The sequence below is a fragment of the Uloborus diversus genome, chromosome 7 (assembly GCF_026930045.1).
Source record: "Uloborus diversus isolate 005 chromosome 7, Udiv.v.3.1, whole genome shotgun sequence".
In the NCBI taxonomy this organism is placed as follows: Eukaryota; Metazoa; Arthropoda; class Arachnida; order Araneae; family Uloboridae; genus Uloborus; species Uloborus diversus.
Window position 1 is genome coordinate 117,443,717 of NC_072737.1, and position 72,089 is coordinate 117,515,805.

At 31.6% G+C, this 72,089-nt stretch overlaps 1 protein-coding gene across 1 annotated transcript; it reads left to right on the top strand.

Moving 5' to 3' along the window:
* Positions 1–10,363: 10,363 nt before the first annotated feature.
* Positions 10,364–55,388, top strand: LOC129226530 (zinc metalloproteinase nas-7-like). Its single transcript, XM_054861138.1, has 5 exons — positions 10,364–10,474; positions 34,648–34,744; positions 37,219–37,336; positions 51,115–51,290; positions 55,099–55,388. The coding sequence occupies exons 1-5, from the start codon at positions 10,472–10,474 to the stop codon at positions 55,386–55,388; spliced, it is 684 nt and encodes a 227-aa protein (XP_054717113.1). The 5' UTR covers positions 10,364–10,471.
* Positions 55,389–72,089: the final 16,701 nt, after the last annotated feature.

The window sequence follows — 72,089 nt, forward strand, 5'->3', positions numbered from 1 at the left end:
CATTCGTTTACTATTCCAAAATCCCTGTCGCAAAGGACAAACGAATGTCCTCTGACAGGGAAATCATCAGCAATCTTGTTAAATTTCTTCAGCGTTATTTCTAGAAAAAGTCTACTGCAGTGTTGTTCTTATTTTGACCAGCGTATATCTCGCTGAAAGCGTATAGTTTCTTCGCAGTTTCTAGAGTGATGTTAATAAAATAACTGAGAAATTGGCGAATTTTTCATTCCGATTCCGTGATTTCAAATTCCAATAACTGACGAACCTACCATTACCGTAAGAATGCTGGATCAAAGGAGTTACTTGTTTTTACTTCATTACGCTAAAAATCTAGTTCCTCTATGATCTTGCCATATATTTACATTGCGACCTTACTACTCCTTCATTCGCGTTTATGCAGAAAGGGAAAAATTCCGGAACTTATGTCCTTTCTGCACTGAACGAAAAATGTAACCCCTAAATAAAGTGCTTTGTTGTACAAGGATTACATTCCCTGCTACACTAATCGAGTCGATTTCTCTACATACAAATATGGAACTCAATTTTGTAAAAAATGTGACTTATGCCCTTTCTGAAATGTATCGATTGAAGGAGTTTTAGCGAATTTTTATCACTGAATACTATTGGGTATACCTGGAATGACGAGGTTAAATTACATTTCTTGAATTGAAGCATTGCTTATTTTTGGTTAAAGCTTTTGATGATTTTCTAAAACTTTATTTTAAATTGATTTTTTATTGAACTTAATACTTCTATGCACATAAAAGTTTTGGTACATAAAATACATATAATATATGTTAGAGACATCTATTTTGATTTGAGGCGAAAGTTTAACAATAGAAATAAATTTACTACATAATAATTTTATGCTTTATCTCTTTTAGATTATTTAGTACTTGACATGCAATATACTATAAATTCATCATACTGGATTCGAGATTTTATCCTCTCAGTCTCTTATATACGCCTGTATAAAATTAACTTTCGCTGCTTTAGGTTCAACACTCCTTTTTTGATGGTTCTTGAAATGGCATTCGATTGCCTAAAGCTATCTGTATCAGATTAACGTTTCATTTTAATTTTCATAAAGATATAATTAAAGATTAAGCCTAAGAGCAAAGCCGATGCGGATAGAAATCCATCTTGTTTAGCCTACTGCTCGATCATCATACCTAAGCCTGCCCTGACAAGCATAACGTATTTAGATACGGAATTTACAAAGTTATGCTAATATATTTTTAATAGCCACGCTCCTCACAAAACTCACGACTTGATATGCATTGTTCACACAAAATCGCACGATTTTAATTAACTTAATGAGAAGATCTGGAGATCTTGGCAGCGATGGGTTTCTTAACCTCACGGGAAAGTCAACATTTAAGGCCTTGATTCATAAATCACCTGAATTCAAGCAAGAATTGATCATAGATTATAACCCTGAAAGGTTTTTGTACTGAAGTTTGCTTTCTCTAGGCATTATTACATTAATTTTAATTGTCCACAAAAACTAACTTTTGTTTTGAGGGCTACCATGAGTGGCTAATTTCTGCCTACGGAATTATATTAAAAAAGTATATGGTGGGAAATAGCTTTTAAAAACGCTTTTAAACTGATGAATTGATTAAAGAAAGAACTCAAAAATTTGCATAATTTGGAAAGTTTCAAAAGCCCAAAATCCACAAATCTATGGTTGCTTTATTTCAACCTTGCAATCAATTTAATAATTAATAGTAGCTTTAAATTTGCTAATTTTCATTTTTGATTTTGGCAACGATTAAAAGGTTTGTCATACTCAACTCAGGCAAAGCTTTCATAATAAAACCTAATAAAAATATCAAAGAAATAAGATTCAGAATATAGAATTTATTTTGAATAATTTGTTACATTATTTTTCAACAAACTGCGCAGATCAGAAAAAAAACCTAATTAAAAAATTTAGCTGTCAGTAAAAAATATTTTCTTTTTAACTCATTACAGTACAATTTAAATTCACATATGCTACAAACCCTTCACTGTAATTGGTATGTATGTATGTGTCTATTTTACATTAAAGAGATTTTCCTTAAAAAGAAGATTATTGCCTGACTTCTTTATTGAACTCGTTCATATATACCCTAGGCATGTTCAATTATTAAAACGTGACTCCTATAGGGGACATACAGTGCTGGCCAAATTATTAGACCAAGACTGTTTTAAAAGCAAATTCTTTATTGATTACATAACTATAGACACTTTAACGAAGTTTATATGCACCTAGTTTATTCATTTTTTCCCGCCTTGGAAATCACATCCCGCCTGGTCTTTTGGTAGGGCTAATCACTGGAAATATGCCAATAAGAATATGTAACTGTTTCTGTGTGTTTTTTCACCCTTTACAGATTACAGCTTCTCAAAAATCGGAAAAATGACAAAAATGACGTTTTTAGACCCCTGTAAACCAAAAGGGGATGAAATTAAAAATAAAATTTCTTGGCGAATTAAATATTCAATTCAAGTACTATACATGTTCTATGTATTGTTTTATGTATTTCGTTTGTAAAAAAGATACAGGTCTTTGAAATTGAGCACTTTTACTAGTTAATTCACAGACTAAAACAGAAAAAAAGTGAAAACCTCATTGCACCTTCTTAAATTACGTAAATTGTGCTCTATATAATGTACTAAAGAAACATATTTTAAGTATAAAAATAATTATTTTGATTTGATAACTTAGAAATATTTGGACATGAATGAGTAGTTCAGATTTGATTGACAGCTTAGACTAGACTGATAATCTACACACACAAAGTTTCAATGCATACAAACATACGCTCTGTACATTAACAGATCCAAATTGCCTTAAACATATGCAAAAACATTATATATACAAAATTTAAATTTTAAAAAGTGCATTTTTTATTTTTTGTTCGAGTGTAGTTTTGAAAAAATGAACTCATCTAGTAGACCTATAGTTGTAATGGTGACTCAAGTATATGACGTTTTGGAATGCATTACCAATGCACATTCATAATTTGATACTTTGAAACTGAACCAGGACCAAGACAATGACAGGGGCTCTAAATTTAGTGATCAACACAAGCTTTGTAATAACCTTTTTGACAATAATGGGCATCTTCTATTGATTGTCTTTTTAGTAACACACTATTCTTCATACCTATTGATAAGGGACAATGATATTACTGTGATAATATTTAAATAGGGTGGCATAAAGCAATGATTAGCTGTTGTGTAGGGAAGTTTATTTGCATAGTCAAACCTTTCTTGCAGCATATTTTCAGCTACAGTGTTAAAACTACAGGTTGCGTTTGGCACCTGTCAGGGGTGAAACGCTTGTTCACCAGCGGCACCCGATAGAGAGCCGAAATGTCACCCTTAGCAAGGGTGAAAAACTGGCTCCCTTCACTCAACGTGCACCGTAGGTGAAAGATGGTATACCCTAGGTGAGAAAAATGGCACCTTTATTGCTTCCTATAAGGATTCCCCCTCTTCCCCCGTGTTGTGTGCGTTTTTGAATACAATTGTGTTTTATTTATTTTGATTTATATATATGAAGGCATCTGATCACATTTCAACTTTCGAACATAGTTTAAAAGTGTTCATGACTTTAATTTGTCTATTCGTGCACTAACTTTCTTATATTCACACTTGGATTGCTCAGTAATTAATATGTTGTTGACAACTTTTACTGCATAATCCGTACCGAAAATGAACAGGGAAAGAATTTATCAATCATTTGCCGGAGCAACCAGAAATATTAGGTAACATTAGATTAGAATCATAGGAAAATAAAAGCGTTTCAAAAACGTTTAAAATTTTAATCGAGCGTAACATATCAATACTTATTATAAGATTCTATATTTGAGTATCCTTTTGCGTACAAGATAAATACTAATTTAAAAACCCTTCCTTCTAATGTCAAGTTTTCCGTCAGATTAAAAATAACAACTAGTAGATAACTACATTCGCTTCATGCAATAACGCCTAAGAAAAATACGTTAATCAAAACACGATGTGAAACTCATGAGTCAAACATTGAGTGAGAAAGATTTCTTTTCACGCGTTTTTTTTCCTCCACCTTTGCTGCTCTGTTCGTTTACGTAGTTATTTCATTGAGAAGAAATAGACATTGGTATATAGGCTGCTCGCGTCGATGCAGTTTTATTCCCGAATTAGCTATTCAATTATCAGCTGATTTAAACGTTTTTATTTTTAATGTTGTTGTTGTTCAAGATAGTACTGATAGATAGTTTTAGGTAACAGTTTTGCAGGATATAAATAGCAAGATATTAAATGTTTAATAAGGTAAACGGAACAATAAGCAGGTGTCAACATACTTTAATCACTTTAAATATGTTCGAAAGCTCTAAGAGCTACAATATGATCAAATGCCTTTACTTACGCGAGATTTTGAAGATTAATCCACGAAATTTTCAGTTTTGTACTTCATTCAATGTGAACGTAAATTTCATTGCAACTTCCTTCGTTCGCCATTCAAACTGAAGTTGTCGTTGGACGATAAGTCAGAGCGCATGCGCAAGGAGTCGCTCTCCTATTGAATGGTCTTTTAGCACTTTTGTTAACGTCGTTAACCCACTGAGGAACCAAAAGCACCTTAACGACACTTCCTAGCCTATGTTGCACCCTGAGGCTCCGTTTTTTTCACCCTAAGGTGAAATTCTTTACCCCTGTGGCACTCCTGGTTTTAACAGTGCAGTTTAATATATGGAGTGAGCACAAGAATACATACAATGTTTAGTAGCAAAAATGCAGAAGGTATACATTTGTGTAGGAATTAAAATGTGACTTCTAGTAGTTCTCCTTGCCAGCTAGTCTTAGTAGCATCAATTCTTTACACGGTTCCTCTGATTCCCTTACATTGTCCATTACCATGTGATATTGCATAGAAATGCCATTCAGCTCTCAAGTTGACATCCGTTTCGTGATTACATAAATTAACAAAGTTCTTTCTATTTTTGTTGTGTATTTAAGTAAAGTATACGCCACGTACTGTGTCACCATCAGAACTATAGTACTACTGTGTGAGAACATTTTCTTAAAACTGCACGGACGCAAGAAATGAAAAACGCACTGTTTTTTCCTTTCAACTATGTAGATAATGTTTTTGAATGTGTTTAGGCAAGTTACATAAGTTAATGTGCAGTTACATAAGTTAATGAATATGTTTGTATACATGAAAAATTTGTGCGTGTTTGTGTGTAGATTATCAGTATAGTCTATAAATTAACTATTTAAGCTGTAAATCAAGTATGAACTACTCATTCATGCTCAAATATTTCTAAGTTTTCAAATTAAATAATTTTTTTATATACTTACAATATGTTTTTTTAGTATAATATATTATATAGAGCACAATTTACGTAATTTAAGAAGGTGCAATGAAGTTTTCCCTTTTTATTTCTGTTTTAGTGTGTGAATTAACTAGTAAAAGTGCTCAATTTCAAAGACCTGTATCTTTTTTACAAACCAAATACACTAAACAATACATAGAACTTGTATAGTACTTGAATAGAATATTTAATTGGCCAAGAAATTTTATTTTTAATTTCATTACCTTTTGGTTTACAGGTGTCTAAAAACGTCATTTTTGTCATTTTTCCGATTTTTGAGACGCTGTAATCTGTAAAGGGTGAAAAAACACACAGAAGCAGTTACATATTCTTATTGGCATAGTTCCAGTGATTAGTTTTTGCCGTATTTCATTTTGTGTTTCCGTCCCCTACGCGAGTTATTCCCCTTTGAAATGAGTAAAATTTTTACATTTGACCTTGAACTTTAACCTGTTGCCATTATTTTAACTATTAAGTTACAGCCACGTAACTCAGCATGTAAGACTATCATCATATGCACTTTCACATCAAAGCGTAAAATTAACTGCCATAAATGTAATTCAAATAGATTTTGGCCAAAATGCAAAGGTCTAAAAGTCCCATTTTTGACTACGAAAATGACTTTTGATGACCTCTAAAAAATCAAGGGTTAAGGTTAGAAAAAAATAAAAGTGGTTTTAAACATCATTCATATGCATCTTTTTGGGATATGAGTTTCAAAAAAATTGAAAATGGTCGAGCGCATTCATCCGTTGAATCTGTATGGAATGACCCATAACTGAATACACGGTTTCGGAGTTTCCAGGGAACCCCTTTTCAATTCAAACTTATGAGCTTTCGGATGTAAAGACATTTTGTTCAGACGTGTAGACATTTTTGCTCTGGAGAAATTGGTAATTTTTTTCAGAAGCAGAGAGGAAAAAAAGTTCAGATGTGCCCCCCTTTCTCATGCTTTTATCAAATGATCTAAGTTTATATGAACTATATCCGTAAGAGACAAAACGAATGTAAAAATATACTTTCTGTTTAAAATTCTACAAAAACATTAAAATGTGCTGATGGCAACAATACCATGTAATCCTCCATGGGAAAAGTAGAAAGACATAAACTCTCTTTTATTGCATTTGGTTTAAAAAAAATTAACTTTCAAGTCTGAAAGTTTTCTTCCAATTCTGTTTGAAATATATCTTTTCTCCGCGTGAAAATTTAATATTCTAAGGAGCACAAGCTATTTCAAATGCTTGTGTGTGCCTGCATCTATCGTATCATCAATCTTGTCTTGTTATCTACGGAATATCAAAAACAGCACATGCAAAAAGAGGAATCCATTCTTAGAAAAATAACGTGCTTTTTTTTAAATTTTGGAAGTATATGAAGACCTAGAAGTTCAATGGCCCAATTTTTGAAAAATGCAAACATATTAGCCCCATTCAACTGTCGTGTTTCACAGGAATGTAGTTTTTCTGAAAAAAATTAAAACAACATCTTCAAAACATTTTCCGGAAAAAAATTTCACCATGAAGCTTTTATAAAATTTAGCTATCGTATACTGCGGACATGTAAACGAATTTTAGCTTTTTCCATAAGTTATTGATAGGACTACCGTAATTTACTCTGGAAAAATCAGAACAACTTCAGCATAATGGGAGGTGAAGAAGGGGGGGGGGAGGGGAGGAAAGGAGGTAGTGATTTACCGTTAACTTTTGACTACACTTTGTTTGAAAACATTCGATTAGTTTTACATTTCAAAAACCTATTCATGATTTTAAACCAGTTCAAGTGTATTTTGTAGTAAGTTACCGCCCTAAAGCCAGGGCTAAGTCAGAATGTGATTCCTACACTTCACATGGGCCTCCAGCTCATGTGATTCCCATTCCGGGTTGATGAGTGCTAAAAAGTACGAAACTTCAGTCCTCGGATGGAATAACTGAGCTGGCGGTGTATTTTAAGTTCAAGTGTGTCAGACTTAAAATTATACTTCGTAACTCCAAATTTACATGAATAAATAAATACATTTTAATGCAGTTAAATTTTTAAAGGAAAATCATCACCTCTTTTTGCTAAAGTATATGACTATTTAAAGAAGTAAACTTTTGATCTCTCTACCGAAATAAATAGAAAGAACAACATTTTTCTTTTTGAAAATAGTTTTTCATACCCTCCTTTCGTACTCTCACTTGTGTTTACAAATTTTTTCTTTCAAGATTTATGAATATCCTACTACATGATCGATGGAGCCTTGTGTGAATCATAAAAGGGTAATTAGTATCAAGTAATGTGAAACTAATTGTCTAACATTGGTAGAGAAGAAATAATATTAAAGTAGTAGAGTAATCATTAAGTCATATATCAGCGTTTTTCAAATGTAATTTTCAAACCCGGACACCAGTCCGAACAGGAGTATGAAAACTGAACTGAGCGGAACTCGGACGTCTTGTAAACCTTGCTATTGATGAGTTGTTCTCTTAGAGTTGAATAAACTTGCTCTTGATCAGAATAACTATAATTTCGGGAACGTTTAAGTAAGTAGGTGGTTACTAAGCAAGCATAATTTAGCTTATTCGGACTTCCGCTCCTTGTCACGCAATTTTATTTTTACGGGCAATAAATAAATAAATAAATAAATAAATAAAATAAATAAAACAAAACAAAATAAAAGAAAAGAAAATAAATGTAAAAGTCAAATCCTCATAATATTTTTAATAAAGTGAACAGTAGTTTTGACTTACCTTAAAGAATAAATGGTTGCTTGAAAATTGAAACATAGGTAAAATTGCTCCTTACGAGCTTTTACTTAAAATAACGTATCTGAACAAATAATATAACTCTTTCTGGTGTGCTCTAGTGGAGTTAGTTCTTTTTAAGTATGAAAATATGTATGGTTGAAAAAGATAAAATTAATTACATGTCGAAAGTTAAAACCACTCAACAAAATCAGAATAAGAGTAAGAAATCTAAGAGAAGCATAAACAATTATTTACGTCAATTCTGATCCGAATATTTACGATTTACAAGAGCATTATATATCTCAGAAAGAACTTAAAATTCTAAATGCGAAATTCAGCTCCTGAACCAAGACTTTGCTCTGCTAAAAGAATAATTATTTTGAAGAGACATGGCCCTTGTTTCCTGTTATTGAGTTTAAAATTCCCGTAACGCACTCTTAAACATGCCGCATCCTTTGATTATAAAACTAAAACACAAAAATTATCTGATACAAACTAAGAGTATGACAAAGTTAAAAAAGATCCCCATACTAAGATAAAATTTAAAGATTCCGAGTTATTACAATGCAATTATGGTGGGAATATTTCGAAATCGCGGTGAAAGAGTCTTGTTAATGGAGCAGTAGGATGTTAATACTGGAATGAACCATGCAGGAAACAGTGATTTATTAATAATGTATTATCTTCTGAAATTCTAGGTACGTCTATAGAAGCATAAAGTTTTCTGAAACAGCTCAAATCCTCATGAGAAGTTTTAAAAGAAAAATGAAAGCGTGAGAAATTATATTAGTTTATTCTAAACCAAGGGAATGTTTCTATGAAAAACTGTGATCGCTGAATGGTAAATTTCATAGGTGCATTTGAACCGGCCAAAGGTTAGTACTAGAAAAGAAAAATGCATTGAAGTTTGGTTATATACATGCTTTAGAATTTAACCACTTAACATTTTTAAATGGACGATCTTTGTTATTTAGAAACAATTACAAGAAGTTTGCATTGTGAATTTGTTCTTTATATCTTGTTTTCTGCAAACTCACATGGTTTATTAAATTTCGTTTTTTGATTTGAAAAAATGATTTAAGTTACTATTACTGCTTTAGAGTTTGTGATTATTGGAAAATCAAAGCATAGTTAAAATATTTTTGGAAATGGGACCGTATAGTTATTATCTTACGAGAGATTTATTTAAATTCAAACTTCATTTCTATTCGTTGAGTTAAATATTTTTCAAAGTCGAATTATTTGAAGCCTCTTTCCGAATTACTAATAGTTTGTTAATTGACTTTACTGCTTTTGAGTTAATGTTTTGGGCAAAAGAAAAAGTTTAAGTGAAATATTTTCACTCATATGACAGTATAGTTATTTTCTTATGAACGATTAATTCCAGTTCAAAAATTATTTCTACACATTGCGTTAAATGTTTTTGAAAGACGGATTATATGAAACATCTTCCAAGAAAAAACTTATAGTTAGTAAGTTAATGTTACTGCTTTCCATTTTATTTTAGGGTAACAACCTGACAACAATCTAAGGGCTAACATTCTAAAATTAAACATTAGAGCAAAATTAACAGTCTGAGATCATGGCTAACGATCTAAGCTTTTACAGCTTTAATAATATTTTTGGATGTATAAGTGTTTCGTTATCATATTGTAAAAAATTTATATCATTTCGAAAATCATTTTATACATTGAAATAAATGTTTTTTGAAGTCAGAATATATGACGCTTTTCGAAGACAAAAATTAAAAAAAATAGTTGATTAATGTTAGTGTTTTCGAGTTAGCGTTAGGACATACGGTAAAGTTTAAATAAAATATTTTTGTGAAGTGTTAAACAAGAACACCTCAAGGGAGGTCGCAGGAGGTCCATGTTCAGAAAATTTTGTCTATTGATTAGTCAAATTTAACGACATTAGTGCACTATACCAGTTTTTTTAAATAATAGTCTAATGTATCTTCCCATTAGATGCAAGTAATCATTGCAATATCGGTATACCGGTATACCGACTACCGGTATTTCGAGAATTTTTGCAATTTTGTAACACCGGTATTTGCTGAGGTAAAATATCGATTTTTTCGGTATTAGCTGAAAATAATAAATAGTTTCAATTAAAGAATTTTCAAATTGTCTTATTAAATATCTATTTATATTTTAAATATATATTTCTTTTTCCATGATACAGAACCAAAGTCAATCCATTGATGTAAAAATTTGGCTTCAAAATCACGAACTAATAGAATATCATGAAACAAAAGCAGCAGAAGGGTTGCAAAGTGATATCACGGGACGCGGGAGCGTCCCGGCCGCCAAGGAAACCAAACGTCAGCAGCCAATAAAAGCAAATCCACCGTCAAAGACATAGTGGGAAGATTGCAAATGATATTGTCATTACTAAATGGTGAGATGAATCGCATTTTCGTTAACTTTTTTTGCACCATGTTTCTTTTTTTCCATTTTCCTCACCACTCACTTTCCTTTTTGTGAAAGTCAATTTCGAGTGTAATTTTGAATGCATTTGTCCTATGAACAATTTATTCCAACCATCAATTGCATTAGTAACTCATAGTTTCTTTCTTTTTTAATTATTTGTCTCAACGGTACTAAATTTTGACAAAAACCGTTTCCTTTTAGCTTAACAAATGGTAATTTTTTGTCTCCAGTATTCGAGTGTTGTCCTGTCTCGCTATTTAGCTTTCTACTTGGCAAGAGTTGGCTTTCGAAATTATGTAGTGCCTTGAAAATTTGCATAGAGGTAAAGCATAATCACTTGAAGCATATTTTCAGATATTTACATAATTATAATTGTGAAGAATTTTGAAAAGAAAGCGAAAACGAATAAGAGAAACTAACAAAAGATCAAATATAGTCAAGTTTATCGCAGATTTCAAAGCAATGGGCTAATAAAAAGCAAACACAAACTTATCCTGCTCAAGAGAAAATGATGTTAATATTGAAAAAGCATCGTCTCTCAAAAAGAAATTACAACTAGCTATAATAAAAAAAAATACAAAAAACACACACACACAAAGGATTTATCCAAAAATAACACGCAATAGACCGAATTATTTGTAAATGAAGGACTTCTAGACTATTAAAGGCGGTGTATTGCGTATTGTTAACAGTACCATCGACTTGCGTGAAATCAAAAAGATCGTTTTCAACTGTAGGAAAGTTGAGCACTTAAAATGAGGTCCAGGCTTACACAATTCAATAGATGCATTATGTTTTTTTTTAATATTATTGTTTTTTGTTATGACATTTGCTCCTACATTTTGTATTTGTTCGCAATACGTTTTCATGAGTAATACAATTTTCGTATAAAATTATGAAATGTGGCAACGAAGCAATGTGTTTTCAAGCATTTTTTGATAAATTCCAAATACCGGTATTAATACCGGTATTTCAGTATCACGTTATTAAAATACTGAATACCGGTATTGAATTTTTGGTCCGGTATTGGCCCTAGATGCAAGTATATAAGCATGTTCGTATCTTATCATTCAATAAAATTCTTGTTTGGTAAATTGAGAATCTCCTTGTACAAAAAATTTAATGTAGGAGCACCCCTGTGTCATACAATAACTACCATTTTATGAACGATTTTCTTCAATTTGAAAATAATCTCTGTACATTGCGTTAAACATTTTCAAATGTTGAACTATACGATACGAAAAAAACTAATAATGCCACGAAGTAAATCCGCGTTACCACGAGTGCCAACACTCATGTTTAAAGAGTTCCATAACTAGAGCGTTCACCTTAAAAATTAATCGAAAAAAAAAAGAGAAAACAAGAAAAGGAAGCTGATTTCCTTACCAGCCAGCCAGGCCCTTGAACTTGAACTCGAAAGAAAACTTCTTCACACATTTTATCTTTTCTGGGACTTTTCCCTCCAGTAATTATCGTCTGCTTGATAAACTTGAATTCTTAGCAAAACCCACTCAGCGCTACTTAAATAAAAACAAGAGAAAAAAAAATTCTTTTCTCGGATGGGCAACTTTTAAATCAAATACCCATTTAAACACTTTCTTAATTATGGCAATTCAGACTGTCATTAAATAGACCAGTGGGTTTCTGTAATCTAAAGTTAATACATCTTTTAGGTCATTTTTTTTAAGAGTATACTTTTGAATCAACCGATGCCCGCGCCTCTTTCAAAATAGCAACCAGCAAACTGGTTGTGCTATATTTTTATTTTATTTATTTAAAATACGTTATTATATTTTAAAAGCCATTATGAAATTCAATTATATTTCTTTGTAAGAAAAAAATGCAAAACATATTTAACTAACCACTTATAAATAGGAGACAATGTCCACACTGTTACTACTGACTTCAAATTGAAACTTTTTAAGCGAGGGTTTCGAAATTGTGATTGGTTAACTTTTGTGTGGCAGAAGTGAAGTTTTTTAATTGTTACCATAAGCAATGAAAAATAATAGTAATTATAAAGTAAAAATACTTCCACTTTTTTATTGTTACCAAAAACAATGAAAAATAATAGTAATTATAAAGTAAAACTACTTCCGCTTTTTACTGGGGTTGTTTCCTTCAGTCAAAAGTAGTACTTTTTGTCACTGAAATTGATAGAATAAGCAAAAAAAAAAAAAAAAAACATGGATTCAGAAAATACTTTCATTTTTCCAACAGTTATTTTTTTTATTAATTTTTTTAAATGTCCGATTTTTTCAAACAAGGCGTGGTCTTTATGAAGTCACAAATGATGCACTATGGCGCATCGTTCTGCCACATTTCCACGTTATGACAATCAAGAAGAGAATTACAATTTTGCGCTCTACGCTTGCTATCAACCTTATCATTGCCAATACACGTGAGTAAAAATGTGAATTAAATATTTTGAACCGTGAATGGCAACACTGAATAGCATTTCATCATTTGTGATGTCATCGGCAGAAGCATTAAACGATGAAAGAGCACCGATTTAAGTAATTTTTTTAAAAATATTAAACTTAAAGAAATTATTTAAAAAATGGTCTGGTTCAGTGGTTGGAAAAACTACATTTTTTTTGTAGCGAACTACAACTACAACTACTTTATTACAAATGTAGTTAACTACAACTACAACTACTTTTTTCAAAATGTAGCAACTACAAACTACTTTTGAAAAGTAGTCGCTACTTCGCTACTTTTTAAAAAATAAATAAATGAAAAGCATTAAGTTTAAAATGTGAAAGAATTCAACCTATAAATTTTTAATTGTTTCCCGACAGTGAATTTTAATTCAAGAAGTACAACTCGGTTACTTGAAAATGAAAATAGATGCAGGCGTAATTTGATTTACATTTTACATAGGCATACATATACATAAAATTGATTTAGGTGAAGAACAACATATTTTAAACAAAAGATAAAAAATTTAATTTCTATTATAGTTGATTTTATAGGAACTTATATTCTGTAGGAGCTAAAAAATTGATTTTGAGCTTCAAGTTACGGGTCTGGACATGGACACCATCTCCTTTCTTACGCTACTAATAAAATGAATAAAACATTATTCAATTTTACCGAATAACCTCAAAAACGTACAATATTTAATAATTGACTTTTATTATGTTAACATGTCAAAACTCAATTAGTAAAAAAGAAAAAATTAAGAAATAGGAAAAATATCCCAAACGGTCTTAGTATTAAAAATCAAATATTAATAAATATCCGAAATATGAAACAGAACTAAGAATAAGATAAATAAGATAAATAAGATAAATATAAGATAACTAAGAATGTTTACTTTACTTCTATGTGTAATTTTAAACTGCAGTGGATTCACACTGCAACGCAATTCGAAAAACGCAAAACGGCTATATAGCAAGTTCTTCTCGAAGAACGAATTTTGGGGCTAGCGCGAATTCCTCACCCGCAACACGAAAATTTTCGGAACTGAATCGATGGGCTTAAGTACTGCCTTTCTTATTGGGTAATTATTTTTTTTGCCGTGAATGGACTTTTTCTTTAGCGTCACTGAAAGCGAAAGTTCTAACACCGTACTAGTATAGTCGAAACATCGCTTTGTTGACGTACAAATCACCCCTCCGTACATTTTTCATTCTAAATATGGCGTTGATGAAACATAATTTCACACAAGCGGGCTGTTTAGCTAAAGTTTGAAAATGAAAGGAAAAATAGAAAGTATCTGACAACTAAAGAAATTTAAAGATTTTTAAAATGCTTGAACAACTAAAAATGCGTCGAATATAATTACTGCATCTATTGTACTACTACTGTAGTGCTTGTGCTGCACTTTATTGTTGCTACGTACTATACGTACCGTACGGTTTCATTTTACGCCATTCGCTCTCATTGATTATGTGCAGCCTAACAGTATTTGTATTCAATAACACAGTTTTTTCACCTATGCGAGGAACGCATCCTCTCTCTCGCATTGACACCGAAAGCTTTTTGCTGGACGGGCAAAGTTTGCATGAAACGGAAAAATTTCCGTAATCATAAATTTCTATAACACTAATATTTATTGTTAACCGATCCTAAAACATTTTAAAATGTTCATCCACGGGACATTTTCTGCTGCCAGAAAGCACAAAGGCTACACTAAATTGGCAATTATAGCTTATTATTTTCTTTCTATGCATGCTCTATTCAAGGCGAATATTGGGAAAATTTGAACGTCTCGATACTAAACAAATTAATGGCGTCAAACAAAGAACGTACGGTATCATATGTCTGAGGACAGCTCGCATTTTTCAAAGTCTTAACGCGAATCTGATTGGTGTAACTTTTACTCGCTTAAGACTTCCACCAGTCAGATTCATTTGAAACCTCGCTTCTTTCTTTCTTTTTTTTTCTTGAATTTTTATTTAAAAGTAGTTTTTCGAAATCGCTACAAACTACTTTTTTTTGTATCGAACTACTCGCTACTCTACTTTTTTTCAAAAGTAGTGCGCTACACTACAAACTACTGAAAAATGTAGCTACTACAGTAGCTTCGCTACTTGTAGCGCGCTACTTCCAACCACTGGTCTGGTTCTATGTTTTTAAGCATGCTCTTTCCGAAAAAAATACTTTTAAAAATTTTGGAAACGACCCCATCGTTACCAAAAGCAATGAAAAATAATAGTAAAGCGTTTTGTCAAAAAGCTTAACAAATTAATTTCAAGGCAGAACTTAAGCCGGCATATATTTGTGCTTTTAAACTTTTTAGAAACAGGAAGTCATCAGTATAGAAGCGTTCCACATTGCTTTAGTTCAGTCTTGAAATTAGTTTGTTAACTTTTACTAACAAAATTAACTTTGTAATTACTATTATTTTTCAATGTTTTTGGCAACAATTTAAAAGTTGATTTCGAGTGTTGTTCAGTTTTCTCATTGTTTATAATCTGTTTTCTTTATCAATATGGACGATTGTGTTGTGTATAAGTATGCCTAAGTCAGGCGCAGAGAGAATAAGAGCGTGGCGTGAGAGAAAACGTGCTGGGGAAATGACAGTTTAGAATGTAAAAAAGAAAAATGAAAAGTTTCACCTCTATCGAGTGTCTATACGACACACAATTCTTGCTCTTTTACTTATATATTTATTCAAAAACATTTTATGTTAAATATATTTTTTTTTTATTCATATGAATAAAATCATAAAAACTATTCATTAAAATGATATCACTTTGTTACTAAACTGAGGTAACGAAGTAGACAGTGAGCAAAGTACCTTTATTTTGTGCTAATTCATTAAGTTTCTTCTATTTAGGTTTACATACAGCTCATTATTATCACATCCTATAGGGTTAAAATCTGCTAACTAATTTTATTCTGAATTATTTAATGATTAAAAATAAATAAAGTAACGAAGTAGAAATTTATTTTACGGGAAGCTTTCGCAACGTGCTTTGAGAATGACCTAAATACAGTTTCTAAAGGATATTTTATTTTTTGTTCATTTTCTGAGCACTATAATAATTTGAGCACAGAATGATAAAAATGTTTTTATCATTCGCTCATGTTTTTACGAATGTTAATGAACGTAATTTTAGTAAGTTACTACAATAGACGGTCAAAATTTTATTCATAATAATGATAAGTTAGATTGATATGAATTATAATAACATCAATGACTGCGATCCGATGGATAAGCCGAATAATGCCATCCACGGAGTTTTGGCTTTTGGATATTTTGTCAGTCAAAAAATATAGAATCGAAACTAATAATAATAATAATAAATCTCAAATCGGGGTAGAAAATACATTTATAATTATAAAACAGACTTTAATACTTTCAGATTAGTCATTAATCTGATTTTGAAAGAACAAATTTTAGATCATTGGGAGCCCCAAATCTCGGCTTACTCGGCTTATGCGGCAACCTGGTTTTGACTGTGTTGTCAATTACAAAATTGAATTTCAAGCAATTTTTTTTGGCCAGTTAAATTTCCTTTATAGAGTTCGGTGGTTATTTCTAATTCACCAAGTTCAGCGGAGTAAGTAGAAAAAACCATTACATAACACCGATGTGAACGTTTTCAACTCCGAATTGATGAAAAATCTTTTTCTCCTTTCTTTTTGTAACTTTTTCCATAAACAAGTTATTAAATAGCGCTAAAGCAGTTAAAAAGGCAATCTGACGTCATTCGTTCTCGCCAACAAGGTGAAAGACCAGTTTTGCGCATGCACACCTGGCAGCGTAGGAAAAACGTCATAGCACCTGTTGTCAAAGTCAGAAAAAAAGAGGGAGAGAGAGCCCCACCTGGCTAGGAGAAAGCTATGGGGGTGCTGCTTGAGTGGGTTGTAAAAGAGAAAAATAGGCAGGCGGTGCACTATTTTACAGGAAGAAGACCATGAAATATTATTTCCTATCTGTCTCCTGAAAAGTGTTTTACTAGGTATCGGTAACAGGGCATTTTATTGCGAAAATAAACCTTTTTCTTCGAACTTTTTCCGTTTTTGTGCGCAGTAGAGTTAAAAGAATGTGTACGGAATTCCATGGAAAACATGCTTTGGAACACGCTTTTTTTTTAATGACATATCAGTCAAAACGGAAACGAACATTTAAGTTATTTCTTCTCTCACAACTTGAGTAAGAAATTAGTTTTTGGACTATGTGAACAGTATTTGTAATATTTATACAAAGTTTATATCGAAAGAACTTTCATACCAATAATTAAATCATGTATAATATTTTAATTATTTTATGATTGCCCAGGCTAAATGCACCTACAGAAAGAGCTTTTTCGCTTGTGAACAAATTGTGAACAAACGAAAAAGCACAGTAAAGCAATGTTGATTTTAAAAGTAGTTTGTAAGAAAATTTTTCACTCATATTTAAAGTTAGTACCACACTTATTCAGGCAAATTTGTGTATTAAAAATTACATCACTTCTCTTTTGTCTTCATTTCTATTTTTGTCTGTCATAAACTTTAAAAAAAAAAGCCACTGTTTTTTTTAAATGTACACGTGCAAATACATAAAATTGGTAAAGTCCTGTTTTGAGGAAAAAAATAAATGGTCACCATAATATGTGTTTCTTGAATACACTAATGGTCTTCAAGAAAGAGTTGTACACTTTCAAAATAAACTTGTTTGATTATATTAAACAGAACGGTATTTTTAACTTGCCATAAAGCTGCAGTACATATATACTACAATGTATTTGCAATGTTTCTGCTTTATCGTAAAATTTCTGCAGCTGACAAAAACAGTTTTATGTAAAGTGAAAGTTACAAAAATATTGCATGTTTTGAATTAATTGAAAAGCAGGAGAAAAGGACAGGTGTAGGTTACTTTTTGGTAGAGTTTAGTTTTATTTCATAGTAATCGTATCTTTTTTGAATATTTTTACTTGCTGAGAAAACATGAAGAATGATTTTTTTTTTTTTTTTTAAAGGATGTATGTACAGAAGTGAGTGGGCGTACTTCTCTTTTATTTTTCTTTGAAAGGGAAGATTTTGAATTGAAAATTGTATCGAAGACATTTTTGTCTTACATCCTGTGCGATTCGTGTGTTCAATAACCTCAATTAGACCGTTCCTGGAAGGGGGATTTGAAGAGGTACTGCATCTTCATCAGTTCCTTTTGTCTAGCCTCCAAGAAATAAAGTTCCGAGGACACCAGAATATGCACTCTGAGGTTTGCGTCAAGTAAGAAACATTCGATATAAAACACAAGAACTATGAGCAATTAGGAAACCAGGGTTGCGGAGTTGGAGGGAAGATGACCTACTCCGAATCCAGAAATTTTAAAATTTTCGACGCCAACTCCGACTTCTTTATCCCGAAATCAGTCCAACTCGGGCTACAATTCCGCAGCCCTGTGTGAAACAAGCCTCCATCCTCGTGATTCCGGAGCATCTCCGGCTCCACAATATATCTGCAAAAACATGGCAATTCAACTGTGCTAAGACATGGATAGACTTCATAACGATTTTTATGTTTCTTACGACTTCAAGGTAACTGTGTATAACAAAAATTCAACCATAACCGATATAATCTTGAAAATAAGTGGGAGTAAGGGATAAGAGAGAGGTCACTCCTGAAAAAGTCTGTAGAGCAAAAATTGTCTACAAGTTGCAGCAAATAAATTCTTTAAAGTTACAGTATAGTTCCTACTTCAGCGGAGGAGAAGAAAAGAGAACACACAAACAGCAGAAAAACCGTTATTGAACGTTGTTAAATAAGGTGTAATTTTGACATACATTTTAAGTAAAAGAAATAGTTAAAGGGGAAAACCTCACACTAAAAAAATGTAATAAATTATGTCTATCTATCTTTGTTTCAAAAAAAAAAAACCTGTCGTCTTTTTATTACCTTTTGCCAAACAAGGAAAATAAATTATTATGATACAAGAAATTAAAAATAATATATGTTAAAAAAATAAAATGCATTTCAACAGCCATTTGTATGTAAAATATATGACAAATTTCTCATTTTCTTTTCTTTTCTATCAACTTCATTTATACACGATCCTCTCGACTTTGCACCATGCAACTACGCAGCATGCAATATCCAGCATACAACATATAACTCCTGGCATTCACATTTGAATTTAACTTCTTGAATTCATAATATGCTTTTCATAACTACGATTGCGATAGGAGCCCTTTGTAGAAACAAGAAACATAAAGAGTAGAGTCCGCTCATAACTCGTGAATGTGGAAACATAATTTGAATTCAAGATGTCAAAATTCAGCTTAATGCCCAGGGGCTGGATGCCAGTTTTATTTTTAACGAATCGAAATTAATACTTTCTTAACTTGAATACGGTTTTTGAATATTAACATTGTCAATATATCTGTACACTATGGTGGTTCAAAAAAAAAAAAAAAAAAAACCTTTTTTTCAGTTAGAGTCCAGGACACCCCCTTTTTTTAGACTTATTAATAGCATTATATTGTAAAAATTTTTGATTCTTACTCAAATTTTAGAGGATGCTCAATGACTCCTGAATTTAACATTAGCCGTAGCATAAAAAGTGCCACAAATTTAGAAACATTTAATTTCCCTAGCCCTTTTTTTTTTGTAAATAATTATTTTATTGCAATGTATATGCATACTACTAGTGTATATGATAAGGTGAAGCATTCTTTTTCAGTTCAATGTATTTTTAACCCCCTCCCCATACTGATGTAAGTTTGGGGGAGGGGGTTGAGCGCCCTCTTTCAGTTGAAATAAGATGCTAAAATTCTTTCAGTATATTACTATCCACAAGTCTAAAAATATTGAGGGGTGTCCTGTTATCTAGGAGGAATTTTTTTTTTACATGTATTTTTTGTAACCACCCTACTGTGCACCCTATAACAAAAAATTCAACACACCACGAAGACGTTTTTTCAGACAAGCAAACAGAAAGAACCTTCGTTTTTTTTTTCAATGAAGATATTAGGCAAACTACTACAATAGCTCATTTAACCTCTGCAAATAGTAATCCAGTTTAATGCTCCCTTATATTTAAAGCAATAATCTTCCTTGCCAACAAGCGATAAGGGGAAAAAATCATCAGTCAAGTTTATTTACATTAAGTAATCAATTTCGTTATCATCGATGTTTTACGATGCTAGAATCTTTATTACTGACTTTATCCTAACATTTATTTGCCGAAGGAATATCCACTGATACAACTGAAACTTAAACATTTATAGTTACTCAACCAAACACCTACCGATAAATGACCCGTCTCGGTACCACACAAAAAACATTTTCACGGCCTTTTTATGATGGATTTTCTCACGATTTAAGCATAGAATAGAGCTGCATCCCATATAAACATGTTTTTTCCCGTCCACTAACCCACAATCGAACTTTAGATGGAACATTTTTATGGCTCATTATCCCGCAATTACGTTATTGGTGGGTCATTTGGCAATAGAACGTTAATGGATCGAAAAGAAATATTCCTTTGAATCCTAAACTGATGTGTATAAACAAGATCAAAGACACGTTGTATCAATATAACGTAAAAGAAGAAACTTTTCTGTATCTATATATTATGCAAATGCTGCGTTTCTCAGATTTTATCGAGCTATTTTACATTTAGTACCATTCAAGTGATAGTAAAAAATGATTTTAGTTTCTTTTAAAAACAAAACTGTCGGCTGGAGATGCGATAAAGTGCGATTTATAGTCGATGGCCGAATATTCTGCTGTCGAACACTTAAGTTGTTGGATGAGTTTAATAATTAATATTTATGAAATCAGATATCTTAGACAATAATCTATCATTTCAGCTGCGAATCTTTTGAAGTTTTTTGTTACGCCGAAGAAGCTTCAACATTAAGCTAACTACAAAGTAAAAAAAAAGTTTAGATTCGTTGATTTTGCACATACAGTCAAGCCTACTTAATTGAACAGCCATTTTGTCAAGAAAAGGCATTCTAATATGCGGGATATTCCATTATCCGGGATCAAAGTGACCTGTTACAACGGCTTGGTACATTGAAAGGTTAGTAAATTAAGCGGGATATTTTTTTAACCGATATTCCAATAAGCGGTCCTGGCTGTAATACATTATTACAAGTTTGGGCCCTGAAAAAAAGAAAAAAAAAAAAAACAAACACGCGAATTGTGTTGGCCACATGACCTTTTTAATTCGTTTCCAATTTGCTTTATTTAACACACAAATCAAGCGATTTATGTATTTTTAAATATAAAGTCATAATACGGAATCATTTGTTTAAAGTACTATTGCATTAAGGCTGCAAATATGTATGTTCCATTTTCTCCTTTGGCACATAATAATTATTTGCTAAAAATACGTTGAAGAAAAATGTTTACTTTCATATCTCCTTCTTGTTTTCTCTAAACAAGACTTTTGAAAAAAAAATCGTCCCTTTTATGTTTTAAATCATTTCATGTTCACTGTTCATTTAATAGTGCAACATTCAAAGTGCACAATTTTATTGTGCAACTAAATCTTACTGCAAGTGACAATTAGCATTAAATAAAAGTTTGAAAATTTATTGTTAAAATTGGGGTTTGTTGAAGTACATTGATAAGTATTATTGCGCTTGGAAGTGCAATTAAAATTGTTATTAAAATATTCTTTTCTAATCCCTTGAAGTGAAAAACAAAATTAAATATTTCGTATAAGGAATTAGCTTAATCACTTTAATATCACATATTATTGAGTATGGTGCTTACACTTGATTAATGCACTCAAGTTAATCTATTTTATGTCTCAAGCACTTTTCTCACTGCTTTTCTCACTGAGTGCTTCAGTGTTCTTCTTAATAGATAATTTTTATTGTGAGTTTTACATTTTCTTTTGTAATTCTTAAAACATACTGGTGTTTTTGACTTTTTACATTCCTTTTTAAAAATTTCTTTTGTTTTTTCGTTTTTCTTTCTATTTTCGTAATTTCTGTCGTGCAGTTTTTGGTTAAAAGTTTAGGTGTTTTTCTTTTTTAGTACAATAATTTCAGCAATATTATTTTTATGATGTTTCAGTCACTCGTTCTTATATTGCTTAATTTAGTTTACTATTCTTAAATTTAGTCATTTCTCACTAAAATACATCGATTGCATGTTCAATATTCATAAATAATTCTTTCAATTCACCAGTCACCAAATTACTAATGTACCCATTGTGTCACTAATATGTCTATTATGACATTCACGTGCCCCACAAAAATTACGATGAAAAAAACACAAAAATATAAAAATTGATAAGTTACGCTGATATTTTTTGAGCTATCACGATTGCTTATTGCTTTCATTTGACTGTTTTGATGTGCTATGATTTTATTTTCCCACCAGCACCCTTTGCAGCACCACCGTCGACCGACCGCCTCACGATGCTGCTCCTCTAGCGAGCAAAGTCTCCAGGTTGCGTCAATATCCTACACTTACACGCATACATACACGCACGTACACACATACATACACACACATACACACACATACATACACCTACACACATACACAAACACGTACACACACTCAAACACATACACACACATACAGACACCTACACATACATACACACCTGCACAAAACTACCCACACAATCATGCCTGCACACAGACACAAACACATATGCCTACACACACATACACATTCCCCCACACACAAACACTCATACACACAACTACCCACACACTCATACTTGCACGCAGACACACGCACACATGCCTACACACATACACATACCCCCAACACACAAACACACATAACCCCCCACACACGCCTACATACACACAAACACACTCGTGATTGCGAAAAACATAATTTGAATTCAAGATGTCAAATTTTTTTTTTTTTTTAAATTCAAATTAAGTTAACCTAAAAGTAGTTATCAGTTTCGTGTTTCAGTTTTTTAAAAATTATTTTTATGAAATACACGCACTCCAAACTGTCCATGCATCTATGACAGTTAAAAAATGATTGCTGCACTGACATTTCTACCATATTTACAAATTTACCAAAAAAAAAAAAAAAAAAAAACAGACGAGAATCCCAAAACTTCTAAAATCAATCCACAATTTACAAACATAACCTTTGAAATCCATTGATAACGAGCAAATTCATGACATCGTTGAAAGGTTTTTCGAGTTTGGAATTCTTTTTTCTCCGAAAATCTTCAATGAACTTATGTTAAGAATTTAACCCCACAGCGCCTCAATGCGATAAGTGCAGTATGATCATGGTTTCCACTTACGCAATAGCTTACACATTCACTTTTTTCCAAGATTTTAATCAATATTTTCATCTTTGGAGGATCCACATTTACCACGATGAAGAAAAAAACAAATCTTATCAATGTTCCGTGAGGAAAGGAAATGAACAACTTAACAAGAGATGATTTTCATTCAAAAATCTTCTCCATTCACTGAGTGATCTCAAATGTCTTATACTGTGGTATGTTCAGAGATATGAAGAAGATGGAATTTCCAAGCATGTCTTATGTTTCTAACTATTGTGCTGCTGAAAAATATCCATATTTTTTCTTAGTCAAAATTATGTTTATAACTAACTCGATTTGAGAATTAGAGCTCTGTTTTGAAACTATTAAAACTTTGAAGAATACTTTGGCAAGAAAGAGAAGCAATTGTTATTTTTTTAATGTATTTGGAAGAAAAAAATGTTTTTTTCTGGAACTCTTTATGGCTTCATGATAAAATAAAATGTTGAATTTATGTAGTACAAAATATAAGGGTAAGTTATCTTAAGGAAGAAGTGTGAAAGCTATTTCAGGAACTGAATAATTATATATTTTCAACTAAATTTTGAATGTTTGTGAGCAGTAAATGAATTTGTCTTGATCGTTATCAATGACCATAAAGTGTAAAATTCTTAGTAAAAATGCACCAATCTCACAAAATTGATTTCTTTGTAAATGGAGCGAGTCAGCGTTTCAGTTGCATACGAAGACTTCAGTGCAGATAATGAAGACTAAGTTTTGAAATGTTTCGATTTTGATTTGTGAAAAGAACAGATGAAATCGAGAACTATATAGTCCGGATGTAATGATGGTTCTTCTTCTGAAGAAGATAAAATGACAATCTGAAAAAAAAAGGATCACTTCAGTGTGTAGTTCAAAATACGTAAGCTCTGACATATTGTGCATAAGTGCTGCATTTAAGCTCAAAAATCACTTTTTGTTAAAATTTTACCTACCGTTTTTTAACCATTCAAAAAAGAGAAAGATTCAAGCGCATTTCATGTAATGCAAAATCAATTCTGTTCTGTAAATGCTTAACCCTTATGAAGACAGTTGAATGGTTGAATCACTTAGACATCTACTTAAAGGTTTAAATGAAAGCATGTCAAAACATTTTTGAAGCAGAAGGGAACTGGACTGTGTTTTTGAATAATAACATATTGTTAGCTATTCTACATGTTTTTTTATTAAAACATATGATGAAGTATTACTCTATATTTATCGTCATTTTGGTGCTTGTTAAATGTGATTTTTATGCTAAGGTAAGTCAATTTTGTAATACGTAGTTTAAGAAAAGTTTGTAAGGGTTAGCTTGAACTTTATAAATAATTTGCTGTGATTAATACATTTATTTGCTTAGAAAAAAGCGAGAACCTGTGTTAAAAACGTGCAAATTAAAAATTTGTCTTTTGCATCGTAAAGCTTTTGCACTTAGCTTTTCTCAATTTTCCCTCCTCCCATTATTATTATCTATTCTTAAGCTTACGTAGTTAAAAACAGACAGGTACTATTGGCAGGTTTTTCACAGCACAACATGGCTAAAAAATACTTAAAGAAAATTTTCTTAAAATCTAATATGATCGAAATCACTGTCGGTTTTGACATTTTAACGGATTGAAATGTTTTTTTCGTCAGTATTTTTTTAATTCTAATTTTAGAAAAATACTTTTAAAACTACTTAATTCAAATAAGAATTCAAAAAATTTAATGTATCAAAAAGTTGAAAAAAATATTCTCTACTTTTTGTCCTCGCCCCTTTTATTTGAATCCCCCTTTATTTGAATTACTTTAAAATCTTCCATAGAATCCATGAAACTGCATTGTAAAAATGTACAACTACAAGTCAATAAAAAATTGTATGGCTTAAGAATAGCAAATTACATTAATGATTCCCATATTATAAACAGAAATCCTTTAAAAATTATCAGTTTTAAACTTGCAGTTGTATTTTATATAACAAAAATCGTAGAAAATGGAATAAGGCTCTTTAATTGAAATGGTTTTGAGCTAGTCATTACATATGCATGTTGTATGTTTTAATGCCGTTATATTCTCTCTAATTTGGTTTGATATAATCAAACCGGCTACCAGATAAAACAGCCAATTTTACTTTACATATTTTTGTTTTCTTTTGTTTATTTTTATCGTTTTATAACGTGGGAAATGTAAGATCAAATTTAAAATTGCTATATTATTCCGAACTTTTACGATTACATTCGGTCAAATCCAGTTTAATACATTCCCTTGACGTATTGAAAAGTGAATAAAAAGCCTTTAGGCAAAAACCTATGAGATTCTTTTTATGGGGCAGTAATTTGTTCGCTGTCTATATGCATTTATTCGCTATCTACATCAATAGAAATTTTAAATTTTTTAGCATTTTGCTATTTTTTTCTGTAGTTCAGTTTCTTTGCTACATGACCAGAAAAACACCTACAATAAACGCTGTCTAAGTATTTTTCCTTTTCAATATTACGAGATTTTTCCACATTGTGTTCTTTGAAAAGAACTAACTAACATTAAAAATTTTATATCATTTAAAACACAAATCTAGTTTAAATTAAATTAAATCATTCAAAACATAAATAGAGTTTAAATTTTGCCTTTCATAGTGCCTTTTTTCTTTCCCACGAGCAATGTCAAATGTCAAAAAATAAATATTTATCGTCTGCGTCTCTTGACGAACAGAACTCGATCTAAATCTTTTTTAGATAGGTTTTAACCATAGACTAATAATAAGAGTAGACCGAGCTATGGCAACCCTTTTGCTGCTCATAAACCAAACCATGTGACTGGTGGATATCCTAGCAACAGCGGGCGTTAATCGTAGCAGACGATCAACTCTAACGCGAAATAAAATAAATAGAATTGATGGAACACGGAAGAATGATCTTTTATGGAGTCCGATTTGTAAATTTGTTATTCTAAGGTGTAAATATTTTGTTAATGTAGTGAGTTTTTCGTTTAGATAGTATTGTGCATTTTCTTAGTCAACTTCAATAACTCTCTAAGCAATAAAGATGCAAGCGACCAAGAAGAATCAGCAAACGGTAAGATTTTTACCTACAGTTTCAATTTAAGATACCGATTAGTACATTTTTGCGTTAACGCAAAACGTTTACGCCATTTCGTTCACGCCAACGCTGACAGCTCCAAATGAAATAAAAGTTACCGAAAACTGATCAAAAACTATTACTAATGTCAAAATAATGCATAACTAAAAGAAAAACAGTTCAATCTCTGCACCTGGAAGTTTTTTTTTAATGAAAACACATTGTCTTAAAATACATGTCGAGTGCCAAACTATAGATAATGCTGCCATCTAGCAACCATGCTGCCAAAGTCTTCGCCAAGCCCTTCCACTAGTCACATGATACATCTATGAACCAATTTTCTTCATCAGCAAGAATGAGAAAGCTCGGTCTACTCTTATTATTAGTCTATGGTTTTAACGAAATATTTATTATGTTTTTTTTCTGTTTAAATCAAACAGGAATGTAATATAGGTACAATAATCAGTAAAGCGTATAATAATTTCTGGGGTTAATGCGGATTAACTTGTCACATACCAAGCTTATATCAATGCAAAATACAAGTCACCACAATGAACTGCATAAAATACAAAATGTTTCACCTTTGTTGAGGGTTAATAGAAATTTTCCACGTGGGATAATTTTTCAATAGAAAGATTTTATGCCGCCAAATGAACCAGTTAATTGTCAGTATTCGAATGAAATAATTTATTAAAATCTATTATTTACATAACGAGTCCTTCTACTGACTAATAAAATATATAATCCTTTTTCTCATCGGGAGTTCGAACATTTACTGCATTCGTTTGTTCTCTCCCGTCATGGAACATTTATTTTACAAATGAAATCAGTAGTGTATATGTATTTATTCAGTAATTCTTATGTATATTTATGAAGATTATTATGAAAGAATATTTGTGGAACAGAAATCAATATTTATCTACTTGTAGTACAGCTTTAATTGTTTGTATTTTTTCTCGTTCTTCATTATAACAATTGAAAGACTTATTCATTGAGAACAATTGTATTAAGCTATCATTTGCATTTTGAAGAACAATGTCAACATTTACTGTTGTACCGATCCATCAACAGGTTTTACGAATTTTTTTTTAAAGGAAATAATGATGAAATAACAAAAGTTCTTAACTTTTGAATTAATTTGACTGCAAGGGATAAAGCAGCATTTTTTAGCATAACTATTTGAAGTTATCAGACAGGAAAGAAAAAATGTCTACGCTTTGATTTTTGCGACGCTATCTTTTCGTTTTTTAGAATTTATATCATGTTATCATTTCAAAACAAAGGTTTAGTTTTTTAGTTAGTTTTGGTATTATGTTTTTACTAAAGGAATTTGGTGGGGCTGAAATAAACAATCTGCGATTTTTTTAAATTGTTGTAATTTCTATTGCGTTTTTTTTTTTTTTTACAAGGACTCATTTCAAATGAAATCATGCAATAGCTGTTGTCCCAATGACACAGATTTTTGTGAAAACAGTATGTTATAAAGTGCAATGCTGAAAAAAATTAAAAAGATGTACTAAAAATATTTTAAATTTTAAAATATTTTAAAATTAAAAATGTTCAAAATTTTCTAAAAATATTCATACTTAAAACTTTTATGCATAATAAAAAATATATAAAATTGTTATTAAATTAAAAAATATTTCGCATAATGTATCTTTTATGCATAAAATATTTTATACATAATAAAATTCTTACTCATAAAATTTTTCATACATAACAACATTTTTATACGTAAAATATTTTATTCATAATAAAAATGTTATACATAGTAAAATTTTTATACATGAAGTTTTTAAATATTTGACAAGACGAATATATTTTTTTGGCATGTTTGAATAAAGATGTCAAATAGGTGAGCACTTGTAAATTTTACTCAGATCAATAAACTGTTTGTGAAAGGTAAACTGATTTACAAGATAGAATTTTTTTTTCTACTTTTGAATGACTTCAACTCCTTGACTCTAATATCAGTCCGATTCCGACTCTTCGACACCGCATTTCCGGTTACAACGATTATAATCTGTTATTTAAATAAAAAAAAATATATTATTATTATTTTTAATTTTTAATTTAATGTTTGCATTTTGCTGTAGTGCAATATAAAATTACTGCACTTTGTGAAAATTTTAACTGTACATTTGGTTCCTCCTAAATTTTTCCGTAAAAAAATCCGTTTACTATTGAATATTTTTTAGCGTGCAAAAAAGAAACCGACTAAATATAATTTTATTTTCTCACCATCATGTCCATGCATTTTTCAAAAAGAAACCAACGAATATTCTTGTTACTTAACTCTTATAGTTTAACCCCTGTGACGAACTTCTATATCTTACTTTCGAAAAGTAACCAACAAATATTCTTGCTCTTAACTTTGTAGCTTTTATCGTTTAAGCCGTGAGACGAATCTCTTATACCTTGCTTTCTAAAAGAAACCAACGAATATACTTGTCAATTAACTTCGCCGCTGTTATCAGTTTACCTGTTACGAAATTCAATACCTTGCTTAATCAACTTGCATAAATGAGGTAGGTAGTACAGTAAAAGCTGTGAGGTTGATCACCAGTGTAAGTTCACCGATATTTTCAGTGACCGAATCAGATCTATATCATATAATTCAGCCTTTATAAGTTGACCACCTGTTTAAGTTGACCACTTAAGTAGTTCACCGCAAGTGGTCAACTTACACAGCTTTCACTGTAGTTAGTAAAATAGTTGTTTGCTTATGTTGTGGACGTAACCGTACTCCCCAACACGTACAATTTTACTTTCCAAGTGCATTTTTTTCAGAAAGTTGCTATTATATATTAAGACGCACAATCGTTCCTTATTTTTGAATTATCACAATTAAAAAACAAAGTTAAAAACTCCAGGAATTAATTGCAAATGCATGAGAAAAAAAGTTACACCTCTGCAAATAAGTTGGACAACCCACTATTAGTATTTTTACTTAATTTTACTAAAAATGAAGTATTGTATTCGCGAAAATATTTTCACCCAAAAATCGACCTTAATTTCCATTTTGCTCACCCCCAAATGAATGTTGATTTTTTTTTTCGAATCAACCACACGTGGATAAGTGCCTATGAATGTATATACACGCGAAATAATCATTTTGACGATTCCCGAGTTAATTGCAACGAGTTTTCTCGTGACGTCTGTATGTACGTATGTATGTGCGCATATGCGTATGTGTGTATGTGTGTATGTATGTTGCATAACTCAAGAACAGAATGTTTCAGAAAGTTGAAATTTGGTACGTAGAATCCTAGTGGGGTCTAGTTGTGCACCTTCCATTTTGGTTGCATTCGTATGCTCCAAAGGGGATCTTTTACATCTTTATGGGGTAAAATCATTGTTAATTTCGATGTAAACTCAAGTGGTGTTATAATTTGGCGGACACTTGGCGATATATCGCTAGTCTATATGCCGCCAAATTTTGTCGCCCACTTGCTGACAAATTTAGCGATTATTTTTTTATTTTTTATAACTTGGTTTCAATTTGGCCTCTGTTGGTGATATTTAGAGAGTAAACTATTGAATCATCACGTTTAAACTGCCAATAATGAGAAAATGACATTAAATTGGAGTAAAAGGAAGTCATGTGAGGCACACATCAGCTCGTTTACCATAAAATTGTATTGCAGTATCACTACATTTGTTTTCCTTGTGGTTTGAAGGGAGTACATTAATATTTAACAGAAAAAAAATTGTCTAAGAGAAAATAAAATAAAATAAAAATAATATCTAAAACAAGGTCACGCTTCGTGGAGTAAATGTGTGTGAGATAATTACTTTCTCTATACCTTACTAGAAAGCAGCTATTACGCTGTCAGGACCAAAACTGATGTTTAAGGATTGAAAAAAAAAATACGTGAAGCCTTTTTTTCTTTTTTGCAGCGGGGCTTCTCGTGCTGGCCAGAAAACAACGCTTTAAGTTTTTTTCTGCAGCTAAGTTATTGTTTTCCTTGCATTAATGGTCCTTTTAGCGTTATTTTTCGGCATTATGTTGCCAAAGAATGGAAAAAGACAATGTATGAATTAATATCTTTTGAGCACTTCAGTGATCTAAGATCGGGTAAATTTTTGGAGAAGAATTTTATTTAATACTCACAGATATTTAGGAGTTGTTCATTTTGATGCAAAGTTGAAGAATTTAATTTGTTGCCCGGAGTAAAAGTCTTGGCTGTAAATTTTAATATTCAGAATATTTTTAGAAATTTTGAAAGCAGGAAGGAAATTTCAAGTTTGTAGGAAATTCAAGTATTTTATTTTTTATTTTTGTGTAGAATATTATGATCTAAAAGAGAAAGATCTACCATTAACCATTGAAGTAAACATTTCTACTTTGAAATTGTGTAGTAATGAAGACTTATGTAGCAGACAGATAAGCCTCAGTTATTATTTCCCAACCATGACAAAACAGAAAAAATATATTATACATATACTTTTTCTAATTAGTATTCGCAATAATACTGCATTCACATATTGTTAAGTATACAGTCTCTAATCTCGATAAAGTAGTTGTATTGTATGTACAGTACATAATTCATTAAGGAAATTATGGTAATATATTTGATAACTTTCGCATATTTAGAATGATTACATTGGCATATTTTGCTGGCAAGATAGTGCCAGCATTGACTCTTTGTTTTGTTAGCCTCCTTTGTTATTCTCCTATAAATACTGCAGAAGTTGAGGAGGCTATTTTTAAAGAATCCTAGGAGCTTATTTTATTGCACTAAATTAAATATAATTTATAAAAGTGTTTGAACAGTGGGAAAACAGCTCATGTCCGTCCTTCTCTAAAAAACATAGACCAAACTTTTGTAAAATGCTATCAACTGCTAGTCACGTGGTGTGGTTAAGGACAAATTAATAAGAAGTAGATATTCTTCATGTGCAATAAAATATAATTTACATTAAATACGTTATACAAACATAAAATGAAACATTCATTATCGAAACAATTAAAAAATAAATATCAATTAAAAATAAATAAAAAAATAAGGAAGATCTACTTTTATTACTAACGTATTATTTACCCAATTCGTGATATGTGTGTAGTGAAGAACAGCTGGGTAAAAGAAAAGGGTAACAAGAGGAAAAGTATAAAAAACACCTAAAATATGAAGTTCAAAATCCTAAAGCATAAGTAGTAACACTTTCTTAATTTGGCAGCTGTTACATGCAATATCATCACGTGCAAACACATTTTAAGCTGACTAGTAAGCTAAACTTGACTAATGCAAGACAATGTATGAACACTCAGGGAGATTTTTGGCAAGGTTTAATTTTTTTTCTTGAGTTAAAATTCTTTATTTTTGAAATTTCGCCCTAAGGTTTACCTTAGTTGTGGGGGATGGGGCACTTGATGGGCTTATTGATGAAGGAGATGGGGCACTTGCGAACATAACATCTGGGGCACATGCGAACAGTTCCTATAAGTTTACTATTATGAAATGAATATTAGTATAGGATATTATACGAAGTGGGGTATTTTAGTATAGCATGTTATAAGGAGGGTTTAATTAGCTGCCTTAGGCAGCTAAGAAAGTCCCCCTGGCCCCTAGTAACTATCAAAAAACTTTAATTCCATGATGGAAAAATAAATGTAACACAAGTGTTTTGTCCCGGTTAGAGATAATCTACTTAACAACACACACTGTTAAAAAATTTCCAGAAAATTTCCGGTAATTGTTACTGTCACCCATGTTGCCAGTAACTATTACCGTAAAAATCAAATGTTACTGTAAAATTTTACGGTTTCCTCAGTAGGCCACAGCAACCAATTGGAGCTGGGATCGCTTATTTCTCCCTATAAATTATCGCAAAAATCAGCGATGCTGAAAGTCCACCATTTTACAGTAACAATTACCAGAAAATCTTCCTGAGTTTTCAACAGTGCACCCTCACACAAACATATTATTTTTTTCTAGGAAATCGCCCGTCAAGGTATGACGAGTGAAAATTGCTTAAGCAATTGACTGTTTGGTGATATTTTAATAGTTGAAATTTTAACTCCAGGCGATTAACCCTAAACTCTAGTAGATAAAATTTCATTGTTGGCCCGTTATATATATATATATATATATATATATATATATATATATATATATATATATATATATATATATATATATATATATATATATATATATATATATATATATATATATATATATATATATATATATATATATATATATATATATATATATATATATATATATGTGTGTGTATTTGTAGAGACATTCCACAAGTTTTCGTGATGTGTCGGCTTACTCGCAAAGCTAGGTAAAGGAGCCTAATAAGAAGAGGAATAATAAAGCGGACGAAAGTATGTGTTGTCACGCAGGACTAACCGCAGCAATTATGCTGAATGTAAATTACTTGAAAGTCCTCATTAGACTGTCAGCTGATGCTGAAAGCGTTTCAACGAGGTTGACATTTCACGCCAAACTCGAAATAAAGATCAAGAATGTAACTTTCACTTTTCTCATGACCCTCTTCACTTTGTCGGCTTTAAACAATGAGCAAAGTGAATGCTTGAGGATTCGAATTAGGATACTCTTTGTGATTTCCATTGACGGCTTTGTGGGTAAATTACTGTAAGAGCAAATTGTGGGGGTTAGTAATTGCAGATCATTCAGAAACTACACGATTCAGAAAAAAAAGGTTGTAAAACCGTGTCCTTTCTCGCCTTACAGTACGTTCGAATTACGGTATTCATTTTTACAACTCTTTTTCTCCAATTTTCAAGTTCGGGTTGGCATTGAATATAATTAGTCATCAGTGTAAAATTCTCATTGGAGCCTATTACCTATTCTTTTCTTTGATGGCTTGATTATTTAAGTCAGGTCTGCGTACTTTTTTGCATGAATTAGTATACTACTTGCTTATTTCTTCATTAATGGATTGTTAGCTTTACAGAGCTGGCCGAATTATTAGACTAAAGAGTTTTATTTTTATTTTTTGTACACTATTTGTAATGAAATACTATTTATTTTACTGTTAAAGTACAGTGCGAACTGTACACTTATTATTACGTTAATTTAGCATAATTTAATGTTTGCAGGTGGCAGCACTGTCTGCTTTGTTTATGTTCTTTGCTTATCTAGCTACCAGGAACATAACCTCAATCAGCTTAAACAGTTCATTAGTTCTTTTTATTAGTGTTGGTTATATTTAAAATTAGTTTCAGGTAATTAGTGAGTATGTGTGTGTGATTATATATAATAGTGAGTATAAACAATTTTTTACCTCCTTTTTTAAAAAGTTAAGAAATGGTATAAACCTTGTGAAAAGTATGCCAAGAAGACTTAAAATGCTCATCAAGAACAAGGGAATGCATACTAAATATTAGATAATTATTTCACTGTTCGTTAATGTGTCTATAGTTATGTAATCAATAAATAATTTGCTTCTTAGTCTAATAATTTGGACAGCACTGTAGAAACCTACCAAAAGTTCAGGCGGGATGTGATTTCCAAGGCGGGAAAAAGTGAATAAACTTGGTGCATATAAACTTTATGCATGTACAATAGGGTGGTTCATAAATATGTGTAAAAAAAGTTTCTCCTAGATACCGGGACACCATTCAATATTTTTAGACTTGTGGATAGCAATATACGGGAAGAATTTTAGCTTCCTATTTCAACTGAAAAAGTGTGTTCAACCCCCCTCCCCCAAAATTCAATAGTACGGGGAGGGGGAGTTTAGAAATACTTTGAACTGAAAAAACAATGATACATATTATAAAATACACTAGAAATATGCATATATATCTATATATAGCAATAAAACAATCATTTACAAAAAAACAGCTTGGGAAATTAAATATTTCTTAATTTGTGGCATTTTTTATGATACGGCTAATATTAAGTTAAGGGGTCATTGAGCACCGTCTTAAAATTTGAGTAAGAAGCTTAAACTTTTACAGCATAATACAATTAGTAAGTGTAAAAACAAAATAGGGGGGTGTCCTGGACTCTAGCTGAAAAAATGTTTTTTTGAACCACCCTAATGTATAAGTTTTAGTTCAGCTATGTTTCCCTTATAGGATTCCTTAATTATTGTACTTAGTAGCAGTAGTTTCCAGCATAGAAAACCCTTGAAATCAAAAACGTTTAACGCGTAACAGTTTTTGCTACATTCTCGAATCATAAATGAATACGTTTCATACAGTATCAGTTTGATTTTGAATGTCTGAGTGGATGCTTTCGGCAGAAAAATTTTCCAGTAATAAAATGCAATTAACATTAAAATGATTAAATTATTTTAATTAAAAAAAAGAGAAAAGGCAGAAATCTTGTATCGTAAGATGTTTGAAAATTTCGTATGATTCGAAGTTTTAAAAATCAGCCTGTCATGCTGAAAAATAATATTTTGATCTTCTTACAGCCACTGAAAAGACCCAGGTTAAAGAGAAATGCATACAGGAATGAAAGCAGATTGTGGCCAAAAGCCTTAATTCCATACACAATTGACGAAGCTTATAGTAAGTAAACATATTAGCATTGTCTTTATTTATTATAAATATGTTTAAAGAAGTCTGGCTTACAAAGATTAAATTTATAAAATGTGTTAATTGTAGAAAATACTTTTTTCATTATATTTTTCTAGTTTCACATTTATGAAAAGCTGAATTTTTAGTTCATACTTTAAACTCAGGTTCATAAATTATTTCAATTATTTTGTGTTTAGAAATTTTTAGTCTCGTAGAAAATAGATTTTATTTCGTTTTCTTCAAAATTTCAACTTTGTTGATAAATATTCTCTTCTGCACATTTAAATAAATTCATGTGTTGCACAAATTTGCAAATAAAATTTCATACGAATATTAAACAGTTATAATTAACCTTCAAGGAAGAGATGAGTGAAGAAAATGAAATACAAAAAGAGCTAATCCATTTATTTAAGCAAAATTCAAAAGCATAAAAAGTTAAAGCAATTTTTCATTTTTGATTCATACATACTAGCAGCTAATTGTTATGTGTTTTACATTTTTTTTTGCTATTTCTTCCCGATTATTCATTTCCACTCAAGTAAATCTTCCATAAATAATCGCTTGTTAATTATATTTCTTACAAACTGCTTTGCCATTTTAACATAACCAGTTTCTTATTAGTGTTCAAAGTTACCTAAACTAGCTTTGAATGAAGGTATTTAGAAATTACAAATCATATTGATAATAGAAGTTAAGGATCATCAATGAAAGTTGAGAAGTGTTATACATAATGGATTTAACATAACCTTCGCCACATGTTTCTATTAATCTCACGTTTCTAAGGTTTTAGTCGGTTTTTTTGTGATAAGATATATTTCAGTGAATCAACTTTAGAACGTACAATATAGGATGTTTTAAAAAAGTAAGATCTAATAAACAGGGTGTTCCGTTTCAACCTGCAAGTCCTTTATTTTCACAATCGTTAGTCCTAGGTGTATACTTCAAATTGCAAAAATGTTCAAAATCAGATGCAGAGTTAAGGTATTGAAAGTTTGAAGTAAAAATGAAAAGAAGTCACAAAATGCAAAATTTAACATTTTATACGGGCCCCAGGTCCCCTAAATTATGTTCAGAGAAATAATCTCCATTGAAAAATAATTCTAACACAAAAAGTTTGAAACTAGTACGACCAATATTCACCGAGATATGAAACGTTTTGTGACTTACACGATTTTTCACTCGCCGTCAATAACACCTTTTTGCGGAAAATATAGCAGTTAACAAGTGTTGAAAATTATATCTGTGCTTGGAGTATGGTTTTTCAAATTGTTTGAGTTTTTGCTTCGTGTTTTTGCGCATCATTGTATAACATTCGCATTTATTTTTGAATAGCAATGAAAAATATAAATACTTTGCTGTTCTTACTTTGTCATTCTTCTGAAAGGGCGATAAGTTCCAATCTCATCTTCTGTATAGTCCCTTAAAACTTTAAAATGGAATTGAGTTTTGGCCGCACAAATGTCAAGTTTTTTGTGTAAGTAATAGTTTTTATTGGATATTATTTCTCTAAATATTAGTTAGGGGACCTAGAGCCCGTATAAAGAGTTAAATTTTGTATTATGGAAATGGCATTAAATTGGAGTCACAAGATGCACACATCAGCTCGTTTTTTTTATAGATCCTAGATCCTCAGGATTTGCGTTTTGGAAGCTGAAAATGTGTATAAGTGGTTCAAAGACATGTCTGCATCTCTATAAAATTTCGTTCAAATCAGAGATGGTTGGGTGGAGACGACGAGGTTACTTGACACGGAATGACTCAGTTTTTGATGCACCTTCGCTACCTGTTTCCCGCCAAAGTCAGCGCATCTCAGCTTAAATAACAGCGAACCTTTCTTACCTGTTGTGGTGCTTTTACTCAGAAAAATTTTGGACAGTTATACTATGACGCAGGTCTCTGGCACTCATGTGCTCATACTCTATACATAGGCTCTGACTTTTATGTTTTTCAATACGATATCTGCTTCTGCAATCTGCACTATTAGCTTTTGAGTTTCCGAGAAAAACTATACTACTTGTTCTTTAGTCTTAACGTGCAGTCTCTTTAGTAGACTATAATTACTGTTATTTAGTATTTATTTTTCTTTAAATGAAATTTATTGAAGCACTCTACGTATTATACGGTTTAATATTACTATACATTTTAATACTGTCATTAATTTACGTTCGGTAAAAATACGTTTCATTATGAAGTGGTAATGTTACAACGAGTGGAGAAAGCATGTCTTACAATCCTTGAGGCAATAAGAAAAAAAAGAATATTTCAAACAAATAGACAACTAAATCATTTAAAAGCCAACTGCAATCCTTGATTGCGAAAACTTAAAATTTGTCAGAAATAATTTCAACTTATTATTATTTTTAAAACTTAATGTGTGCCCAAAATGGTCTACTGCGATTTTTATTTCATACAGATAATTATCAATTATTTTTCCACAATCTACAACTTTTTTTTTTATTTTCCAGCTTCGAAAGAGAGAGCGGTGATAGAGAAAGCGATGAAAGACATACACTCCCTCAGCTGCATTCGCTTCAAGAAGCACGCAGACGAAAAAGCTTACGTTGAGATAGTCAGAGAAAAAGGGTTTGTGTACTTTTTGAAATGATTTTCAACAGAGCGCTACGAACATTTTCAAACAGAATTTCAGTACAGCTTCCTTTCGATCTGCGTTGGAACTTCTTTAAACTTTTTAAGGAGGATAACTACTTTATTAATATCAATTATTAAGTAAATAAACCAAAATATTATAAATTATTATAAAAGTGTAATAAATTATTACATTCAAAAAGCACAGAAGAGAAAACTTTCGTTAAGATTTTCAGAGAAAAAGGTTTTATGCATTGTTTAGTCTTTTCTTCATTACACCACTAAGATTTTACAATAAAATTTCAGATGGGTTGCTTTAAATCTCTGATGAGACTTATTCAAACTTCTTTAGCAGAATAGCTATTTGAAAGAAAGAAATAAAAGCATGAGTTAATCAAAATATTATATTCCGCTTTTCTTTATCGTGTCACCGCAACATTTTCTAGTAGAATTTAAATATGACTTCCTTTCGATCTGTGATGGTTCTTTAAAACTTCTTCAGTACAATTAGTATTTTAATAAAGAAAGTAAATTACACATATAAAGCAAAATATCGCAAAAAAATTATAATAAATTGTTACATTTACTATAAGATCTTTAAAACTTTACTTAACATGATACTTTAAAATGTATCACGTGACTTGAGATCCTTGCTTCAAGATTTGAAAGCTTTACTTTTTCCACTGTTTATTCCTTCTCAATGAAATTACATCCTCATTAATAACGGTAATAGAGATCAAAACCATTTGAGCATAAATGCAATTATAAGCCTCATACTAATTCTAGAGTTACTTTTTATTACTTTATTACGCGGATGCTTGATCTAAATTGCTTGAAATTGGGATTCAATTTATTTCTCAAGAAAAATCAATTGATTTGGTAACATATCTTATTAACAAATTGATGGAATTTTGTTTCTGTTACATACCTTTAGTTTTCTGATATTTCTATTCTTCTAAAGCAGTTGCGAGTCGGCAGTAATGCGTTGATATCTTTATCATTGGTTAATTCAAATTTGTAACAAAAATTTCATAAGCTTGTTTTCGAATTAAAAGGTACAATTTCCTATCTTTTGTAGTTAAAGAAAATTGAGCAATGGTATACAACTTTCTTATTTTTCTTCTAACTCCCCAACTCGCGTTTTTCATTGCAAATTTTACTCTTATCTCAAACTTAAACTCTTAAAGTCACTTTAAAAATTTACTTCGATTTCATATTTAACAATTTTAATGTCATAGCTTGTCATTTCCGTTTTTAATGAAATTGCTTTTATTTTCAATGAACTTCCGATAAAGTGACAACTTTCACTAATAACTGGTTTTAATTGTACGTTTTTAACGTGATATCATTTTTAAAAGCATTATCATTGTTTTAAATGTATTCTTGGGCACATTTCAGTCACTAAAGTGGAAAAGAAAACATAACTTTTTGTTTAAAATGTAATTTCAAACACCACAGTTTAAAAGTCGATTTGTGAGGAAAATAAGTTATTGGAATAATTTACCTTTTAATTTATTCATGAATCCAGTTTGCATTGTCCACAAACCTGTAAGCCAAGGAATTTAATTATTAAGCGTATATGGCCATTGATACTAAAAAAGAAAAAAGATAAGGAAAGTATTAAAAGGAATAAAAATCAAAGCATTTAAATTAAAGTCTCTTCGGACGAGGTTTAGTGACCTTTTGGAAGCACCGAGAAATGGGAGCGCCGACAAGATATATTGGTTCCTTGCTGAACTTAGAGACTAGGAAGTTTCAGCGACATAATATCTACTTACTTAACAACAGCACGTGATTTGAATGGAGTTTAGCTGTTTTCTAAAGTTTACAAAGATTGCGGAAAGAGATAAGATTTCATTAGGAAGGATTTTCGCTAAAAGGTTGGAATGACTTTTCGCTTTTAACGTAATGTTTTCTAACTAAAAGAAGCATAATTTAGTTGAAGTTATACTTAAAGGGTTCAAAATTCTGTTTAAATTGTTCAGGTCAAATTGCTTGGGTGCGTATGGAAATTTCCCACCCAATCAGAGATTTTTTTTTATTCCTATACTTATCGTGTTAAACACAATTATAGTAGCCGAAACAATAATCTCATTCATAATAAAAAAAATAAAAGCTATATTATAAAAACATTCATAATGATAAACGAAAAGTTGATTGTTTATTGTTTATTTTTAATTTGTGCTCACTGCCAAATTTTAGAGTGTCGTAGCATATTCTGGTCACTGGATAGACAAAAAAGAAACTACATAGACATAAGATTGCATAGTCCAATGAACATTATATTGTGTTAAGATTATTCTAATTATATAGTGCTCATAAGCTTCATACAGAGTGTGATAATGCATTTCAAAATGATTTTAAACTTCAGTGTTTAACTAAATGAAAATATTTTGTCTTTTTATTTAATGTAAATATTTTATAACACTAAATTGTTGACCAACTATTTAGCTACATAAATTTAAAAGTAAAAAATAATGAAACAAATATTTAATGCTACTACTAATAATAAAAATAAATTTACAAACTTGTTATAGAAAAATAATAATTACAAATATTTACACTTAAAAAGGAATTAAAACACTATTATAAATATTACGGCGAGTATATGTTCATGTTTGCTCTTAGATGTTGTGTTCAAAAGTGCTCCACCTTAGAACTAACTTGCAAAAATGATTTAACAAAAAAGTAAAATATTGTCATAAATCAGGGTTGGCATAAAAACCGTTTTTTTTGAAACCCCCCCAAAAAATGGTTTTTCGGTTTAAATCATGTTTTTTTGGTTTAAACCATATTTTTTTGGTTTAAACCATGTTTTTCTGATTTAAAACATGTTTTTTTTTTGGTTCAAACCGTGTTTATTTGGTTTTTATTAATTTTAGTAAGAAAAACAATTTTAATTTAGGAAAATCATGAAGATTTTATAAATTAATTGTTTAGGTATGTTTAAAATTCATATTTGTACCTAATTTCTTCATAATTAATTAAATAATTAAGAGTAAAATCTTGTAATTTCATTTCCTCAGGCTCAGAGATTTCTATAAGAGAATATTGTTTGAAAATCTAACTCTTATAAAAAAAAATACAGTTCGTAAATGGGTCTTGGTATAAATAATAAAAGAAATAATTTACTGCGATAGTTCAGACATTAATAATAACAAACAATCAAGAATAAATTGCAAATTAATTTCCTCAGAATCATAGCTATCTACTATAAATAAAAAACAAAATTAAAATTAAATTCACACAATCTTAAACATGGAAAGTATTGTGCAGTATCAAAAATGATCATAAGTCTGATGTACTCTGTACAACTTTAAAAATCAAAAGTCAATGCATATTTTGCTTAAAGATTTAAAAAAATGTTATAAATCATGTAATTTATTTACCTAATGTATCAGTGACAACAATTATAGAAACAGGACAAGTAGGTTTCAAGAAAATCATTATGTTTTCCATTGTAGACATTATTTCTCCCAGTTTAATGCATTTAAGAGTAAATGTTTTTTATCAAAGAAAAAAAATAATTTTAATTAAAAGTCTCAGTACAAATGATCTCGGTACTTAACTCAGTACTTTTCAGTATTTCAATGAAAATACTCTTTTGACATATTTTAATAATGAAGACTCATAAAAAATAATGTTTATCAATTCTTCCACCATTCATATATGAAACTTCTTTTATTATATTGGGATCAAAAAAATTTTTTGAAAGGTGAAAATTAAACATTATTTTTTTTAAATAAGAGCACAGAGTTACATGGATGTTTTCTGTTTTAATAATTTTATACGTTTCCTTTTCTTGCTCTGACTGCATTATCGAAGATGCAAAATGTGCAGGTATAAGCGAAATTTTATGCCTACTCTAAGTGTTCTTGAAGTTCTTTAGTTTTTTTTTCTCTTTTCATTTAAATATTCTAGTGTTACGATATTTTTACACTATGTAAATGTATTGCTTCAATGGTACATATTATACCTCAATAAATTTTAAGTAATCAAGCAAATTAGGTAGTACATAAAGTTTTGGTTTAAATGTGCTTTTTGGACTACTTTGAAATGCAAAAGACTTAAAAAGATAATGAGAATTAAAAAATTATAAAAGAGCTACTTAGATTTTTTCCACGTAATTTTAGAAAAACTAAGTTGGTTTGCCTTGTATATTTATGTATTTAATAGGAAAGCTGCATAGATTTAAAAGAAGTAAAAAACAAAATAAAAACTATTTAGCAAATTTGCATTACCTTAAAAATATAAGTTTCTAAATTTATTAAATCTGGAATTTATCTATAAGGCTTTGATAGTTACTTTGCATTAAATAGATTTTAATCTTTGCAATAATATGTAAACTTTATGAAAACATTTGGAGGAAAACAGTGAAATTTTTCAAAAATAAAACCACATGTTTTTTTTTAAACCACTTGGTTTAAACCACGGTTTAAACCATAGTTGAAACGTGGTATAAACCAAACAACCCTGTCATAAATTAACTTAAGTATTCACATAATGGCCTGTAATAATTAAATTTAGCTTATTAGTTATTTTGAAATATGTTTCACGTTAAGAAGACAGTAATAAAATTACATGCAACACCTGCTAAAACAAGTTGCGTTTGGCGACAAAAAAGTTGTCACCAATGAAACATAATGTGGCTAATTGGTCTAAAAGTTTCGCCAAGATGTAGAACTGTTATTGCCATTACTTAAAATTTTTTCAAGAGTATTTGCTTGAAGTTATCTTAGTAAAGCATATCATGTTCACATATGCCCCTCCCCGCCCTTTTTTTCAAAAAAAGAATAAATAAGTAAATTAAAAGTAATAATAATTAATAAATGAAAAAAAATCCCACATTTATTTAAGTAGATAAATAATCAATGAATAAATAGTAATACTGTATATTTTCTATCATATCACAGTCCATTAAAGAATCAACATTTCCACAAATCATTTAAGTGACCAAAAATGCTAAAAAGGGGTTAATTTAGTTCAACACAATGGGGTCGTGTCCAAAATTTTAAAAGTATTTTTTTCTGAAAGAGCATGCTTAAAAACATAGAATCTGACCACTTTTTAAATAATTTCTTTAAATTTAATATTTAAAAAAATACTTAAATTGGTGCTCTTTCATCATTTAACGCTTCTGCCGATGACATCACAAATGATGAAATACCATTCAGTGTTGCCATTCACGGTCCGAAATATTTAATTCGCATCTTTACTCACGTGTATTGGCAACGATATGGTTGGTAGCAAGCGTAGCGCGCAATTTTAATACACGTCGGTCAATGCAGGAACGATCCTGGGTCCATGGTTACCATATTGGCGACTTCATCTATTTCAAGGCGAGTTCTTATCAACATGACGAACATGATGCCAAAAAAAAAGTGCGATACCATAAACAATACAGTTGCAGTTTATTTTTCCTTTTTGGAAACACTTCCTGAAGGAGTATGTTCTTTCCGATTTTAAGTGTACTTTTTTCATGTATTTGGTATTTTCAAGAATGGTAAACATCATTAAATGCAAATTAGTTTAAGAAAATAAACTGGTTTGTTCAGTATTCTAAAGTTATATATTTTGAATTATAATAGAACAAACTAAATGACGTTACAGTTTTTCCGCATTTTTTATGAAATTCCATTTGCACCAAAAAAATCTTTCCTAAATCAGAGATGCTCTTCTTCCCCCTCAAGAACAATGATGTCCCCTCCCCTCAAATGCATCCCCAAAATGAGATCCCCTAAAAACGACAAAAACAACTTTTAGTCATCCCTCCTCTCCCTAAAAATTTCAATCATGCTGTCTGCTCTGAAGTCCCACTCGTTGCACTTTATTTATCTATTTATTTAGAAGCTAGACAGCTTCACATAGATAGAGGATTGCGTGCCAAGCGCCTTGCCTCCGGACACACACAGGAAAGATTTACAACACTAGAGAAGGAAATAACACTCAAGGCACAGGCGGGAATCGAACCTACGATCTTCAGCTTGGAAGACGAAGCTTCTACCACAGAGCTACGGAGGCCCCCTCGTTGTACTAACTACCTTAATTTTGATAACATATTAATTGACCCCCTTGAGTGCGAACCGTACTACAGAAATTTTAAGGGGTATCCTGGGTGCTGCTCCCGATTGGGGGGTAGGGACGACTACGAAACACATAGATGCAGAGGGGTACCCACCTTGGGGAGGTCATGGCGCACTGCACCATCGAAATTGTTATGGGGGGGGGGTATTTCGAGTGGTATTTTCCCTGTTATGGGGTCTTATTTTGGAGGCGGTGCACCCTTGCTCTTAAGGGGAGGGGGGAACCCCTAGATGCAGTAATTTTGCAAACTTTTTCTGCAAAATAATAGTTGTAACATTTTTCATTAGAAATGGTTCATTAAAAATTTTAATATTTTCTCTCTTTTCTTTTTTTGTAACATAGATACAGCATACGCAACTTTCAAGACAAACAATATTAACTTTTGTGTCAAAATAAACCGTATATCGCTTTTCCAATCCCATGCCGTTATGCATAAGCTTTGGAAAAAGCAGCAATAAATAGTTTGATACTGTGGCAATAAATATTGAGAGTTCAGAGATTGGTAATAAAATGATATGTATGACTTATTAAGAACGTGAGTAAATAGCAAAAGTAGTACTTCCTTGCAAATGAAGAAATTCACAGGACATCAGTGGACGCCCAAAAACAGAAGCACAACCTTAGATATTGGGCTTTGGGAGGGGGGGGCACCTTCATTGAGTCTCAAGCAATTCTCACTAATCCTTGAGTGCTTATGAAAACACGAAGATTGCTAATGAGCCACAAGTAAGTCCGTCGTCATTTAGGGGGTTCGGGGCATGGGCGCGCATAAGCAAAATTTTAAAAGGGGAGGGGGTCATATATTTTTTCCATGGTTTAGCAAGATACTTTCCGCATAGAAACCGATTTCAGTACAGATTAGAGTTATTAAAATTTGACATTTTTAATAATTTATTCATTAATGGCTGGAGAAATGTTTTTACTTTTTTGCTAGAAAAAAAGTACTAAAAGCAAGGAAGTTCTAATTTCCGAGGTGGGGCTTGAGCCCCCACTTGCCCCCCCCCCTCCATGTGGAAGAAAGGGAGGAAGGTCGAAAGTCCCCCTTGCTTTGGAAAAATAATGCTTTTTATTAGTTATAAGTGGATAGCGGGCGTGTTTTTCGTTGTTTTCCCCAAGTCAATTCCCATTGAGTGCACCGCCCCTCCCTCCATGTCAAATTTCGAAATGAAGGACCGCAGAAAAATATTTCTGATTGTGCTGCCCCCTAATAGAGAATATGTTAGAATTTTTCCCCCCTTCCACTTCAAAGAAAACGCAAACCTACCTGGACTTAAGGCTACCCACCGATTTGTTACGTTAAACTATTATTTATTAATGTATTGCAGCGAAAAGGCAAGGAGCAAGTTACTACTTCATTAAGTTATTTACTTAGCCCAATTTATATAATATGTGCATATAAGTATACAAAGGGCAAATGTATGTTCAAACTGACAAACTAAAAAAATTCCTATCCTCTACTACTCCATGAATAACAGACATTAAATTAACGTGACTAGGGGTGCACCCCCCCTCCCCGTTTAAAAATTCCCTACTCTTGATTTTCTCCTGCAATAGAAACTGAGTATTTTCCGCATCGTTCCCTTTTTTTTTTTTTTTTTGAAATGACGAGCCTGTCAGGTGCTTGTACACTCAAAACAGTCTTCATTAAAAAAAAAAAAAATCAAAACTTTGACTTTTTAGTAATTAAAAAAAAACGTTTAATACAGAAAAATGTTCATATAGCAAACGGATTAAGGAGAAAAAAAAAACGATAACAATTGTTTAAAATAGAAAAGAATTTTCCAAGTAATGTGTTTCATATGATACATGATAGAATTCTGAATAGATTAAAATTTGACAAACTCTTAATAAAACTCTGTGTGAAACATAAAGTTAAATATTATTCTTAATAAAACTATTTAATATATAAAGCTGAATAATTTTCTTGTAAATATACAGGCGTCTCTCGTATTCGTTCCGTGTAGTATCGAAATCGTGTTATACGAGACTTTTTTAAGCTTATTAACATATTTTTTACACTAATTAATCATGTACATAGTAAAAATCATGTCAATATGTATCGTGTTGTATCGAAACCGTGTTATACGAGACTTAGAAATAATGTAAATCAAAGCATGTCTATCGTGTTATATCGAAACCAAGTTTCATGAAAAACAAAGTAAAACCTCATTAGAGTTATCAAACATTAACAGAATGTATTAAACAAAAAAGAAATGTCTTCTTTATTAAAGATAACTTTCGTGTTATATCAAAACCATGAAGTATTAAATTGAAGTTTCGTACTGTGAAATATCGAAACCGTGTTGTGCAAGTACCGTGTTATTCGAGGGACGAATGTACTACAGTAAATTTGTTAAAATCGAACGTCAATTACATTGATTGTATTATAAAATAAAACCTGCTAAGTGTGAAGCATATGCAAAATATAATGCTGTTTTATTTTAATTTAGAAGCAAAATTACCCACTTATAATTGTAATGTGTGTTGTTTAAATGCTAACACTGAAAAATACAATTACAGCATATAACCAAATCCAGAATAAAACATTCATAAAAATTGGATGGTATGATAAATTGAGGAATGTCTCCACATGCTTTTCAGCACTTATTCAGCATGGTGCGAATATTTTTAATGCTCTTGCTCAAATGTTCTTGACATTGAAACATGAATATAGCTTAAAATTACTCCTCATTTAATTTGAAAGGATGATCTTTTTAAAATCCCCACGGAAAATACATGCCTAATGACGATCATGCTAAACTTGTTACCAAACTACTATATTATTTTTACCATTAACTACTAATATAGTGCTTTTTGTAGAAAACAATAAATCAAAGTACAAGAAAAATATATTTGACCCAAAGAAAGACAATCATTTTCTCTTTTAACTATAGCTTTGAAATTTAATATTTAAATACATAATTGAAAAAACAATATATGTCATTGCTTTGACGGGATTTTTGAAACATATCAATAACATAAAGCATATATACCACTACTATTTTACACTTAAGTTTTGCTGATACCTTTTACTTAAAATGCAATGTTGATTTAATGCTCATTTTCTTTTGATTCTCCTCACTAGAATACTTTGCTTAATTTCTACTTTCCTCATACCCCTAATTTCTTACACCATAAAATTACAGATAGTGATCTCTAAGTTTTAATGCCAGCATGCCAAAGAAGTTTTGTAAATGTTTTTCTTTTGACATTTATGAAACTTTTGCACCAGGAAAAACTTTAGAGTACTGAGCTAACTACAGGAATAACTTAGAGAAGCATATTCATTCTTGGTATGATAACAGCAGGAATTTGTTTTAAAATAAAATAATACACAGATTTTTTTAAGCCGGCTGTGTTACAATTGTAAGCAAAATAATTGTACCAGAAATAAAATATATCTGTGACGAAGTAAAAATGTTCAAACCAAACTTTTTATCTCGAGGAAAATTAGCCTAAAAAATGTTAGCATTTATAAAGAGGTTTTTAGTCATAAATTAAGTGACAACATCCCTTTATATTAATTCTGTAAATGCTTTTTATTACATCAGACACAAGAATCATATATTTAGACTACACTATATGATTGATGTTGAATGCACTTGAATTTTAACAAGTCGGTTTTAAAGCATTATTGCCAGCAAAATTAGTACTTCACAGCAGACTTCAATAAAGTAACTGTTGTGCAAGTTCTAAATTCAACTAGTGTGCTTTAAGTTTCTATAACCTCATTCATCTTCTCATTATTCAGGATCAAACAATTGACATCTTGGTAAACTAACATGGAACCCTTCTGAAAAATAGATACACTAGTAACAAAAAAAGTATTCATAATTCACAATACAAATTGAACATTCAACTTTGGGCCACATTGAAATAATTATTTTTATACTTATATTCACAGGAAGTTTGTGCATCAGATGAACTTAAATCTGATTTCTGGCTGCAAAGCATAGACCCACCATTTCAAAGATTCTATTGGTTGTTCTTACTCATTGAAAGGTCCAGTTAAAGCATTATTACCAGCAAAATTAGGACTTTTCAGCAGACTTTAATAAAGTAACTGTCATGCAAGGTCTGAATTCAACTAGTGTCATGCTTTAAGTTTCCATGAAATCATCCATCTTCTCGCTATTCAGGATCAAACAATTGCCATCTTGGTAAACTAACATGGAAGAACCCTTCTGAAAAATATACAATAAGCAAAAAATGTATTCATAATTCACAATACAAATTGAACATTCAACTTTGGGCACATTGAAATAATTATTTTTATACTTATCCCACAGGAAGTTTGTGCATCTGAACTTAATACTGAACTTAATACTGATTTCTGACTGCAAAGCATTGACCCACCATTTCAAAGATTCTAATGGTTGTTCTAGTTCATTGAAAGGTCCAGTTAAAGCATTATTACAGCAAAATTAAGACTTTGCAGCAGACTTTAATAAAGTAACTGTCATGTAAAGTCTAAATTCAACTAGTGTTGTGCTTTAAGTTTCCATGAAATCATTCATCTTCTCGCTATTCAGGATCAAACAATTGACATCTTTGTAAACTAACATGGAGGAACCCTTCTGAAAAATATACAATAAGCGAAAAATGTATTCATAATACAAATAGAACATTAAATTTTGGGCACACTGAAATAAAGCATTTTTATACACATGTCCGCAGGAATTTTGTGCATCAGATGAACTTGGAACTGATGACTGACCAGTGAAAAACCCACAATCTCAAAGATTTCAATCATTGCTCTAACAATGACTGCTCACTGAAAGGTGAACTTATACTTCAGGTTCTATTGACAAATGTACCAGGTGCCCTACTAATTTAATAGAATAGTGTTTCATGCTTAAATAATTTAGCTCTTAGCAAACTACAAAAATCTTTCATTTGTTGCTAGACAAAGTTAAAGTTCAGTAGAGATTAAAAATCTGGCATATGATTTTAAGTAATGAATTAAACAGCTAAATAGTTTCAATTATGTAGGATTAGGAAATAAGTATTTTACTCATGATAAACACCTATTTGTTACACATCTATGATGCTGGATAAGAATAATACCTAAAATGCATGAATTTTGACAGTAAATTAAGCATACTGATTTTTGACACCAAGAATATGAAAATTAATAAATGTTCATTTTTGGCACACCCAGGAAGGCTAATAGGGAGAATATTCAACAAGAAGAAAAGATATGATGGTTGAAGGGAAGGGGACTTAACAAGAAGAACCTTTACAGAGTTAATTTTCGAAAAAAATATTTTGCCGGGAAATTGAACAGATAAAGGGCTATTCCATGGAAAACGGTAATTTTTTCCCGCACGTGACGCTTCGTATATTTCATAAAAAATAATAATTTAAAAGGATAATTAACAAAATTTTGTTGCTTAAGACATCACAAATGCATGTGTGACTTCTTTAGCCAAAACTTTCTTCAAAAATTATTTATTTTTTATGAAATACAGAAACTGTCACGTGCGGGACAAAATGACCATTTTCAATGGAATAGGCATAGACATATTTTTTTTTCAATGGTTTAAATAATTATTTCTAAACTTATGAGATATGTTTCCTTTACATTAGAACCATAGCTTTCAAAATCTGCAATTTGTTTCGTCATTGCTGTATTAATAGAGCAAAAATATTAGCTTATCCACAAGCAAGTTACCAGAGGTTGACTTTAGATGTCCCGCACGTGACGCATGTAAATAAATTTTAATTTAAATAACAAAATTGTTTCAGAAGTATCTTTGTATCAAATTTAAAGATTAAAAAAATTGCTTACCCCAGTTTCATTAAAATATTAAGAGATATGACGAAATGTTAATGAAATTTAAGCGTATTTTTGTCCCACATGTGACGGAGGTATGGCCCTAAATGGATTCAACTATGCAACAGGAAAAGAAAATAAATGTCAGAATGAAGTCATTTGATGCTCAACTACACAGGAGACAGAAAGAATCTTACTTAAGACTTGATATCTGAAAGAAAGTTAATTTTGGCAGAAAATTAAATTTGCTGCTAGATATTCCTAATTGTTCAAGGAACAAAAATGCTTTACAGTACAATTTTCAATAGCGTTCATTAGAAACACATCTTTGCACGCTAATGGCTAACAGGAGGAATCTGCCCTTAAGAATAGATGACAGGAATAAATTTAATTCTGCAGTAATTAAATTAATTATACATCAAAATGGTTTTACTAAATGAAGGAAATTAAACAATTTACTCACGATAACAGATTTCTAGTTGACGCAGATCTACGCACGCTAAAGGCTGACAGGAACAATTCTGACAAAAGTCAACACGTCTGAGAAAAATGGTTGTTAATTTTGAATAATTAAGCAACTCAGTAGCTTTAATTATGCAAGGAAAAGGAAACATCTAAATGTTTCACAAAGGATAAACGTTTAATGATGTGAATACATGCACGCTTACAGGAAGAATCCTTAAGGACGTCTTAAAGAAATGTACGTTAATTTAGGCGGGAAATTAAAAGAAGCCTAATAGTTTCGATTATCCAAGGGGGGGGGGGGGAAGCAAAAATCTCAAGCACATGAGAAACGTTTATTTAATGCACACCTATGCAAGCTAACGTCTAACAACAATTTCCCACATTAGATATCTGAAGACGTCTAATTATGGCATAAATAAATATAAATTTTGTCCGGATTGAAAGTACAGATGCACATAATGATAATCTAGAAACAAACCTAAGGCCTAGCCATAATAAATCTTAATACATGCTTTTAATTTCATAACCGTTCTACTGTCCAATTACAGATTGCATGGAATTTTCAAACGTCCAGATCAACGAATCTATATGTGAATAAGGGGGAAAAGTAAAAATTTGAAGCGCGTATTCCGCTCATTTGAATGAGACTCTGCTTCTGCAAAAGCTGACATCGGTAAAAAATAATAAATTTATCCATTTCCGGCTGTAAAACGGTGTTTGTCATTCCATACAATCCGTGGTCAGACAGTAAGCATAAATAAAGGAACATGCTCTTTTTTCAAAATAAAAAAAACAAAAAGATACAACTTAATATAGTCACATACAAGAAAATGTTTCACTTACTTTCATGCATATTTAATTGTAAAAATCTCATCATAATAAATACATTAACACATTACTCATCACTACATTCTTCAAGCCATTTTTTAAACTACGCACGAGGTACAGGAAGAATCCTTGTCGCCAAGTCTGAGAATGATATCATTTAGCGCCAAAATATAGGATTGCCTCCCGTTTATCTGTCAGGATCGTTCTTGCATTGACCGATTACCAATTTTAATTCGCTGCTTGATTATCATAACGTGGAAACGTAGTAGAAAGATGCGGCAAAGTGCATTATTTGTGACGTCACAAAGACCACGCCTTGTTTGAAAAATCGGACATTTAAAAAAATTAATAAAAAAAAACACTGTTGGAAAAATAAAAGTATTTCCTGGGTCCATGTTATTTTTTTTTTTTTTTGCTCATTCTATCCATTTCAATGACTAAAAGTAGTACTTTTGATTGAAGGAAACCACCCCATTATTTATTCTTCAAAGGTCGTCGTAGAATAAAGACCTCATGAATCATTTACAACACTAAAATTATCAAAAAATATCTCTGATTTTTAGTTTTACTCATTCGTGTTGACAATCTGAATTTCATGCTAAAAAGATGTGTTTTTATTTAGATGTCGTGCAGTCGTTGGATACATCGGGAGAAAGCAGAAACTGACTCTAGGCCATGGATGTATTTGGGTGGCAAGGGTGCTCCATGAGCTGCTACATGTTCTCGGTTTCTTCCATGAACATACCAGACCTGACAGAGATGATTATGTCACTATATTCACTGATAACATCAAGTCTGGTAAGTCTATTGTTACCATGAAAAATGTACATTTCTGTACACTTATGTAGAATTACAAAGGGAGTTTTCGCTTATATAAATTAAACTTAAAACTTGAAGTGACCTTTGAATAATTATGACAGAACTAAGGTAGTAGCTTGAACTGATACATGTTCTTGGTTTCTTCTATGAACATACCATAGCTGACAGGTGTGATTATGTCACTATATTCACTGATAATATCAAGTCTGGCAAGTCTATTGTATGATGAAAAATAAACGTTTCTCAACAGCAATGTAGAATGACAAAAGAAGTATTCACTCATATTTATTAAACTGAATCACACACTTATATTTATTAAACTTTTGACCTCTGAAAGATAATGGCAGATCGAAGGCAGTAGTATGAAGTGGAGGAACGTTTCCTTTGTTGTTTGGGGATTAGTTTCAAATATTTTAACAAACATATTAGTTTATTACTATTAACTAAACTCGCGCTAGTGGCGCACCAGCCCATGAGGGCTTTATGTACCCATCTCAGTTTATGAGACCGAGGTCTCTGGGGTGCTCTGGTTAGGTGGCCTACTGAACGCGGTATCCCCAAAATTGAGTTCCCAAGCATGCTTGGTGCTCATTTTATCGATCCAATGAAGCAATGTAAAGCCTTACTCGTGAATCGAAGCTGAGTCTGCGGTTTGGAAGCGTAGAACGCTACCATTGAGCCACTGGGCTTCAGTTTATTACTATTAGCAGGCCAAATTTCTTGCAATAATTTCTTACAAACTAGCAGTGAAGTAAATTTCTCAAAAATGTATCCCGCTATATCATCCAAGATACTAGTTATATTCAAATGAATTTTGTTGTAAAACATCATTCGTTCTTAAATTCAGGCCGTGTTGATTGCGCAACAGAGTGAAACTCAAATGATTTTACTTAAACAGCTAGATATTGTTATTATAGATTTCTTCAGTTGCTCCTATTCCTGTTAAAAACTGGTTATACTCTTTCAGCCAGTTAATAAACTGTTTATGTCGAAAAAAATTACGGAAGACCGAAGTTTTTGCTAGCTATCAGAATCTGCCCGACCTCCTTCTGCTTTCATCCCAAGTCCCTCTTAAAGTTCAATTTTAAAAGTTCAATCTTAAAGTTCATTTTATCTTAAAGTTTAATTGTTATCAACAATTATCTCTGTGACTATTCATTTTAATTCAGAAGCTTTGTACACATTTTATATATGAAAATCGATTCTGTAAAATGAGAACGTTAACTGTTTAGGAAACGTAGAATAAACCTTAAAGCTACAATCATGTTTTGACTTGAAATTTGTATTTTTTTTTAGAGAGAAAAAAAAATCATTTTCATAAATATCTCAAAATTGATAAAAAAAAGTAGTAATGCATAATTTAACCTTTCAAAAGACGCAATACTGGTACGTATTTAGATTTCCATTTCTGCTTTTCTCATCACGCCTCTCTTATTTAGCGTTCAGTTTCAGAGCACTTCTAATTATGATAATATTTTCGCCACTATTTATTTTGAATTCAAAATTTTTTTTATCAGTTTGTTTATACAAATATCATTTTTCAAATTTTAATATTAGGAATTATAATATTTTTGTGAAATTGCTAAATAACATTTGAATAAAAATAGTTCAAAATAAGTAGCAGCACAGCTTTTAAATCTCTCCAATAATATACAATGATTTTATGCATTACACTACCGAAATACAATATTTTTTCGGCGAGAAGCATTAGGCACAATAATATGATCGTTAAAGAGTGCATTTAGTCAATCTATCAGATGTTTAAGCGAATACGTGTTTTGTTTCCCTGAAGAATCTGTTATGATATCTTGAAGTTTTTCAACGATTTATTGGAACCGATAACGTCCTTCAATCATTTTACAAAGCAGTAAAAAAATTGTCCTCGTCTGGTTTTGGTCTACCTTTGGATTTTTCTCTTACAATTGTCCCGAAAATATTGTATCGTGCCTCAGGAACTACAATGTCACTTACCATGGACGTAACCAGAAGGGGGTAAAGGAGGGCAGCTGCCCCCTTGCAAAACAAAAAAGCATTTAAAATAAAATTCAAAAAAAAAAAAAATTCAAATTGACGGTTGATTCATAGTTTGGCTGTTATTAATTCGTCATTGAGTTTGAAAGTATACACATCTTTGGGAGCCCATTGAAAAGGGAAAGGTAATGGTGTTTAGTTTGGTTAATCGCTATCCTTTTAAAATTACATTACTTTCAAAATCAAGGATGGAGGGGGTGTGATAGATCAATCCCCTAATTTCTCAAATAATTTTGCCTGCCCAGGGAGGCCTCGAACTTAAATTTTTATGAGGACGGAAACTCAATTAGCAGAATGAAACTCCAAGTTGTCGCCGAAAGATGATAATTTTGCCAACTTTTGCAAAATGTTGATATTTTCGCCGAATTGTCAGGAAATTTTTGTCAGTGACCTCCCATGACCTCCTATAAAGGCTCCGCTGCCCCCTTCCATGCTGAGCTGCATACGCCCTTGTTAATTACACTTAACAAATGGACCCTTATTCTTACCCCCTATTCATCATGTTGTTCATGACATTTTTCTAGCATGTTGTTTTTTAATTATGTTGTTACTACAAAGAGAATTTCTTTCCCTCGAGGTAAAGAACTTTGTATCAATTACTGCCCTCTCTCTACAAATAAATCAGTTGGTGTAAAAGCCAAATTTCTCGACAGCTTTTTGCAGAGGTGTTAACCCAGAGGGAAAGCATTTATCACAGTTTTGTGATGAATGCCATGTTTAAGACCGTGAATTGTAGGGAGTGGTAAGAATAAAAGACAAATTGCTCTAAAACCACCCTACGAAGATTTAGGAGAAGGAAAAGAGAAAGCTTTGTTCATGCCTTCCCTAAAAAAAAAAAAAAAAAATCCGAAACGTACTGGTTATTTCCGTGGAACGTTTCGGAATTTCAGAGGTTTTCACCTATTTCCCCGTAAAATGAAGTATCTTCGCAAAAAACTTTCCTCACTTGCTAAAAGATGCACGAATGCAGACTTTTCACTCGAGTGAAAAATATTTTTTGCTACCAGTTCAAAGCTTGACTGAGCGTGTTTATTAAGTGTATCGGCTTATATTTGATTACGGCTCGTCCCGATTGACTAAACTCCCAATGGAGCAAATAAGTCACTGGATAGCTGCATCTTTGCGAGACAGGAATTGCTGGTAAGGAATGTTCTTGGTTCCTTGCTTGCAATTCTCGCTGCTTTGGCCATGGTTGTTCTAATGCTTCTGGAGCTTAGTAAATAATAGCTATAGCATAATAGCTTTCTTCGTAAATCAGGAAGGTTCTAACCAATTACATTAAACTTACTTAAACTTTCTAGAAGGTTCTCGAGACTAGATTGGCTTTAACAGAGGAGATTTCCCAATATTTCAGAAAAGTTCAAGGATGACTTCAGAAAGGTTACTGACGAACAGAAAACGTTCCTTATTTTTGCAAGATACGCTACTAGCTGAAATGGGACACAGCATTATTTTCCAGAAACGTTTCTGAATCGTTTTTACAGTATTTACGGGAAGTTGTACTACACGGGAAAACAAACATTTTGTCCAGCATGTAACAGTTTATATATTTCATTAAAAATAATAAATTAAAATGGTTTTGAACAAAATTTTGTTGTTTAGGAAATGGCAAACGCATGTGTGATAACTCAAGCAAAATATTTCGTTCTTTTGTAGATATTTTAAAACTCTGATTCTTCTTTCCCCTGGACGATTCTGTTCTTTATTCTTTAATAAATTTAAAAGTTTCTAACAGTTCGTTTTTCATTCTTTTCAGCCTCAATTAACAATTTCCGAAAAATGTCTGAATCTAAAGTGACAACATTTGGACTTCCGTATGATTACTTTTCTGTCCTACATTACCACGACAGAGAATTTGCCATCGATCGTTCTCAAAAGACTATTCAACCAAGAAAAGAAGTTTTGATTGGAAAAGCAAGCGAACTTTCCAAGATGGACATTCTCAAACTCAACAAACTGTATCATTGTCCTAAAAAGTATTACTATGAGACAGAGGATGACGGCTCTGGTCTAACTGAACTTGAAGACAATTATATAATCGTGTAGCAATTGGAAAACGAAACAAAATTACGTTGAATTTTTCGCAAATTTAGAATTTGATTGGAAACTGTCGTTGAAGATAAAAATGACATTCAAGGAAATATATTGAAGGACTCTTACTTCGGATTCCGAGGATAAAAACTTGTGGTAGATTTTAAAGATCTATTTGAAAAAACTACTAACGAACACTTAGTTATGACACTGCCATTGTAATAAAAATGTATTTATTGCATGACATTTAATGCAATTTAAAGACTACATTTAAGAAGTCTTTGATTTTTTTTTAAAGTCAAAGTGACTACATTAGTTGACACATTTTAATTTATAGTTTTAACCAGTGGTTGGAAGTAGCGCGCTACAAGTAGCGACGCTACTGTAGTAGCTACATTTTTTAGTAGTTTGTAGTGTAGCGCACTACTTTTTTAAAAAAGTAGTGTAGTGAGTAGTTAACTACAAAAAATAGTAGTTTGTAGCGATTTCTGGAAACTACTTTTAAATAAACTGAAAAAAAAATCAAGGTTCAAACGAATTTAACTGGCGTAAATTTTACACAAGGTACATCATCAGATGCAATGAGAAATAAGACTCATAAAAATACCAGCTGACCTCAGGCATTTCATTTTGACGCCATACGTTCTATCTGTTTGACGCCATTAGTTTGTCATCGTAATTTTCATATTTCACCAATATTTATATGGAAAAAAGCACTTATTTTCGCAAAAATGAAGATAGCGGTGATTTCGCAAGTTGAAAATTTTGTGAATTTTATATGAACAGACCGAAGATTGTAAAATAAAAATATTTTAGCGAGGCTTAAATTTTCGACAGTATTCACCTAATAAAAAGAAGCTACTAAAAATGTTATAGAAAAGGAAAAAAATTGAACTGTTCTGGAGGACTTACAATAAATACCAGCATTACAGTGTATAAGAGTATGATAACGGGCATTTTTCATAGTGTCTTCTGATGAGTTAATTTATCAATCGTTTTTTGTTCAAACCTCTTACGGTGTGTGTGTATAAGGGTGTCCCCCCCCCCCAAAAAAAATCGAAAGTTGATTTTTCAAGTCGCACACTCTTATATTTTATCCTTTTACGTCAAAAAAAAAAAAAAAAATCATATAATTTGAACAACGGCAACAAGTGCCGATTATGTCTGAAAGTGAGAACCAGCACTTGTAATGCTAGGCAAAATTAAAATAAAATGTTTTTTTCGAAACTAAAAATTTATGTTGATAAAACATTGCTCCTATACCCCACATATGCACCTCAAAAACATGTATTTAAATTAAAAGCCATTTAGATATCCCACACGTGGCCTAACATTTATAATTGTCATCAAAAAATTAAGTTTTTGATACACATTTTCAGAAAAGTAAAATTTTACGAAATTATAAAGCTGAAAAAAAAAAAGAAAAAAATACAGTAAAATAGAAAAAGTGGGTAATTAGCGTTAAATAGAAATTTTTGTTTTCCTGCAATTTTTAAGTCTCCCACATAGTACTCAAAGATATGGATTTTTTCCAGGTTGAGTTAAAATTTTCATTTAAAATACTATATTATGTATTTAATATTCGTTTGTAATTGTTGATTTGTAAATGTGTTCGCCAGTAATTTTTGAACTTGACATTCTATTTAAATTTATATGCAATTTTTTAAAAGATAACTGACAAAAAATCATTTTTTAAAATAATATTATAAATTTTAGGTCAAGTGTGGCATATCTAAATGTTTTTTAATTTGAATAAATGTTCTTTTGGTACATGTGGGGTGTTGGGTACAGGGGAAACGTTTTATTAACAGAAATTTCGAGTTTCTAAAAAAAAAAAAATTTCTTTTTTTTCGATTTGGCATAGCATACAAGTACTGTTTTACACTTTCAGGTGCAAGTCGGCACGGATTGCCGTTGTGAAAATTATATGAAACTTTTTTTCACAATTGTTTTGACACAAGAGGAAAAATACAAGAGGGTATACGACTTGAAATATTGACTTTAATTTTTTGAGGGACAACCTATTGTGTATGCTTTTTATTTACTTATTTTTTTAGAAAATAGCGAAGTAGCGACTACATTTCAAAAGTAGTTTGTAGTTGCAACATTTTGAAAAAAGTAGTTGTAGTTGTAGTTAACTACATTTGTAACAAAGTAGTTGTAGTTGTAGTTCGCTACAAAAAAAATGTAGTTTTTCCAACCAGTGGTTTTAACTCAGCTGAAATGAGATTAAATATCCTTTTCTCTTCAGAATGAGTATCAATATTTTGTGTGTATTTTCCATGAATAGCATGATTTTGCCAAAGGATATTTTGAAACTTAACAATCCATACAAAAAAGAGTATTTTAATTTTATGTGAATGATTTTATTTCTCGCATTTATCAAAGTGCCAAACCAATGTAAAAACAATTATGTTTTTTTGCCGGATGTTTCATTAGTCACTACATTAATGCAGTTGAATTTTTAAGTTCCTCTTCCTCCGAAATACCGCACAATGATGCATTTGAATCGATTATTTCAGAAAGGACATAAGTCCTACGGGAATCCATTGGACTTACGCCCTTTCGGAAATAATCGATTCATTTATATCTCAAAGTATTTTAAAAAGGCAAGAGGGGATTCAGCTTCTGCTTTTTGAGGGTTTCATTATTTAACAAGTAATTAAAATTAAAAATTAAAAAAAAAACCGACTGAGTCGCAACTGTAGAATTAAGAGGAAAAATTTAAAATCCTTTTAAAAGCCTTACATTATTAAAAATCAATGTCAATTATTTTATTTGCTAACAAATAGAAACTGGCAACAGATAAAAATTTTAAATCATTGCGTTTAATTTCCTTGTCGGCCAACAATGAAATCGGAGATAAATCGCGTGAATAAAGGCTTAGCCGTTATTGAAATTTGTTTTAAAAAACGTTATAATTCGAATTCTATGCCACATGGAAGTTCCAAAACACGTTCTATCAGACGCGGGGAAAAATTCTCTTTATTTTGGTATTAAATTTTAAATTTTTTCAACATGTTTTCACACTGTAAAAAAAATCCGTAAAATTTACAGAAAAAAACTGTCAGCCAGGACGCCAGTTTTCTTCCGTTTATTTTACAGAAATTTTCCGTATTTTTATTATTTATTCAAGCTGATTTATTATTTTATGAAGATTTAAAAAATGAAACTATACTTTCATAAATCCATTTCAATATTTACTATACTGCTACGAAATACATGTATACAAAAGTACATTTCCGAATATGCCTCTGTAACAGATGACAAAAAAACATAATAATAAAATATAGATTAGGATGCAATGAAATGGAAGTTGCAAACGATTTAAGACTTACTCGCTTTAAATAAATATAAGATCAAAAACTCGAGCATGAGAACCAAAATCCAAACACGCGGGCGAAATTTCGAAGATTCGAAGAAAACCAAAGTATAACCGGTTACAGATTCAAAAAAACAGAGAAATCCTGTATTTTATTACGAACAGCTTTTTTCTGTAAAAAATACGGATAACTTCTTCAAAATTTACAGTTTTTTTTTACAGTGCACTGCAAAAATCGCGAACAACCTTTTAGAGGTTTTTAATTACTATCTTCGATAGTTAATGCTATCCTAAAGCACAACCTAGCTAAGAACACTCTCGATCAATTCTCTTTTCGAACATTTTTTTTTTTCAAAATCGGTTCATCCCTTTAGACGCTAGAGTGCCACAGACAGATACACATACACAGTACAGATACACAGACACCTCAAACTCATAACCCCTTCCTTTGTGTGGTAGAGTTTAAAAATGACTTCTTAAATAAGAAGAGGGTTCTGAAGGGCAATTTCAGCACAAATACACTGTGAAAAAAATCCGAAATGTCACTGATTATTTCCTTGAAACGTTTCGGGATTTTACGGGTTTTCATTTATTTTCCTGTAAAATTCTGTACCAAAAAAAAAAAAAAAACATCCTGAACTGCTACAAGTTGCACGAATGCAAACTTTTCACCACTGTGAAAAATGATTTTAGCTACTGGTTTAAAGATTGAGCATGTTTAATAAGTATGACGGCTCTTAGGCTGTGGGACGAAGGCATAAAAGATGCTTAAAAACATGGTTTCGTTTGCCAACTTCGGGGACTACTAAAAGTGATATTTTTCTGAATCCTTAGTGTCTACAGATGAAAAAAACCTAATGTTCACAAAAAAATAGTGTCTCATAATTTTTTTACAGACCATTAAAGATACATGGCAAGGAGTGAAACTGACAAGCAAGAGGCAGACAAATTTTAAATACATAAAAATATTATACATGTACATTTAAAATATTATGCATGTACGTTAAAAACATTATGTATGTACATCAAAAAATAGTTTTTTTCAAGAAGCAAACTTTTCATTATGAAGTATCATCGTCAGAATCACTGAATTCATTTATCCTGTTTTTGCGTATGGAATTATTTTCCTCCTGAGAGTTTATACAGCTACAGTCACTAGAGGAAAATTATGTGCTTGAACAATTTTAGGTCTTGCATGTACTACATCGAAGAACACCGAGTTTTAGGGCATGTACAGGAGACTAGTTTTTGAACATTATATATCTGATGCAATGGAAATAGTGCTGAATTGTATTTCAATACTGCCCGCATTTATAGTCCATCCAATGTTCTGATGAACTGGGAGCATTGATTAAATCTGTGGTGCTCAACCTACATCCCGCGGATCAAATAATGACCCTTGTGCCCGTCGTTATTATTCAGTGTTAAAAAACGAAAAATATATTCTAAAACCTTCCAAAATTACTAATCTTCTTTCGGTGTTATGAATTTTGAAGTCAAGTAGTCATAAATTGATTTCTGAAACACAGATGCAATAAAATAAGCATGTAGTAATTAAGACAGCAATTTTGGTTTGTAATTGTCTTTTGTTTCCCTTGTTTTCCCATGCTATCTAGAAAAACTTAAATCATATAAATAAATTTGATATTTGTTCTGGTCCACGAGATTCCTATTAATGTGAGTTGTCGCCCGCAGGTAAAAAAAAAAAGGTTATTCACCACTGGATTAAATTATTCAAGCATCAACAATGAATTGATAGTTAGTGCACAAACGAGGGGATAGGGTAAGAGTCACAGTTCGGAATTGGTTCTTTTTCACTCCAGCTCCGCAGCCCTGGTAAAAACATTTGCGCTTTAAATTCATTTCATTTTGATTCAGTCATATTAATCTCTGACTTTCATCAATGTTAAGTCTATGAGATATGATATTTCTACATTTATCAACTTTCATTTTTATTTCTTGTCACCAAAAATTGAGAATGTATTCAGAATCTACTCCATTTTGTCAATTTTTGGTGACATAAAATAATTTTTCGCGTTGTCGTTAATGTTAAAAAAAATTTAATTGTCGAAAAATTGCCCTTAAATGGCTAATTTAAAGTTTTTTAAAAAAAATATTCTCATCAAGAGCTTTTTCCAACAAAGTTTTTCTTAAACAAATCCGTCTTTAAGTTCGCATTTTATATTTGCCTTAAATTTTTTCCCGCAAGCGCTAATATAAAGTGCTTTGAACTGTTCAAAATTGAACGAAAAAATATTCAAATCAAAAAATGAAATACTGGAATGAGGTGTCATCGGGAAGATCGTAAAAAAAATGAATAAATAAAAAATAAAAATAAATAAAAAAAAAAAATACGACTTCCTTTTACTCCAATTTAATGTAATTTTTCCATTATTGGCAATTTTAATGTGATTCAGTAGTTTACTCTCTGAATATCACCAACAGTGGCGAAAGAAACCAGATTTTTAAAAAGAAATCGCCATATTTGTAAACTTGGCGACCAAAAGACTGGCGATATATTGCCAAGTGTACTCCAAATCATAACACCACTTGAGTTTACATCGAAATTAACAATGATTTCCTCCAAAAAAGTGGCAAAAGACCCCTTTAGAAACACCCGAATGCAACCAACCAAAAGGGAAGTTGCACAACTAGACCCCACTAGGAGTCTACGTACCAAAATTCAACTTTCTAGGACATACCGTTCTTGAGTTATGCGACATACATACGCACATCCGCACATGCTCACATACATACGTACGCACGGACGTCACGAGAAAACTCGCTGTAATTAACTCGGGAATCGTCAAAATGGATGTTTCGTGTGTCTAGGCACTTATCCACGTGAGGTTGAGTCGAAAAAAAAAAAAAAAAAAACTCAACATTCATTCGGGCTGAGCAAAATGGAAATTGAGGTAATTTTTGAGTGAAATTTTTTTTCGCGAATACAATACTTCCTTTTTTGTAAAAGGAAGTAAAAAAGTTTGTTTCAATCGAGCGATTTGTTTTTTCTTTCTTTTTTTTTGGGCAGGGGGGGGGGAGCACATAGGTCGACCGACAGACACATATTTTCCCCATCTCAAACGCCTACTTTTGAATTTGATGTTTATTTAATTATTGTATCTATTTTTTTGACTTATTTTTTGTACTAAGCAATATTTTTACGATACATTAACCTTAGCACAGTAAACCACCTTTTAAGTCCTTTTTTATTGTATATTACTTTGACGAGAAAGTAGGCTAAAAATGAGCTCAAAATATCGTCTGTAATCAAAAAGCAATATTATTAAAGAAGGAAAAGATAAAACATCGTGATATGAAATATACTTTTTAGTTTTCAATTTATCGTCTGCTAATGTTTAATTTTATAATATTTTTTAAACATCGATGGCATCTGTTAGAGTTGTTTATGCTCTTAAGATTTTGTAGGTCAATTATTGCTATTCGGTGATTCATTAATATCTTTTTTGTGAAGTAAAGTATCTTCTAATTTTTTGTACTTAACAATGTCTATGTGCGCTGCTATAGTGTAATAAACGAAATCTTGAGATGAAGATCATTCAGAGCTGCGGATTGATACAATTTTTGATTTCCTTTTAGTTACAAAATTACTAAGCGAAAGTAAGTAATTTAAAACGTATTAATATATTTTTCAATAAAAATTGAGCAAAACAGTAAAATTTCGGTTGGAAAACTATTTATTAAATTTTTAGATTATAAATATTGTGTTTAATAGCGCCATCTAGAGACAAATTTTTTTGTGTAAGTGCTAACAGTCCTCTGAACATAGTTCTTATTTCAATTACTTATTAAAACTTAATGAGACAATTCCAGCTTGTGAACATTGTATTTTTCTATTGAGTTCATCATTTATAATAGATTTCAAGCAAGTTCACGTAGTCCCTAAAATTGGTAAACGAACTTGAACGATATTTGCACTCGGCCCATAGACTATCTACTTAGATTATGGCCCATCCAAAGTGACTAAGCTCCCAAATGAGAGCGAATAAGTTTCTGGGTAGCTGGAGCTTTGTAGGACCAGAAATGCAGGCAAGGGAGATGCTTGGTTCTTACTTGCAATTCTGCTTAGATTTGGCCATGGGAGCATTGATGCTTCTGGGGATTTCTTAGTAAATCAGAAAGGTCATAACCAATTGCGTGAAACGTAACTAACTTCCTTTAAAGGTTCCAGATTGGCTTTAAACGGAGGGATTCAAGGATAATTACAGAAAGGTTTTACTTTGTTTTAGCGAAAAACGTTCCTGGTTTTTGTTAGATGTGTTACTGCAAAAAATTGAGCACATTAGCTGCCCATTATTTTACTGGAACGTTTCTGAATCTTTTTCACGGTGTAGAAAGTGGAACCCAATTGAAGACTCGAAATTAAAGTTCACAAACCTAAATTTTTGGCTATTTTGGGTCACTTGGGTGGTTATGACCTCATTGCACACCCCTTGGATCTGCGCTTTTCAAGAAGTTGCTCAAACCGAGTACACATTTTGCCAAATAACTGCAAACCTCTGTATTATCGATAGTTGAGGCAAACCAAACCTGGTAGCATTATAAAGGCTACGCAGATCCTAATTACAGTAGCACGATGCTGCCAAATTTGGTTTATCCTAGAGCCGCTATATAGATAGGCCGCCGCATCAGCTTAAGCTTAGTCACTTTGGATCGGATTTTTCATTGTTGCGCTGCTAGGATTACCACTCGACGTTAAATCCCGGTTATCACAAATTTGCCATTTCAACTGCGCTTGCGCGTGGACTTTGCTGATCTCAAAACTCTTGCTCAAACTAATGAAAAACATTTAAATTTGTTAATATGAGATGAGAACAGATAAAAATTAGAAATTATAAAGCTGTCTTTGATTTAGGTTTTACGCCTCGGTAAAGATTGAGTTTTGCGTCTTAATTATTAATGGATTTGGAGCCTGATTTTTCTATCAAACAAACGCCCTTTTCAGGGCCAAATTTTTAACCTCAGAAGAGCGTACTTGATCTGCAGCATCACTTCCAATACAAAGCGGAACCCTCAACCTAAATACAAATGTATAATACTAAGCTGTTTACGCCTAACGTAAAATATCCGCAAAAGACGGATATTTGTAATATTCCGATCATTTTTGAAGGACATAACTTGTTTTACGTTTACGTTAAATAAATATTTCCAAACCAATAAATATTTAAGTGTAATTTTTCTCTTTTCTTTGTAAAGATTATCAGTTATTCATATCCTTAGTTTAATATAATGTATTCCGAAATCGCTGTGAAAATACTCTAATCGCATTCATTAATTTGTTGGGACTCTAGCACAACCTAAATATAAACAAGCAACACGAAATCTGAAAACAGAAAGCCCAAAAAGCAAAGTCCGTGCGCAAGCGCAGTTGAAATGGCAAATTTGTGATAACCAGGATTTAACGTCGAGCAGGATTACCACCGCAAAGTTTCGCATTTCGCCAAATTTGCCGAAAATAATATTTATTTTTTTAAACAATTCACGTGCCGCTAATAATTGCTCACAGTGAACAATCACCAAACATGATACCAGAAAAGACAACCACCCAAACACGCGCTCCGATCCAAAATGGCTAATCTTAAGCTGATGCGTGGGCTCGTATATATAGGGGCCTTAGTTTACCCTAACTGTAGTTTATGTTTGCGAATATACACTTTAGATACATTTTTAACGTGGATTCCACAAAATTAGCTTCTTCGATTTTATTTTTGCTCTTCAAAATTGTCAGTTATTTTATCCTAGACAGCCCTCAATGGGGTTCAAAACTATTCTCAAAATGAATTGATGCCATCGTACGTTTCGAATTCATCAAATTTTTTTTCTACTCCTCCAGACGGATGTTGCACTATTTGCACATCACGATATTAGTATCAATTTATATCATGCATCCAGGTGGAACTTGTTTACTCTATCAGCTCTTTCTTTCGGCGATCCATCTTAATATATTTTTTGATACAAAAACAAACAAGCACTCATCGCACGCTCTTTGTGGAATAACTAGGGTAGGCCAATACCCCCTAGATAACAAGCCGAACCGTGTAATTCAATACCAGGTGGGCGCTAGCCCACGCAACAAGCACAGCTTTTTGAATAAGATAAGTGTTGAAGCGATGGTGTCACATGCAAGTTCATAAACTAATGCGATGGTCAAAGACGCGCAAGTTTTGATGCATCACTTGATCGATTCACTTTTAAAAACAATAGTCATTGAGATTCCATGTACACATATTATAAGTTAACTAACTGCGTGCCCAGCGTTGCACACCAAAAAATGAAAGAGATGTCCAGTTGATGTTTTTGTATTACTTTGACATCAGTTTCTAGCGCGTTAAGAAATAAATAAATAAATGCGCGCAATGCAAGGTTTTCAAAACACCAGTTGAGCATATTTTTGGCAAAAATCTCATTAACGTTAATCATAGTTATCGATGATACAAGTTATGAGAATTTTCAATCAGCACAAAAGATGAAAATATATGCATTATCAACTATAATCTGTGCTCAAGTTAAACTGAATCACATCTGATAGACTATATCTGAAATATTTATGTACAATTACAATCAGCTTTTTGCATAAAATGACACATAGGGGAGACTGGGGTTAGTTTTTACAATTTTTTTCAATACTTTTTTACGCTAAACCATTTTAAGTATTTGCACGTGTGAAACCTTAAAATGCGTATATATTGTTTAACTGTTATAATATATTTTTTAAAAATGATTATCAGCCACTACTTTAAAATATTTCGAGTTTTTTGAATATAGGTAGATTGTAACAACTTACCCCATCACTGGGCATGTTGTCACACTATATGGGGTTAGTTGTTACATGATATATATTTCAGTAATAAAATGAATTTTACACATTTTGTGGTTTTATTCTGTTATAATTTTAAGAATTCTTAACCTCGTTAAAATTTAAAAAAAACTTTTTGACTTCACAAATTTACTTCATTAATGATTTATTCTGATAAACTATCACCATCATAATCATTGTCCAAATTACAATTTTTACAAACATATAATTTATCAAACTTAGCACATCGGTTATGTGCCCATTTGTCACAACTACGAAATTGAAGAGATTTTGTTGGTTTCTTGGATTTTGAGTACGGTTTAGTGCACTATATTCAGAACCAATCTTCATCATCTTCGTTCAAAGGGCGCACTGTTTGGACGCACCTTTTTGCTTTTAATTTTTGTCTTTGTGTCCGTTGATTTCTTCTCTGTTAGAGACAATTTTCTTTTCACGAATTTTTGTTTCCCAGCTTTGGTTTGCAAAACATTTTTTTTTTCTAGTGTATCTGTTAAAGTGGCGCTGACCTATGATTTCCGCTTGCTAACCGTCTTTACTTCTGCACTGTCTGCAGCATTGAAGAAAGACCTACACTCAAATAATATATAATTTATTAATATAATCATTGTTGTTATTATCATTATTTATTTAACCACACATATTAACAATAAATTAAATCACAGAATAAAAGATATCAGAATTACCATTATTATTCATCTTATTGTTATTAGTATTATCGTCATCCAACTACAGTATTTTATGTGAATTAAATCATGCAATAAAACAGATCAGAAATACTACTTACCACCACTAGAATTTTCCTTACTGCAGAATCTCTCTCGTGCCATGAAATTCCTCGGCTGCCTTTCGTAATGAACTACCTGCAATTACTTCTTTCGCCACCTCCAGGTATGTTTCTTTAGGTGTTTTGCCCCTGTCCGTCTTGTTTTATACTTCCCCGCCATATCACCTTTAAAAAGAAAACTTAATATTAAATGTTCCACATAAAGAAATCCAAACAATCTTAATTTAGCGTGTTCTTTTAACGATACAAGTTGTATTTCAAAAGTAAAAACAAGAAGAAAAAGAAGAGTTATTACAACTCAGAAACTCACCCATGTGAAGGGAAAAAGTCCAACAAAATAAACATAATTAGTCGCACATCTTAAATTTACCAAAATATGAGGCTGGTAATGATGAACTTACACTACAATAAGTAAACATAACTAAAGAAACAACTTTCATATCCTGAAAAGAGTTAAGAACGTTGGCTGTAAAAAATTAAAAAAAGTACAGACGATAAAATAAAGGTTATGTCCGAATAGAGCAACCGATTTTAAACTAACTTAAAATAAAATTCTAGATGGAAACGTTGTTTTGACAGCAGCCAAAAAAATCTCTTTTAAAACAATTATTAAAATTTTATTTGCTCACCCATATGCAAAATGGCAACAGGAAAGAAAAAAAATATCTGAATAACGTAACGTTAATTGACGTTTTAATTAATATCTCCGCTAATTAAAGTCGTACAATTACGAGATTGGTCCTATTGTTTCCTTTGGAAAATTTCGAATTGATCGGTTTCTCGTTCGACTCTCGATTCGCAGCGATTTTCAAGAAGATCTATCTTCCAATGGACAGACAGACGGACGCGAACAGATTTTAATAGTATAAATCACTCGTATTTGTAACAAAAATTGATGTGTTTCCACTTATCGCTTAGATTTCATCAAAACAGAAATTGTGTACCCTTTATCCGTGATAAATCATGTAGGTTGTTTCATCTTATGTTAACTCTTCCGACGCGACAGACTGACTGTATGAAAAACATTATTTAAGGGGATTTAGTTCATAATTATTTATAACTATTTAATTATAGTCGCTATTTCAGAGGGAACAACGGAAAGTAAAAATGCACTTTTGCTACTAAAAATGAACATAGAGTAATAAATTGACCGTTTCATTATGACATTTTTAACTTATGTGAAAATCATTATGACTACCCTTATATATATATATGAGCAGTCGTTATCTGCCAAACAATTTTTTCAAGAAATGACGTGCAGGGGCGGATACAGACTACCTTTTTCTTTTGGTAGAGGGTAGGGGGAAAGGTCATTCTGAAGAATATAGGTTTCTGGAAAGAAAAATATTTTGAAACTGCTTGAGTGTGAATAAAAAGCTACAAATCAGCCAGGAACATGGCACCTCATAGGGCGTAAATGTTACAAATTAATTTCATTAGCAATGAAAGGAAGTAAAATGTTTCAAACATTTCCCATTAAAAATAACTAATGAATTGAGAAGATTACTGAAATCGTTTACATCTTATTCATAAAGTATTTGAAAACAGAGAATGGATAATACTGTAGACTTTTTTACTGTGTGGGTGGGAGAGGCATTATGATACCCATCACCGTTACCTTGTACAACAGTTTTCTTCCTTTACGACTCCAGAAAGTTTTACTACTATTACAAAAAAAAAAAAAAATGAGGGTGAAAAATTTCTTTAAAGACGAGTGAAATTTGTGAATGATAGAATTTTCATACCCACTCGATAAAAAAATGATTTAGGTACTGTAAAAGCACTTATTTTTCCGAGCCTGACATAATCACGAAAGTTTAGGCCTCGTAAAATATGTTTTTGCCTTAGATTTTAGAATTTTTGGTTCTGTTCATATAAAATTTATAGCATGTGAAATCACCGATATCTTTATTTTCGCGAAAATAAAAAGTGTGAATAATAAGTGCTTTTACAGTATCAATGAAATTTTCATTCTGACCACCCACAAAGTTGTATAAAACTGTACGTACACAATGAAATCTTTAAAATAAAACAAAATTTTAAGTATGTTGCTCAATCCATTAGCCCGGATGAGACACTTTTACGCATATATTTGCACTATGTACATGAAATATTTATCTTTTTCTTTTGATCATGATATATTTGATTAAAAGAAACCATTACATATAATTTTAAGAACTATAACTTAAAAAAAGGAATTTGTTCTTAAAAAATACTGATTTGCACATGTTACGGTCAAGCTTACAACATGTACAAATCACTATTTTTAAATACAGTATAACTTTTTAGAAAGATGATATTCCAATGTATAGAAATCAAATACCGAAGCTTAAAACTTCAAGAATAACGTGCAAATATATGCGTAAATTTGTCATACTAGTGCAAATGTTTTGAGCAATATGTTTGTATGCGACATTTAAAATTGTTTTGTTCAACCCAAAAGTATTTATATAAATATATATATTAACGTTTTTCAGTATTTTATAATGTCAATTATTAAAAGAAAGATTATTCATAACTTTGATCGTATTTTTAAGACAATAAGCAATCTTAACTAGGTTAACTTACGAGACGTAAGTCCCGTTAAAGGAGATTGCGCGGTCAGGCTAATAGCGCATTGTCTATTACAAATTTGAAATCCATTTGAGAGTTAGTACTTTCAATAAGTTACCGCCCTATAGCCAGGGCTAAGGCAGAAATACGTGAAATACACCGCCAGTTCAGTCATTTCCAGCCGAGGACCGCAGTTACGTGCTTATTAGCACTCATCAGCTCGGCATAGGAAAGTGACTGAGCTGGAGATGGAAAACCTCTTAAGGAAGTCTGGTCAGTGCTAATTCTGTATTAGCTACCAGTTTGTTTGGCACTCTTGGCTAATTAACAAGTGCTAATAAGTGCTAATAAATGAGTGCTAATAAGCACGAAACTGCAGTCCTCGGCTGGAAATGACTGAGCTGGCGGTGTATTTCACGTATTTCTGCCTTAGCCCTGGCTATTGGGCGGTAACTTATTGAATATACCTGCCTTGCCTTCAAAATTCGAGTTGAATCGAACCATTGTTTTGGTCACTCGTCTGGTCAGAGCTAATTCTGTATTAGCTACCAGTTTGTTTGGCACTCTTGGCTTCCTTAAGAGGTTTTCCATCTCCAGCTCAGTCACTTTCCTATGCCGGGCTGATGAGTGCTAATAAGCACGAAACTGCAGTCCTCGGCTGGAAATGACTGAGCTGGCGGTGTATTTCACGTAGTGTTAGTACTTGCTTGTGCATCTAATCCTAAACTTCGAGAGGTTGAAATCTCAGACTTAGAGTCACCTAATAAAACTACACCCATTCACGAATAAACACTTGATGGTACTTGCTGGTTGCAACTCTTTGCGATGAAGTTAAGAATTGCAACACTGTATTTAATAATATAAAAATTATACAACTTTAACTTAGATTAATTTTGAAGCATATGTTGTGACTTGTATACGTATGGGGAAAAATTGTTCTCAGGTGCCCCCCTTTCCCATATAAGAAAAATAACAAATAAAAAATGATAATATACATTTTTTTTATCCTACGCTATTTGGTGTTCATTACATCTGGAAAATATTCAGAAAATATAGTAGAACACTGTATAATGTTGAAAAGTAATATGATACAGTGGTGCACCAAAAAAAAAAAAAAAAAAAACACCTCACCGCATTCGTTTTGGTATTTTTTCTTAAGGTGGCTACCTTAAAGACACGCATATGGTTTCACTTCGCATGACTCAAAAATATTGATTTGTTAAATTTATTAAAATTAAAGTTACTTCAAGTATATGCGGTTGAAAAGAAAGATATAACTTATTAAAAACTCATCTCGAATCAAAGTTTAAAAAAATTCAATCCTAGTAAATTAAAATAAATTCTTGCTTGAAAATTAGAGCTACTCTTCCTTAAAATTGAAATCATTGTATACAACGGCAACCAATCACGGTAATCACTTCATATTCTGCCATTTGTACTGCAGATACATGTTTTATAATCCAGTATCACCGTTTGCACTAAAAAATAAACTTAACTCTACTTTCTCGGGGTGGTCTACCTTAGGAGTAATAGCCATCACCATTAGTTCACCTACCTTACATATGTTTTTGCAATTAAAGATTTGCCAAAATGCAAAACAACAGCGCAAATAAGAGTAGTAAAACTGGCGTTTTTTTCTTTTCTAGGCAAAAACGAAGAGGGGACTGACCTTGAAACTAGTCTGCCTGTTTTAATAATTTTATTTGCCTCTGTTGAAGTTGTCCGTACTTGTGTATTTGTAGCATAAAGTGTCCAATTTTGATTAAAGACTTTTGAAGCGCGTTTCGTTGACTGTAAGCACATAAAAGGTGTTTTTTTAGAGGTAGAAAACTTTAGGGTCAAATATAACACAGTTAAATGTTGTTAATTGCCATGAATGTTGCTTTATTCGAAAGATAGTTCTTTGCCAGTTTTATTTAAATATGATTTCTGGCATATTTAACCTATCACCACGGCTGGTTCGGAGAAAGTCCAATTGGAAAGTCCAATTTTCTCACTTTTTGCAGCAATAGAGGCCGTATGTCAGTAATAAGGTGGCGAATGTTCTCTTCCAAGGCGTCAATCGTCTGTGGCTTATCGGTGCAGACCAGAGACTCTACATAGCCCCACAAAAAGTAGCCCAGCGGCGTTAAATCACATGATCTTGCAGGCCAATTCACGGGTCCATTACGCGAAATTATTCGTTCACCGAACGTTTCTTTCAACAAATCAATTGTGACACGCGCTGTGCGGCATGTTGCATCGCCTTGTTGTCTATTCATTATGAAATGGCAAACCGAACTGAACACAAAACAAGTGACAGCTATCAAAATATCACACATATCAAACAGTGTTGCCAACTTAAAGTTCTATACCTCTAAAAAAACACCCTTTAGGTGAATAAAATGCCAATAATGTTACATTAGTTTAAAAAAAGTGAAAGTTTTATGTTTAAAATTTTCACAACACTCGTAACGCATGAAAATCAAAGAACTGCTGCATATGAAAACAAAGCAGTCGAAAATGAAACACACCATAGCATTCTTCATATGTAAATGATACATGAGGAATGGTAGCATTTATCATTTTAAATTATCCACGTAGCATACAGGCCCTGGAAAAAGCATGCATCAAATCCGAAAATTGCAGGTTCCAAAAAGAGGAAGTAGGATAGCTTCATTGTGTTTGATGGCGGCAGATTTAATCACCGATGATATCAGCATTCTTAGAATGATGCTCAGGGTGTTTGCTCTTGGAAAAAAAAGAAAAAAAGTTATCTGTTCATCAAGACATGAATAGAAGTCAAGATAATTTCTGCTTAAAATTGAGGGTGAAGGTTAAAGAAGTTGAAGGTGCTGTGGCATGTTGTGTTTTGGTCCTAAATATGCTCCGAAAAAAATGCAATATGAAGAAAAGATATTGTTTTTGGTGAAGAATTACATAGTTATTATGCATAAAATGTCTAAAAAGTATGATGAAGTAGTGCATTTAAGCTTGTGTTCAATCACAATTTGCTATAAGATATGTCTTCATTATGGAATATAATATACCTTAATTAATGGGTGAGAGCTTTCGTTATCAAGATCTCAACATATTATTGATGTTTTGTCGAAAATGAATGCAGTTGTTCATAGACATATAACTTATTCATTATTGAACAAATTATGAGTTACTTTGTACTGAAAGTGGTGTATTGAATTCCTTCGATAAGTGAAAGGGGCTGGTTAGAAAGTTTCATGA

Excerpts from the sequence above, each read along its gene's own strand:
- LOC129226530 (XM_054861138.1), top strand. Across the intron at positions 37,337-51,114 it reads GAGATAGTCAGAGAAAAAGG|ATGTCGTGCAGTCGTTGGAT; the intron begins GTTTGTGTACTT and ends GTTTTTATTTAG. Across the intron at positions 51,291-55,098 it reads CACTGATAACATCAAGTCTG|CCTCAATTAACAATTTCCGA; the intron begins GTAAGTCTATTG and ends CATTCTTTTCAG.